This window comes from Peromyscus leucopus, chromosome 20 (genome assembly GCF_004664715.2).
Source record: "Peromyscus leucopus breed LL Stock chromosome 20, UCI_PerLeu_2.1, whole genome shotgun sequence".
NCBI classification, from domain to species: domain Eukaryota; kingdom Metazoa; phylum Chordata; class Mammalia; order Rodentia; family Cricetidae; genus Peromyscus; species Peromyscus leucopus.
Window position 1 is genome coordinate 1,957,826 of NC_051080.1, and position 61,221 is coordinate 2,019,046.

Genomic DNA, 61,221 nt, shown 5'->3' on the forward strand with positions numbered 1-61,221 from the left:
GGTAAAGCGCCTGCCAGAGACTGGTTGCTCATTAAATGGTGATCTTCATGCATGGTATCAACCACAAGAAGTGACTTCCTGGAAGAGAGGCCACGAAGGAAGTCCCTCCCCCATCCTCTGAGTGCCCTTTCCTCCTTGAGGGCCCTTCCTTTAGTCCTTTCTTGATTTTGCTTCTGGAGAGCTGTGGGTGGAGCAGAGCTCTGCCCCTGAAAGGGCATGGTGGTGGGCTTTGAAGATCCCTGCTGGTTGCCCGTGGCAGGGCGTGAGCCTGCCTGAGGAGGCAGTCTGAGGGGGCCGAAGCTCTCAGTCAGCCCTCCAGAGGAGCAGGGGTGGAGAAAGGACACCAGCCCACGGGTCTTACCCAAAGGGAGCATCCCATGCAGTCTGGCTTTGGTCTCTTTCCAGTTTCGATCAGAGGGCGGTGTGAGGCTGGGCGGGGTGGAGTTGGCTTTTCTTTAGAAAAACCTCAAAGCTTGGGAAGAGAAAAGAGTCAAGTCAGAGGCCGTCTGTCCTACAGCACGGGACCATACTGTCAGTGACGAAGCCCCCATGCCAAGTGCCGTATGTCTGGGGAGCATGGACTTCCACATGCAACCCCAGATACCAGCTCTTACACACTCGTAACACCCGCCCCGATACACTCTGCATCCTGCACACCCCTCTCACACTTTACACACCAGCACACCCATGGCCCCCATTCACAGGCTCTGCTTCCTCCTACGCTTCAGCACACTATGTTACACACATGCAATGTGTGCCTTTATATATTCCCCCCATTGTTTTTTTCTTTTCTGGAGAGAGTCTGTGTTTGCCCAGGTTTTGTCCTCTTGTTTTAGCCTCCTGAGTGTTGGGATTTCAGGTAAGCACCCCTTCACGTGTGCCCTTGTGAGCACGCGCGCGCGCGCGCGCGCGCACACACACACACACGCACACACACACGCACACACACACAGGTCTACGTGGTCACCTGTGATCTCGTTGCACGTTCACACTCATGCCCTGCTTCTCACAGGCTCTCTCAGAGCAGGAGGAGTCCCAGAAAGGCCTGTACCCAATAGGGCAGGCCTGGCAGGTGAGCGAGGCCCAGGGGTGCCTGCTTTTGTTCTGAGGGCTCTGCAGGTATCGCCTTGTTTCCACACACGGTGTTCCTACGAGAATAGGAGTTATTGTTCCCTGGTCAGAGATGGAGGTTAGTGGGGGCCAAGTGTGGGGCCCGAGGCCTCACAGTCACTGCTCTGTGGACACAGCTGACCCTCATCCTCAGCCCACAGGAACCCGTGTTGCTGATTCACAGCCTTACTTAGCTGTTTGCTTCAAACACTACTAGGATCTCAGGCTTTCGCTTCCAGAGAGTTTAAGTCTAGTGACTTTGCCCTGGACCAGCTGTGACATTTAAGTCCTGAAAAAGGCCCAGGAATCACCAGCTCTTTGAGGCTCCATCATATTGGTGATTTATTCCGGCATCAGGCATCCAGGGGGTGGTGGGGAGAAGGGGCTGCTGGGAAGCCTTGCTGCTGGTAGCCTTCCTTGAGGCTCCCAGGACAGTTGAGGCTGCAGGAACCTGGGCCACCTGCAGGGGGAGTCGAGTGTGGGAGAACCCTGCTCCTGCCAGGAAGAAAGGCTGGGAAGGAGTCTGTCTTGGAAAAGCCTGGACATTGTCTAGGAGCAGGACTCGATTGTGCTATAGTGTTCCATCCACAGGCTCCCCTGTGCGTGTCTGCGTGTGTGAGAAGCTGTGTAAGAGAACACTCAGCTGCGCACAGTGATTCACACGACACAGATAAGGAAGTCTTCGTGCGGTGTGTGGTCTCACTATAAAAATACGTGCAGACAATTATAAACGATACTTCTCCTCTGCATGGGATGTGGTGCCACTCTAGACATATGAATGTGTAGATATGCACACACTTAAGCACAGGTCATAGGCATGACTGCAACACGTAAGACCCATGCTGGCTATCTTTTCTTTCCTTCTCTCTTTTCTCTTCTTTTCCTTATTTATATCCAAGGTCTGGTGCATGCTGGGTAAGCACTCGGCTACGCAGCTGTGGCCTCAGCCCAGGCCTGGGTTGATTCCTAGCTGCTCACTGTTGTACTTTCAGTGTTCGAACAACACCTGGCGCGTCGTAAGAATAAGATAAACGCTTGACGAATGAAGGATGCTGACAGTGTGTGTTTGTGAGTGCCTGGGAGGCCATGCCCAAATGGCTGTTCCGGTGGCTGCTTGCAGGGGATCGAAAGTTTGAAAGAGTTCTGTTTTCATTTTCCTAACGTTGTTTAAACATTTATCACATTTATTTACTTGCATATGTTTTGTGTATGTGTGTGGGCATCCACATGTGGAGGTCAGAAGACAGCTTATGGCAGTCAGGTCTCTCTTTCTACCGTGTAGGTCCTGGCGTTGAACTCAGGTCTTCAGGCTTGATGGCAAGCTTCTTTACCCACTGAATGTCTCTCCTGCCCTCTGGTTTTATTTTCCAAGTATCATTTTATCGCCTGTTGTTTTAAAAATGTCAACAACGGGCTTGTATAGAGGACAGGAAACACCACAGATTTAGGCCCGCCCCCATCCACATTTAAACTGACATGTCTAGATTTTAAAAAGTCAGGCGTTGGGTGGGATCTGCTTGTCCCTTCAGCTCCTCCACCAACTTCATCCTCCAGCAGGGCCCCCCCCCCCCAAGCTTAAGCCGGTTCAGCTCCCGGAGCTCTCCCGGCATCCTCTCAGGCAAGGTCATGGGCAATGAGCTAGCTGACTCAGGAGTTGGGAGAGGGCCTGGGCAAGCGAGTGAGCGAGCACATGCCTCTAGGACTGAGAGGAACCAGGCTAATGTTGCAGCAGGAAGGATTAAGGTTACACAGGAGAGCTTCCTGATTGCGTAGGAGACAGCGTGAGCTGGTGAGGTCGTAAAGCTGCCCCCACTGCTGGAGGCAGCAGGTCCATTCTTCCCTAGGAGGATTGGTCACCACATCTGAAGCACTCAGCATAGCGCTTAGCTTTGAGATGGTGGATGGATTTTTCTGGAACAAGGGTGCTGAGGTTCCCTTCTGTGCGCCCCTACCCCGTCTAGGGTTCCAAACTGCAGGATGAAGGAGCCCTGGCCTGTCAAGTGCTTGTTTGACTCTTGCTCTGTGACCTAAGTGTATAGCTTATTCCCTGTCTGGGCCTCATTTTGCTCCACAATGAAACAACGGTGCCGTACAAGACGATCTGATGGCTCTCGCGCTGCCGTTCGAACATTGGCACGTGTTGCAGTCTCCAGGACAGAATCGCTGCCAGGTGTCCTTTAGCTGTGTGCTGGTTCGGTCTCCATCATCAGGCATGGTGGCTGCCCAGATTTTGGGTGGCCCCGGTAGACCCTAGGTCCAGGGTGCTGCTGTCTGCTGCCCCAGCCCAGAGGTCTTCCCTGGACATGCTGGCTGTGCTCTGACCTCATTACAGATGTGACTCAGTTCAGGGTGACTGGAGGAAGAGCTCATGTTTGTCCTTGGGGGGGGGGTGAGTGAGTTAGGGTTAATTAAGAAATCAGAGTTCTTTCCTAACTTCAGGGCAGCTTGGGAGAGATGCCTCAGTCTCCTGTCCCCTTCAAACCTGCTGCTCTCTCTTGCCCGCCTCTCCCCCTCAGACTGAGTCTCTAACTGACCTGGAACTCCCTGTGTAGACCTGAGATCACTTGAACTCACAGAGATCTGCTTGCCTCTGTCTCCTAAGTCCCGGGATCAAAGGCGTGCACCACCACACCAGGCCTTATTATCTCTATGAAACCCATTTTAAACCTTTTTTTTTGGACAGGCTCCTGTATCCAAGCTGCCCTCAAACTATGCAGCTGAGGATGACCTGGACCACCTGATCTTCCTGTCTCCATCTCCACTGGGGATCTAGGCGTGTGGTACCATGGGTAGTACTAGGGATTGAACCAAAGACCTTGTGCTTGCTAGACAAACACCTTACCAGTGGAGCTAACCTCTGGACCTTTTACCCCAGGCCTGACATCAAACACTGCTTTTATGTCACTCAAGCTGACTTTGGGCCCAGGGTCTGTCTCTATCAGCTTCCTAAGTGTTGGGATCACGGGTGTGTGCCAGCACCCTTGGTTTAGCTGGTACTTTCTAGGGTTTGTGTGTGTCAGGGGTATGGACCTTCGCCTCTGTCAGAGAGTTTCCTAAACTTTTCTGGGACAATGATCCTAGTAACAAATTCGTTTACATCGCAGTTCTAGGTTTACTTATCCGGATGTCCCTCAGTGTGTCATGGTGTGATGTTGTCCTCACTGGCTGAGAGGGGTCCTTCATTCTTCAGAGCTGGTGGAGACACTCAACAGGTGTCCATTAGTGGGCTGTGGATTGCCTTCTGTAGTCTGAAAATATCCCTCTCTCAGACTGTTCCTTGGGGACAGGGTAGAATCTCACCCCAACTCCATGGCAAGACAGGGCCCTCTGCTTGGCTCAGGGGGAAAAGCTGGTGAGCTGGTGTAAGCTGGGATCTGGCCCATGGAGCCCTGGCTTTCTCCTGGCCATCTTGGCCATTTCGAGGTACAGGAACACCGGGAACTTTCCCCCAGAGGCAGCCAGGCCGAGTCTGGGTATTGGAGGCTACGCTTGGTAACGTGCCTCATAATATTTACTGGGCCAGGGTTGTCGCTAGCAGCAGGGCATCCAACCGTCCAACCGGCAGAACCTGACTGGGTCACCAGGGCGGCGGTGGGGGCTGGGCCCACACGGGCAAGTCTGGGCTCTCAGCTCAAGTCCTGTGGTCTGAGCACGCTTCAGAGCACACTTCCCTCTTCACCTCTCAGGGGCCTCCAGGTTCTGTGTAGGAACACATGAGATGTTTCTGCCCCCCAGTCCAGGGGCAGTCATCTCCCTATTGCTCACACACACACACACACACACACACACACACACACGCACACGCACACGCACACTCACACGTGCATGCACTCACACACACACTCACATTCACACACACACTCACACACACACTAACACGCACACACACTCACACAAGCGCACGCACACACATGCACACACACGTGCGCACACACACAGACACACACACACAGACACACACACTTACACACACTCACTCTCTCTCTCTCTCTCTGTCTCGCGCGCGCGCGCGCACACACACACACACAACGCACTTACACACACGCACTACACGCTCGCGCGCGTGCACGCACACACACACTCACACACTGTGTGTGTCTGCATCTGATGTGCAGGAGCACGAACTGTGGCCTCGTTTCCCACATCTGCCTTCGGTGATATCACCACAATGTCTGCAATCGGCCACAGTGGGCACATTTATATGGCAAATGTCAACCGTACCTGTGGGTCCAGCTATATGGGAAGCAGAGGCAGGAGGACCGAGAGTTTAATGTCTGGGCTTCCAAATGAGCACAAAGGCAAGTCTGGGCAGTTTAGGTAGACCTTGACTCAAAAGAAAAAGAAAATCAGGCTACGGCTCGGCTTGGTGGCACAGGGCTTGGAAACAGCCCCCCCCCCCGCCCCCCCGCCCCCTCCCACCCCCAGCAACTCTAGCTTGACTCCCCAGACCTCGACAATCAAAAAGCAAAAAACAAAAAGGAAAAGCAGAGAGGAAAAGACAAATGCAGGGAAGCAGCTACCTATGCCCTCCCAGATAGAGAGTGAGGAGAGCTAGCCCTGGGACTGGAGCATGCCTCTGAGTGCTGCTGGGCCCCCTGAGGAGAGCAGCATCTTCTCCTAGGGGCTTCCTCCCCAGCCCTTGGCTAGCTTTCCTCACTTTAGGAAGCACAGGGGCAGCCACTCTGTGTCACGGAGACGTCTGGGAACCTTCCTGGACTGAGTCTGAAAGACCCTCATCTTGGGTCTCTTGGGGATCTTGGGCATTCTCCCCCCTGATTTTTCTGTATCTGTAGAGTGGATAACCCTGTTTCCTCTGGCACAGGGGATGAAGACATGGAGGAGGGTTCTGCACAGTGATGGCGCCGAGAGGTGGCCCATGGCATGCTTGTGAATGCGTAGTTATCACCCCAGACGGGTGTCAGCTCTCATTCCCACTGTCCCTTAGAACCGAAGACGTTGGGTAGAGTGTTGCAAATCTCTTCTTGAAGCTTCTGTCTTGGGAATGCTCCCCTCCTTGGTTTGGTGCCTTCTCTGGCCAGGGAGGAACATGATAGACATCAGAGGCTCCCCGTGGCGTACCCATTCCTGGTTGCGATAAGCGCATTCTCCAGGGAGTGCCACCTTCTCCCGTGGTAGCTCAGTGAGAGGAGCATGGCTCCCCGTCCTCAGTCCTGTAGGGGAGGAGCTGGGGCAGACAGTGTGCTGTGCTGTCCTGCCTAGGGCAGAGGAAGGGTGGGCTATTGTCTACAATGACACCAAGCGGACGTCATCACCAGGACTGCTAGAAATGGGGAAGCATGGTTACGGGTCAGAGCCTTCGGTGACATCCCCGGTAAGCCGGGGTTAGTCACCTGCTCTAAGTCAGTTAAACAAAGCAGTGACGTTAAGAGCAGAAGAAGACTCGTTGACTGTGGCCACACTGGGAAGAGGGACAAAGATCACGTGATTCCCTTCCTCACTAACCTTCATCTTTGGGTCCTGGCAGAGGTTTAGGTTTAAGAGGAGGACCAGAGCTGTGCCTCGCTAGGCAGTCCTGGCCAGGGTGTGGTCCCACCCACCGCTGAGCCATCTCTAGTTTGGCCAAGCCATGAATCTCAGGGAAACAAACTCCCCCCATGCGGCTGGTCCAGGCTTTACCCCCTTTCTTCTCTCACCGTGAGATTCCTGGGAATTCTAATTTTTTGGTATTCAATAGTTCTGGTCATCAAAGTGAGGGACACAAGTGTCTCTTTAGAATATTTTCCTTCCTGCCATGCAGGCCGGTTATAAGTTACCACATCTGGCCTGGACCTCACCTTGGGGCATCTTGGAGACCGTGTGTGTCTCCTGCAGGAGGCCAATGTGGCCACAGACAGATCTGCTACATATTAATAATTAAGCCTCGATTGCTTATTAATTAAAAAATTAGAATAAACTCCTCGAAGTGCAGTTTGTAGGATGTAATGGATTATAGTCTGGATAGGAAAAAAGCAAACTGGCTTGAATTCCATTCAAGGAGCTGGTGAGGTAGTGTAGGCCAGTCATCCCAGTATGTGGGAGGCAGAAGAAGTCTTGAGTTCAAGCCTGGGCTATGAAGGATACCCTACCTCAAAACAACCACCACAACCACAAACACCACAACCACAACCACCACAACCACCACAACCATAACCACCACAACCATAACCACCACAACCACAACCACCACAACCACGACACGTACATGTAAGGACACCTGGCAGGTCCTCAGCACCTGAGTGAAGCAGGGACGTGGTGGTACTGGGGAGATGTAAATGGCGGTTACTTGGGAGAATTGGAATATCCAAGGTTAGAATTTGGTTCATTTCTCAGCTACAAAAGTCAAAGCCTGGAGGAAGGCTCCATAGTGACCGAGCAGAGGGAAGTCACTGTACTGTCTGGGATGGGTAGAGGGGGCTGCCTGAGGGCAGGCAGGATGGGAGAGGCTTTCCTGTTGGGTCCCTCAAACAATAACCAGCCAGGGAGGGACAGGGAGCCTGAGTGAGTGCGGCCCGGGGTCGGTTCCTTCTCCACTCCCCTGCTCACCTGCCCTGGGCCTCTGTGACCCTGGAGAGGATGGGGGTTCCTGGGCTGGGTCAGGAGCAGGACCCACTGATACTGCTGTTCCAGGCCCTGTCCTCTGGGCCACACTTGATTCAGGGGCACTCCTGTGCCTTACTTCATGTGACAGTTCTATGTAGGGCCCCCACCCACTCTTTTTCCTTCACCAGATTGCAAGGGCCCGAGGCAGAGACCTTTGTTAACCTTCGCTTGACCTGGTGTAGCATGGTGTCTCGAGCATGCTATGTGCTTCATAAAGGAATGACTACGTGTTGAGATGGACTTTCAGTTTTGGATCTGCTGTGTGGTCTTAGGTTAGGTTGTCCTACCTCTCTGGTCATCTGTTGGCTAAATATCCTCCTTCAACACTGACCTTCCTGGGTCCTCGAGAGCAGCGCTGTATGGCCATAGGAGCAAAGATTTGGGGACTCTGTTACTCAGGAACAGATTCCCGGCGCCGCTATGTAGAGCTGTGTGGTCTTCAGCAAATTAATTGTTCTCACTGTGCCTCCATTCTGTGGGTTCTCCTTCTGTAAGTCGGCGCTAGTAATAGCAGCTGCTTCCTAGGGTGCCAGGACTAAATAGTTGACGTGTGTAAAGTTGGTGTGTAGCATGAATGCTTAATGTATGTAAGGTGCTATGTGGGCCTCATTTATTTTTAGATGTTGGCGTCAATAGCTCATTGATAATCTTCTTTTTTTTTTGCACGGTAGTCTCAATGGAAAATTTCTTCCCACAGTTTTGGAGGCTGGAAGTCTGAGACCCGGTTAATAGCATGGTTGAACTCCCATGTTGCCGAGCGCTACCTTCTCGGTGAAGCCATGCACGGTGGAGGCATAGCAAGGAGGCTCCTCCACTAGGCTTGAAAAGCCAGGGTGAACAGAAGGGCTGCAAGCAGCTCAGGGAAGCATTTAATTCTTTATGCTTTTAATTATTCTATTTTAATACCCTTATATAAAATATTTTATGCACACACTTGTAATTCCAACACACGGGAGCAGGAGGCAGGAGGATGACCCTTTCTTTTCCGTGTTCATTAATTTTCTCTGTCTGTAAGACTGAGTGCCTCTACTCAGCACATTAAAGACTCACTTGTTTTTATCCAGTGAACTCTTGTCCACTTAGTCCGGCATGGTGAGGAAGGTGTGGAGGCAGGGGTGTGAGTAGCCAGTTACTTTGGGTCCCCAGTCAGGGAGCAGGGTGACAGTATGTTGATAATTATTGTAGTTCAGACAAAGGTTCCCTGGGATTCAGCAAGACGGTGACATGGTGTTTGATGTCCTTCTAGGCAAGTTAGGACAATGAGGCTGAACAGGAGCACAGCTGGGTGACTCCCAGAGGGAGGGCGTCTAGCCATGTGCCAAGGGCTCTGTTCTCACTTTCTATCAAGACTGTGCTATTGAATCAAGGTGAGAACAGGACCCCACCACCATACCCCCCTTACCACCAAGGCAGTCCCTCCCATGTCCTTCTTACTCTTGAGTTTTGTTCTCATGAGTGGCTCTTCCATAGGATCAGATATTCTTTTCTGGGTAGAAAGAGGCCTTATCCACCTCACATCTCCTGGACTACTTCAACTCAGTTGTCAGTGCTCTACACACACACACACACACACACACACACACACACACACACACACACACACACACACACTTTTCAAGTTTGGAATACTTCTCAGCTCAGGAGGGCTCGTGGGGCCTGGGAAGAGGACTAATGCTTCAGAGAAGAGTCTTGGGACCCTATGGGGTCGACAGAGCCAGAAAGATGTCAGGAAGCCACAAAATGAGACTGGGTTGGGGTTTCTTCAGTCCTTAAATGACTACTGCAGCCTTGCTGGGCTTCAGCTCTGCTCTAGGTGCAGAGGACAGAAGGGAGCCACAGGTGAGTGAATCCCGCCCCTGTGGAGCTTAGGGCCTTGTGCAGGGAGGCTGCCAAAGAGAATGAGTCAGTTTGACGCAGGGCACGCAAGGGAGCGAGGAGGACACAGGAAATGGCAGGGGATGCATGGGCACAATGCGGCACAGCCGAGGAACACAGGCCTGAGGGCAGCAAGGGAGCAGCCTGTGTGGGCATCCTGGGGGGCACCGTCCAGGAAGGGGCTAGAAAGCGCAAAGGCCCTGAGATGCAGGGTTCCTGGCGTATTCCAGAAAAACCAACCAACCAACCAAACCAAACCAAACCAAACCAAACCAAATCAAAAACAAAAACACGAGGGGATGACCTGGCCTTTCCCATGTTCCGTTCTTTCTCTTTATATCATAATTGTACTTAGAGACTTGTTTAATTACCTATTTAATGTCTGTTTCTCCTCCAAGGCTCTTGGTATTGGGGCTGAGCTTTGGTCTTAGCTAAATTCCTCTCAGCACAGGGCCCGGCACACCATAGGTGCCCAGCCATGTTTGCTGAATGAATCCATGACAACCGGGAAAAAATAAAACAACAACATCAAAACATCCCAACACCAACAGTGAACCAGCCCCATCTCCCAGTGGGTGACCTGGAGCAGGGGAGGTGGAGGGAGACCCCGGCCACAGTGTCTGTGTGTGTCTGCACTGTGGCTGAGCGCCCAGGCCAGTCTGATGATTCTATCAGTTTCCATCTTGCTGTTGTGACTTAGGGGCTTGCTCTGTGCATCCCTCCACCCCCAAACTGCAGTCCCCCGTGGGGTCTCCCCTTATGCTCCCTTTCTGACCCGTCCGTACATGTGTAAATGGATTTTGATTATTTCACCCCCATCACCCTCTCTTGCTCCCTTCTCATACCTACAGATCTTTTTCCAACTCATCTCCTTCCTACTTTCACGTCTTTTCAGGAGAGGTGGCGTTTCTACTGTCCCCCAACTTACCCTACTGCGTGTACCTTGCACAGTACCTGGTCTTTAAACAAAAGTTAATTATGTTGTATGTGTGAATGTGTGTGTGAGTGTGTGTGTGTGAATGTGTGTATGTGTGTGTGCGTGAATGTATGTATGTGTGAATGTGTGCATGTTTGTGTGAGTGTATGTAAATGTGTATATGTATGTATGAATGTGTGTGTGTATGTGTGTGTGAGTGTGTGTGAATGTATGTATGTGTGAATGTGTGCATGTTTGTGTGAGTGTATGTAAATGTGTGTATGTGTATATGTATGTGTGAATGTGTGTGTGTATGTGTGTGTGTGTATGTATCTGTGAATGTGTGTATGTACATGTATGTGAGTGTATGTAAATGTGTATATGTGTATATGTATGTATGAATGTGTGTGTGTATGTGAATGTGTGTATGTGTATATGTATGTATGTGTGAATGTGTGTGTATGTGTGTGTGTGAATGTGTGTATGTGTATATGTATGTATGTGTGAGTGTGTGTATGTGTATGTATGTGTGTGTGTGTATGTATCTGTGAATGTGTATATGTACATGTGTGTGAGTGTGTGTGAATGTGTGTATATGTATGTATATGTGAGTATGTGTACCCCTGCAAGTGCCACAGTGCACTTGTGGGTTTTGAGGCCTGGGGCATCCTGCACTTGAGACCTGTCCAGTCACCTATTAAATGTCTGTTTCTCCACCAGGCTCTGCCTGATGAGCCATCTTGCTGGGATTTCAATGGTCTTTTAAATGACTTCACATTTGCCACTGGGGGATTTTAGAAGATCCCCCCATGTGGTTGTCAAGGATCACTATTTGCCAGGCCTGGAGGTTTAGGCCCATAATCCAAGCTACTCCAGACACTGAGGCCGGATGATTGCCAAGGTTGAAGCCTGCCTGGGGAGCAGAATGAATTCAAGGTTATCTTAGGCAACTGAACGAGACGCCATCTCAGAATAAAGTGAAAAGAGGGATCAGTCAGGCTGTAACTCAGTGGCAGAGCGCTTACCAGACATTCACAAAGTCATGAGTCCCCAGTATCACACACACACACAGTTCATCTCTTCAATCTAATACTGCTAGATGCCTAGTGAATGCTACACCCTGAGCTGGAAGGCCGGAAAACACCATGGATAGGGTGATGGGGTCTCGGAAGGCCTGATTTGCAGGAGGAGGCTCCTCTGGGCAGTTTGGAGGACTCCTACAGTGAAGGGAGTGGGGTGCTGGCTCCATTCTGGCCACTCTGTGTGGGTGGCCTTGTTGGCCACGTCCCTCAGATGCCTGAGTGAGGTCCAGAGTGGACTGGGCTCAGCTGGTGTAATCTCTGGTTACCTAAGGGAGCCCGGTCTATCCCTTCCCCACACCCTCGGAGCCTGAGAGAGCTCTAATGCAAAACAAAGGCATCGGATGCCAAGACCTTGAAGCTTCCTGTGGCTCTCATGTCCTGTGACATTACAGGTATGGGGAAGCTCCACGAGGAGGATTTGACGCCAGGCTCGGTGTGACCTCTGTCCTTCTTCAACACAAAGGGGGGAAGGGGTGGTGGATCTCAGTCCCCGTGGGACCCCAGGGATGTATTTAAGCAAGGCCCACTGAGGTGGCAGGTAGGAAGGGCCCAAGCCTCTTTTCCTCCTCTCTTTAAAAATTTTTAATAAATCTTTCAAAACTTCATATGAAAGCACTGTGTCTATATCATTTCTGCTTCTCTCACCCCCTCTCCAACTGCTCCCGAGCCACCGTCCGAATTTATGATCTCTTTTAAAACTGTCATCATCATCATCATCGTCATCATCATCGTTATCATCATCATCATCGTCGTCATCATCATCATCATCGTCATCATCATCATCATCATCCTAATTTTGAGATAGGGTCTCACTACATAGCCCTGGCTGTCCTGGAACTCACTCTGTAGCCCAGGCTGGCCTCTAACTCACAGAGATCCACCTGTCTCTGCCTCCCAAGCACTGGGATTAAAAGCGTGCACCACCATGCCCAGCCCCGTTAATTATTATTATTATTGAGTCTCTTTACTTCTGCTCGTATGAACATGTGTTCAGGGCTGACCACTTGGGACTGGACAAACTATGCGGGAGCTCATTCTTGGAGGAGAACGAATCTCCCTTTCTTATCAGGCACTGACAACCTAGAGCTCTTCATTTTGGGGTGGGACTGTGTAGAATTTTTCCTGTCCACACTGGCAGGTCGACTGATATTGTCACTATGCTGGTCTTGTTTTGGACTGTATTGCTGAGAGCTCACATTCATATATAGAAGATACTTCCCGAACATATACAGAAGGTACTACGTCACAGCAGATGTCCTGGTTCTTTGGCTCTTACAATATTTCTGTCCCCTCTTTCATGGTTTTCTCTGAGCCTTAGGGGTTGTGTTGCAGATGTGTGGGGAGGGGTTGGGCACAGCCACGTATTCTCTGCATGTTGGCCACTTGTGTGACCCTGTAATGGTTTTCATCTCTTGCAAGAAGAAGCTACCTTGATGAGGGACGAGAGCTATACCTATCTTTGGTGATAAGGATAAGTGAGCAATTATATTGATGGAGGAACTGGCAGTAGTAGGCTAGCCTCTGGTCTCTGGCTTCTCCAGCCATGGGTAGCTGGCTAGGCACCAGGTACACATTCCCTCCTGTTGAGTGGACCTTAAGTCCACTGTTGGTCACCCCTCAGATGAAAGTGTCCCTATTGCACCATTGCAGGATCTGCTGTGTGGTCGGAGGCTTTACAGGGGTAGGGCTGTTGATTGCTCTTCTCCCTGGGAAGCATGCATAGAACCTCTGTCACTACGAGAGTCAGTCCTCAGGGAGGAGGCTTCCAGGAAGTTCCCACTTGATTCCTCTAAGCCCTGTGTCCTAAGCGAGTGATGTCTTCATCAATAAGGTCTTACCTCATTTGTTACCTTCTGGGAGGCAGCAAAGGGCAGTGGCAACTGCCTACATCGTTTTGAGAGCCTCTGGGTCGCCCCTGACCAAAACTCAAGGGAGTCCCCATGCCCGGCACCATTTTTTTTTTATTCTTCTAGATAGTCTTGGGAAGAGCGTTATCACCCCAAGCGGCACAACTCCATTTAGATTATCTATGTGTGTACACATGCACTTGTATATTATATATGCACTGTTAAGTAATAGCAGTACTTACTGTTGTAGAATAGTGTCTCCCTACACTTTTCAAATCATTCTTGGCATTTTTGCTCCCTCTTTTCCTCTTCCTCATCACTTCCTCCCTCTCCCAGATGAAGTCCCCCACCCCATTTTTCCCATTTTCCACTTCATAGAGCCAGTGTTCTACTGTCCCCCAGCTCCTCCCCAGGATGGGCCCCTTTTCCTTTCCTGGCTTCTGCAGGTTACACACATCTAAGGATTCAGAGCTAGGATTCACAAATAAGAGAGAACACATGGCGCTTGTCTTACGGGCTCTGGGTTACCCGCCTCAGGAGAAAATGTCCTAGTTCCCTCCGTTCACGTGGAGTTCACGATTTCTGGTTTCTTTGCAGCTGAGTAGTTCTCCAGTGTGTCCATGAACCAAGTCCACACCAGCGTTTGTTGTCTTGGCCTTAGCCATTCTGGTTGGGGTGATATGACATCTCAAAGCATTTTTTCACATCTTATTTATCTATCTCTGTGTGTGTGTGTGTGTGTGTGTGTGTGTGTGTGTGGTGTGCACAGCATGCATGTGTTGAGGTAGAGGACAACTTGTGAGAACTGATTCTCCCTGGCTACCATGTGGGTCCCGGTCATTGAACTCAAGTCACAGGGCCCGGCAGCACGCGCCTCTGTCTGTGGACCTATCTAACCAGCCCCTCAAAGTAGTTTTAATTTGCATTTCCCTAATTGCTGAGGGTGTTGAGTACCTTGAGAAATTTATTAACCATTTTATCTCTTCTTTTGAGAACTCTCTGTTCAGGACCATACCCATTTTTTTTTTTTCCCAATGGGGTCATTTGTTTTCTTGGCTCTGCATTTGAGTTCTTTGTTTTATATATTCTGGGATTAACCTTCTATTTGGTACATGGCGGGCAAAGATTATCTGCACTCTGTGAGGGTCCTCTGTTGATTCTTTCCTTTGCTGTACAGAAGCTTTTCAGACTTGTGAGACCATATTTGTCAATTGTTGGCCTGAGTTCCTGAATGGATGGAGCCTTATTTAGAAAGTCCTTTTCTATACCTATATCTTGTGCTTGGTATTGCTTCCAGCTGTTTGGCATTTCAAGTTGAACATTGAGGTCTTTGGAGTTGATTTTTAAGGAGGGTGGCAGATACAGATCTTATTTCACTCTTGTACACGTGGGCAAAGCTCTCTCTCACAAAGTGTCTCGGACAGCGGTGGGCACATCGTGGAGCCGAGGTCTCAGAGGAGCCAAGTAGACTGCAGGCAGCTTGGGTGCCTCCTTCCCACGGTACCATCAGCTTCCTCTGGGGTCTTCTTCTCCTCTTCTCTGGCTTCCCAGGCTCCTCGTGCCTTGAACTTCTTTACTTCTCCTGCTGCCTTGAAGGTTTCTTCTTCATGTCTCTTGAGGTGCTGCCAAAGGTTTGGAGAAGGATGGAGGGGCTTGTGAGCCCCCAGAGGGAGTGGGAACACGCTTGTGCATGGTCATCTGGCCTGGGTGGGGCGCCTGTGCGGCTGTGCTAATTGTCAAGAATGACTTCCTCATAGCATCTCTCCACTGTTTGGTATGCTGAGTTTCTGTTTGTTCTTGTTTGGAGTTGCATTCTCAAAGACCCCAAATATCCCACCCTCAGGTGCTAGGAGGGGAGGTGGAGGAGAGCATCTGTTGTTCCACTAGGGAAGACCCCAGGAATCCGAAAGAGAGGCTCAGCAGTCCCCAGGGAGCAGCTGGATCATCTACAGCACGCTTTCCTCCTGGGATCCTGTGTCAGGCTGGATATTGGACCCCAACATTAGGCAAATATTGGGTGCTCCTCCGCCTGCTAGAGCAGGGATGGAATCCATCCTGGGAGAGTCCCAGGCCCCCTGTTCCTGCTCCCAGACTGCCCAGGCGTAGTTTTCTAGATGCTCACTTTATTTTGTAGCGGGGTGCCCCTCATTTACCCACTGGAAGGGCTTGTGCCAGCTGGAGGGGCCTGGAGTAGCGTGTTGGGAGGAGTAGGCCCATAGGATTGGCTGCTGTTCTACAGATCTTGGCTAAGGACACCTGCTTGGCGTGTGGCAGGTTCTGTCTCCCGTCTCACGAATGATTGCTGGGTTGGGCCGAAGGAGGGACTGGGTGCCCTGCTTTTCTGTGCCATTTCTACATCGTGGGGTGTCTGTGCTGCAACGCCTCTGCCAGCCTTCTGGTTGCTCAGGGCCTGTGCTGCCTCTGTCAGGTTGGATCTCCCCCTGGGAGCTGTATTTTCTCTCCTCCTGAACCTCCACGGTGTGGTACCTCCACTGCTCCCCATGCCTCCCTCTTCTCTGAACACATGCTCGCTTCTCTCTCCTTCTCCAGGAAGCCTTCCTTGAATACCCCCCATGATGTCAACCGTTGCCTGTAACCATGGCTCATGCCTCTAGATGCTTCCTTGTTTTTGGCTCCTAGGGCAGGGCCTGGTCTCCCACCTCGGGCTCGGCACGTGCCGCGCACCTATCCCCCGAGTGTGTCAGAGCAGATCAGCCGCAGCAAGTGGCAGACACAGTCAGACCGAGAACATCTTGCTCTCCGAGGCCCAGCCCAGGGACGGGAGGGGATAAAAGTCTCGTGCCAGGGCCCCAGGGCAGAAGCACACACACCGTGACCATCTCCAGTCCGTCTGAAGCTCCGGGCCTGCCTGTCTCTGCCATGTCTCTCTCCCCATGCCGGGCCCAGAGGGGCTTCAGTGCTCGCTCAGCGTGCTCTGCCTTTGCAGGGGCTCGAGGCAGAGCTGGCTTCAGCAGCAGGAGCCTTAGCTCCTCCAGGAGATGGAGAGGAAGCTCTTGCGAGAGGGCCTGGGGGGCAGGGGCCAGGCAAGGGGTCCGGTTTGGGCAGGGGAGTGGAGGGCCTGGTCTTTCCCAGTGCCCTCCAGGGGGCATCCAAGCGGTGACTGTGGACCAGAGCCTGCTGACCCCACTGAAGATCGAGGTTGACCCCCAGTTCCAGGTGGTGAAGACGCAGGAGACTCGAGAGATCAGAACCCTCAACAACCAGTTTGCCTCCTTCATTGACAAGGTGAGGGTAAAAGCAGCCCCTGCTTCTGGGCCTCCCGCAGACACCTGCTCTAGACAAGATGGACTAGAGGGAGGAGATCTGATCTCTTTCTGCCACTTTTCTCATCCCTTCAGTGGCAAGGAAGTCCTCCCAGGGTCTAACCAGTGGCTTTCTGGTTTGCTAATGCCCTGCTATTCCATGGCTGGGGTTCAGGGACAGAGACCACCAGCTGGGTAGTGATGAGAAGTCTCCTCTCTTTTGCCCCATCCAATCGTGGATGTGCTCAGCTTCTTGTGGGAGGCCTTGAGGTTCCTCGGCACAGGCAGGGATGGGAGGCAAGAGCAAGGGGCCCACAAGAGGGTCTTTGAGGCTTCCCTCTCCAGAGGCTGTGCCAGGGGAGTCCCAGAAGTCTCAGGACCCCATGTCTGGTTCCAGGTACGCTTCCTGGAGCAGCAGAATAAAGTCTTGGAGACCAAGTGGGCCCTGCTCCAGCAGCTGCAGGGGAGTCACAGCCCTCAGGGCCTGGAGTGCATGTTCGAAGCCTGCCTGGCCCGGCTCAGGCGGCAGCTGGAGGAGCTTCAGAGGGAGCGAGGGGCTCTGGACTCCGAGCTGAAGACCTATCAGGATCAGGAGGATGAGTACAAGTCCAAGTGAGCAATGGAAGTCTCCGTGCGGTGTCTAGGGGGTGGTGTGTGAAGTGCTCTGCCAGCCTGAGGGTCTCCTGCATGTCCAGCTCCCAGCGCTGCATGACTGACCTCCATTCTGCCCCTCTCCTGATTCACAGGGGTCACCTGCAATATGCAGAGGAGACCCCCCCCTCCCAGCACCCCCCCCCTCCCAGGCCTGGAGAGACCTGGGAGAAATGTTGAGGTCTCTTTCCAGAGGGCTGAGGTCTAGCCACAAGGGTCCATGCCTCTGGTCAGGACTGGGAAGGGCTGATCCAAACAACAACCTTGGTTGCTTTCTCGAGAAATTCCTGTTTAGCAGGCTGTGGGGTAACGTGACTCAGATGTCCTCTGGTCCTGGGTGGAGGGCAGTCAGCTTAGTGCACCTGTCCCCAGGCCCATGGTGTGATTCATGGCTGGACTGTGGTTCTAGCTCTACCTAGGCAGCCTGGTGGTGCAGACAGCCCTGGGCTGAGGGGCGGTGAGGGCTGCAGGGTGAGGGTAGGCCTCTTACTTCTCCCAGTCCTGGTTTCTACTGTTACTGTCTGGGAAAAGTTCATTTACCTTCGTGGTCTCCAGGGAAAGGAACAGGGCAGGTGGGGAGGGAGTGAGTGAGTGAGGGAGGCATCCAAGGTTTCAGGTCTGCTGTGGAGAGTCCTGTTTCCCCCAGGAAACCCATGTTGCCTGCTCAGAGGCATCTGAGTGCTTGGGAAACCATCAAGACATGTGGCCCACTGTTCTGTGGAATACAGGCTGACTCAGGGGTATAGATAGGGTATGACAGCCCCCTGAAAAGGAATGGGAAAAGGGTCAGCAGTGGCTCCTGACTTGGGGGCCTCTGAAGAGACAAGGACACTCAGGGAGGGTATGGGGGTGCAGAGTGCAGAGGTGAGCTGTAAGCAGGGAGGGTATGGGGGTGCAGAGGTGAGCTGTAAGCAGGGAGGGTATGGGGTGCAGAGGTGAGCTGTAAGCAGGGAGGGTATGGGGGTGCAGAGGTGAGCTGTAAGCAGGGAGGATATGGGGGTGCAGAGGAGGGCTGTAAGTAGGGAGGGTATGGGGGTGCAGGGGTGAGCTGTAAGCAGGGAGGGTATGGGGGTGCAGGGGTGAGCTGTAAGCAGGGAGGGTATGGGGGTGCAGGGGTGAGCTGTAAGCAGGGAGGGTATGGGGGTGCAGAGGTGGGCTGTAAGCAGGGAGGGTATGGGGGTGCGGAGTGCAGGGGTGGGGGTGCGGAGTGCAGGGGTGGGGCTGTAAGCTCTGACCTGGTGCCCCCTGACTGTCATTTTCCATTTGCAGGTATGACCAGGAAGCTCACAAGCATGCCTCAGTGCAGAATGACTTTGCCGTCCTTAAGAAGGTGGGCGGGGCTCAAATGCTCCACTCAGAAAGCCCCCATCATGCCCTAAACTGGTCTCAGGCTGGGAGGTCAAAGGGTGGAGATACTGACTGAGGACACCTTGTCACTCTGCATGCGGCCGCCCTGCCAGGATGGGATATTGACCTAGACACAGGCACTTAGTAAACGAGGCGCTGTTTGACAGGCTCGGGCTTCACTGCAGAGCGGCAAGAGGTTGGGAGGCCGGGGAGGAAGTGCAAACAGCACAGGGGCTTGGGGCTGATCTGCAGCAGTGTGCAGGTAGTGCAGGGCAGGATGGGGAGGGGAGAAGAGGGAGACACAGCGGCGTGGGTGTCCTGGGACGAAGTGTGAGACGCATGCTTTCTGTCTCCCTGTCCTCAGGATGTGGATGAGGTTTTCCAGAGCAAGATGGATTTGGAAGGCAGGCTGGAGTCTCTGAGAGAATACGTCTGCTTCTTGACACGTCTGTATGAAGAAGTAAGGACGTGTGAGGAACAGGGAGAGGTGACGGAAGGGACAGGATGGACAGGCTCCCTGTGGCCACGAGGGGAGCCACAGGGAAGGGGAAGCCTGTTGGGAGGACGGCTTTGGTTTGTGGTCATTCGTCATTTACAATCATTGGTGTGAGAATTCATTGAGGAACAACCAGGCAAAGCCTTCAAAGCTGCTTCTCCGAGGAGGCAGACAGAGCACCAGTCTCAGTACATGTGAACCCCACACTCTGTTAGGCGGTGATAGGTGCTGTGGGGAGCAGGGGAGCAGGGCTGGAAATGCGGGAAGGTGGCGATTGCGAATAAGCCTGATATAAAAGGTAAAATCAGGCTGGACATGTGAAGGAGGGGAGGAACTCCTCAGGCAGGTAATTTCTGGGACTCTGGGCAGAGGTTGTGTCCTTAGCAAGAGAAATTGTGAGATGATCAGTGTGGCTGGGGCAGGGGGATTGTGTGGAGGGAGGTGTGATAAGGAGTGAGAAGGATGACAGAGACAGGTGATTTTGGGCCTCGTGGGTCTTTTTCCTTTACTGTCCACACTGCAAAAGTCACTGGAGACCACCTCAGTGGTCCTTACTCTGCAAATCTGGACCACCACTACTGGGTGATAGGCAAATGGGCGGAATTCAGACATCCTTCTCCCCTCAGGGGACAGGGGACAGGGAGCCAGGGTGGTAGACACTGAGTTGGTTTCTCCTATAGGAACTGGGACAGCTGCAGACTCAGGCTGATGACATGTCGGTGGTGCTGTCCATGGATAACAACCGTTGCTTGGACTTCAGTGACATCATCGCTGAGGTCCGCGCCCGGTATGAGGAGATCACTCAGACCAGCAAGGCCGAGGCAGAGGCTGTGTTCCAGACCAAGGTGCCGTGGCCCAAAGAGCAAGCTGAGGATGGCTGGGTGGTCACATCACACCCCAGGGAGGTCACCAACTCTGGTCCTATTGGGGCATCTCTGATGACATCCTTGAGGTTCAGGCCTCACAGGGTAGGGCTGTGTCCACATTTCAGGAGGGGGACAATGGCAATAAGTCAGGAGACAAGCTTGGACCTCTGCAGGCATGTCTACTATGAGCTCTGCAGTGTAGCTGGCCTGCAGTGGGAAAAATGCAGACACCAGGAGGCATCTCCCAGGGTGGGAAGATGGCAGAAGAAGCCGTCAACTCAACCAATGGTGTTACCTTTGTGCCCTCAGTACCAGGAACTTCAGGCATCAGCCCAGCTTCAAGGGGACAGCATGAAGGAGGCCCGGGTGCAGATTTCCCAGCTTCGGCAGGCCATTCAGAGGCTGCAGAGTCAGATTGCGAGCCTCAGGACTCAGGTAGGCTCCCTGTGTCTACTGCTGCATCCTCCGAGGCTTGGTGCCTCCACCGTCTCCTTCCCAGACAGGCTTATACAAGCATGCGTCGGGGGGATCCAGAGAACTGGCTGGGGCTCTGGGTCATTTTGTGGTGGGGACGTTGGAGACAGATCTTCAAGTCACCTCTGAACTGACTTTGCTGGTTCCCTGTGAACTCCGGCCTGCACGCTGGCTTTCCTGGGGCAGAGCCCTTGCACTGTACAGTCCTGGGGGACTGTTACTCACAGTCTCCATTCAGGTAGACATTTTGCTTCTGTCTCCTTGGAGAGAGGGTGAGTTTAACTCTCGGTTCGTCTCTTCTTTTGATTCTTCCCCCACAAGCAAACAGGAACTTAAGGTCAAACACTGACTTTTCTGGTTTCCCTTTGGGAAAAGTGTGTGTGTGAGAGAGAGGAGAGCCCGTGGAAGGGAGATGGGCCTGTGGGTGGAGCCTTTTCAGGAGAGCTCACAGAAGGTTGAGGAGGTGAGGTGCCCTGTTCTCCCAGATGGGAGGGGTGATGACTTACTAAGTTATCAAGTTTGTGCTCATGTTCCTCAAAGTCGAAGCCTGGATTGGAAACCCGTAGTGGGTGATGAACACCGAGTACATACGTCAGGTGAACATGTATGTGGAGGCATGTGCAAGGTGCCCACTGGTTATGTGGGTGGGGCTATCTGAACTCCCAGCCTCGTGACTGGAGAGCTAATGCTCCTAACCTGAAGCATCTCTGCGGCCTCCCCTCCTAAACCTGCTTTTTATTTAAAATTAATTTTATTTGCATGGGTATTTTGCCTACAGTAATGTCTGTGTATCATATGTGTGTCTGGTACCCATGGAGCTCAGAAGAGGATATCGAATCCCCTGGAACTGTAGTTATAGGTGGTTGTAAGCCACCATGTAGGTGCTGGGAATTGAACCTGGGTCCTCTGGAAGAGCAGTCAGAGCTCTTAACCACTGAGCCATCTCTCCACTCCCTGTTTCTTATTTTATTCATTGATTGATTCTTATTTTATGTGATTTGGTGTTTTGCTTGCATGTGTATCCGCACACACACCTTTCAGCTAAACACACCAGGACTAGCCCTGAGAAGCCATGCATGTGCTTTGCTGGGAGGACCTGTTCCTTTTTTGGCACAGGCCCAAGAGACTGAGCTTTTCACACTGCCTCAGAGTGCTGGGTCCCTACTCATCCACCCATCACCTTTCTAGACACAGAGAGGAGATCTTGTTCCTGTTCTGGGGTGTTTGTGTGGGGACAGAGCCGTGACAGCCTCTGGAGGATTTCTTCCTTTCTGAATCTGAGGTGATGCTGAGTCGCCCACACCCATCTCTGCTTCTCTCCTCACACCTAGCTTCTCAGTGTCCAGTGACTGGATTTAGGACTCATACTAAGCACCATGTGCTGTCATGAGATGCTTAACTGAATATGCCAGCCAAGACCCTGCTTCCAAAAAGATCATGTTCTGAGGTTCTGGGTAAACATGAAGATGTTGGGGGACCCAGTGAACCTTCTGCCACAGGAAAAGAAGCTGTTAGGCAATGTTTTCCCTTAGGATGAGAGGGGCTGGGCATGGGGTGGTCATGCATAATTTTGAGCTCATGAGGTGAGGGTCTATCTGGGTCTTCAAATTACATCCATGGTGGCTGTTTTGAGGGCCCTGTCAGGCCCACAGCCATCTTCTCCCACATTTCTACTCCCCTCCAGAACGGCAGTCTGCAATCGGCCATTGCTGATGCTGAGCAGCATGGGGAGATGGCTCTGAAGGATGCCCAGGCCAAGCTGGATGAGCTAGAGGATGCTCTGAGAGCAGCCAAGCAGGACATGGCCCAAATGTTGCGCGAGTACCAGGAACTGCTGGGCACAAAGCTGTCCCTGGATGTGGAGATTGCCACATATCGAAGGCTGCTGGAGAGCGAGGAGTGTAGGTAGGAGATCTGGAGGTACCAGGGGGTGTGAGCCTGGGTTGGGGGGAACGGAAGGCCGCTGCAGGTCTCTCTTTGCTTGAGGGGATTCTGAGAGATTTCCTTACCCTGTAAGTCACTAAGGGCCACCAACTCTGCTGGGAGGGATTTTTAAATTAGGGTTTGTATTCTTTATAGCCTTTCTTAGTGTTTTTTCTCATGTCCTTCCTCCCCCAGGATGTCGAAGGAGAACATCAGCCAGGTCACTATCTGTGAGTATGAGGGGACTTTGAGAGTAGGGTTACCTGTGGTGCTGAGGACCCTGCTGTGACCCTGGTGCATTTCTTGGCAGCCACAGCAGAAGGCAGTGTTGTTGTGCCTGGAGGAGTTGGTGGAGGCCAAGTGGTCATACCTGGAAGAACTGGAGGAGGCCAAATGGTTGTGCCTGGAAGAATTTGTGGAGGCCAAGCAGTAATGCCTGGAAGAATTTGTGGAGGCCAAATGGTCGTACCTGGAAGAATTTGTGGAGGCCAAATGGTCGTACCTGGAAGAATCTGTGGAGGCCAAATGGTCATACCTGGAAGAGTTGATGGAGGCCAAGTGGTCATACCTGGAAGAGTTGATGGAGGCCAAGTGGTCATACCTGGAAGAGTTGATGGAGGCCAAGTGGTCGTACCTGGAAGAGTTGATGGAGGCCAAGTGGTCATACCTGGAAGAGTTGATGGAGGCCAAGTGGTCGTACCTGGAAGAGTTGATGGAGGCCAAGTGGTCGTACCTGGAAGAGTTGATGGAGGCCAAGTGGTCATACCTGGAAGAGTTGATGGAGGCCAAGTGGTTGTGCCTGGAAGAGTTGATGGAGGCCAAATGGTTGTGCCTGGAAGAGTTGATGGAGGCCAAATGGTCATACCTGGAGGAGATTGTAGAGGCCAAATGGTCATACCTGGAAGAGTTGATGGAGGCCAAGTGGTTGTACCTGGAAGAGTTGATGGAGGCCAAGTGGTCATACCTGGAAGAGTTGATGGAGGCCAAATGGTTGTGCCTGGAAGAGTTGATGGAGGCCAAATGGTCATACCTGGAGGAGATTGTAGAGGCCAAATGGTCATGCCTGGAAGAGTTGATGGAGGCCAAGTGGTCGTACCTGGAAGAGTTGATGGAGGCCAAGTGGTCATGCCTGAAGGAGATTGTAGAGGCCAAATGGTCATGCCTGGAGGAGATTGTAGAGGCCAAATGGTCATGCCTGGAGGAGATTGTGGAGGCCAAATGGTCATGCCTGGAGGAGATTGTGGAGGCCAAATGGTCATGCCTGGAGGAGATTGTAGAGGCCAAATGGTCATGCCTGGAGGAGATTGTAGAGGCCAAATGATCATGCCTGGAGGAGATTGTAGAGGCCAAATGATCATGCCTGGAGGAGATTGTAGAGGCCAAATGGTCATGCCTGGAGTTGGTGATGGTCAAGTGGGCACTTGTGGACTCAGAGGCTGGAAAGGCGGCTTTGGGTCTGGAGGCTGCTCTAGCATTGTAACTGGTGGCTTTGATATCCCCCAGGGATCTGGGTGTAGTCCCAGCGTGGGTTCCTGCTCTGTGTCTGGCTCTGGCTTCAGTTCTGGCTCTGGCTCCTGCTGCCGCACCATCCTGAAGCAGACAGTGGAATCAAGTCGGAAGACATCTGTCATTTACTGAGTGACCAGGCAGTCATATCCCTTCTGATCCCAGCAGCCTTGTTCCCACCCCATCCTCCATACCCAGTGTTCACAGCCCAAGGCAGCCCACTGGGCGCTGGAGAAAGCCAATAAAGTCTGCCTGCCTGCTGTCCCAAGTGCTCAGCTGGCAGGCCTTGCTCTGCACACTCATCTCTGTTGTCGTCTGTTTTTTATTGTCTACAGTGGCTGCCCCTTAAGCAAGGGCTTCAAGGCAAGGGCTGCAGCCTGAGGGCATTCTGTTCCCCCAGGCACCGACTCTTTTCAAAGCTACTAAGGGAACTTATATAGAATTCTGCTCACTCAGAGAGACAGAATAGCTAGTAGCTAACCTTCTCCCTTTGTGTTTTCCAAAATCCTAGCATCTTTCTCTCAGTCCCCACTTAAAAACCCCTTGCTACATGTGGTTCCTCCTTACCGCTTCCTGTCAGCTACTTGCTGACTCCGCCTCCTGCTCACAGGTCAATTTTATTTAATCAAACACATCTTTGAATTGTTGACAAAAGCAGTAGGAAAAAATGCAATACACTTTGAAATAATATTCTCCAACATTTCCCTCCTTTATTTTATTTATTTATTTATTTATTTATTTATTTATTTATTTGTTTGTTTGTTTGTTTGTTTGTTTGTTTTTCGAGACAGGGTTTCTCTGTGTAGCTTTGCACCTTTCCTGGAGCTCACTTGGTAGCCCAGGCTGGCCTCGAACTCACAGAGGTCCACCTGGCTCTGCCTCCCGAGTGCTGGGATCAAAGGCATGCGCCACCAACGCCCGGCTTTCCCTCCTTTATTTTAAAAAATGAAAGCTTTTAACTTTAACATGGTAAGACTGCATACAATAAGAACAATTATCAAGTAAAGATTACATTCACAATGTACTGAATTCCAATTCATTTGTGTCTGGTAGATTTAAAGAAAATACTCCATAATATATTCCATCTTAGTGAATCCAAAGTTTTACACATGTGTTACTTTCTATCATAACTAAGGAAAACTGCAAGTATAACTATTGAGTCTTCAACTCCATCAAAGGCCCCAGAAGGACTTAATATTATTTAAGTAAACAAAAAGTGAATTGCAGACAATTTCCAAAAACTCTAGAAATGACAGTGACATCAGACTGCCTGGACAGTCACCAAAGTTCCTCTGCAACATTGGGGCATCTACCTTCAGCCTACAGGCCCATATTATCTGGTAGAATTTTCAACAAAGCAGGAAATTTGAAAGACTGTCCCATATATATTGGCAAAGTTTGTCAGTCGCTTTCCTCTGTGTCCTGCAGAACATCTGGCAGTTTCTTCTGTGAAGCAGGAACCTGAAGTACCATCCCACTTTGTTTTGGCAAAGTTCAGTGGTCATTTTCCTATGGGTCCTGCACATCCAGTTTATATATACACGATACTGTCAAGCAGTCCAGGCAAGAGCAGCTTCTTGCCCAAATGGCTAGCCTTGCTACATTGAAAGCAAACTCTGAAATAAATTAGTGCTGCCAGGAGCAGATGTGTCTCATTGTCATGAAAAGCCTTAAGTTAACCAAACATTTAAAATGAATGCCATATTCTGTAGGTCTTTGAAAGGTTTGAAGGCCATCTATCTATCTATCTAAAATATATCTCTATATGATCTGGAAGGCATACCTAACTATCTACAATTTTGATTGTTATAAATGACTAACTACTGACCTATGTTCCTGATTATCCTATATAATTTATAATAATAGCTTTCAAAATCTAGAACTTCACCTTACATTTCCAAATGAACTGCATAGGAACAATACCTCAAACAAAAATAGAAACATACACATAATATGTTGCAACAAAAAAAACCCTTAAATTTTTATCAATATACAAAAACCCCTCAAACAAGAACAGAAACATATATACTGTGGTGGTATTGTGTTCCCCGAAATATTGTGCACGCTAATAAACTTATCTGGGGTCAGAGAACAGAACAGCCACAATATTAAACATAGCGTTTAGGCAGTGGTAGCACACGCCTTTAATCCTAGCATTCCAGAGGCAGAAACCCTCTGGATCTCTGTGAGTTCAAGGCCACATTGGAAACAGCCAGGCATGGTGACTCACGCCTTTAATCCCAGGGAGTGATGGCAGAAAGCAGAAAGGTATATAAGGCGTGAGGACCAGGAACTAGAATATTTGGCTGGTTAAGCTTTTAGGCTTTGAGCAGCACAGTTCAGCTGAGATTCATTTGGGATGAGGACTGAGAGGCTTCCAGTCTGAGGAAACAGGATCAGCTGAGGAATTGGTGAGGTGAGGTGGCTGTGGCTTGTTCTGCTTCTCTGATCTTCCAGCATTCACCCCAATACCTGGCTCCAGGTTTGTTTTTACTAATAAGACCTTTTAAGATTCGTGCTACAATATACAGTGTGTTGCAACAAAAATTACCTTAAATTTGTGTCCATGTACAAAAGTCCTTACAAATACAAAATATTTGAGATCAATAATTGTCCATTAGTTTTAGCAGTTTCAATAATCTACTCTGTTATGTAAAGTAGGTTCAATAATATACCCTTCTATCTTATCATTCCTATATCCCCCTCTCTTTTTTTCAAAGAGATTCCTTAATATAATATCATTTATATAATTTTCTCCCTTGCCAATACCAGTAACAATTAATAAACCCAATAAATGATGACAATCATCCATAATCCATCAAATGACCAAATACCGTGCTCTTCACCTCTCAGGAATGTAGGCATCATGTCCCCCAAATTACTTCCTGCTGTCTGGGGGTAGTGATATCCTGAAAAACCTGAAATATTGGCCGAGTCCACAGAAAACCAGAGGCAACCTTCGTTGTCCAGTCTCTGTGTAATGGGAAAGTGCAGAGCTTATCTGAAATCCTGGCTAAAGCATCCTGTGGGGCTGGGCCCTCTCAGCAAGCAACGTCAGAGTTGTCCTGAGCAGCTTGTACTCCGATACTGGCCTTTGGATGGTGCCTGTCCCCCTAATGGCATCCCCACAACCCCTACAGAATCATTATTGTGGGGCCCCATTCCTATTAGAGACATCACAGGTCGTTGTTATGACTGGTCACGGTTCACTGCTGAAAACCTAAACATTTTAAATGTCATATACAGAATAGTCTTTATTGCAGTCCATGGGAAGGCCAGCTCCCCAGAACTGCTCCAGGGTTGTGAATAGAATACTTCAGAATAGCGAGGGGTTAGAAAAATATTCATATCTATCTGAGGGGGAAAATAAGGAAACTCACATACTTTCTGATGGTAACTTTCTCTTTTACTACATCTTAAAAAAAACTCTTTTTCTGAAAATCTGTCTCTACAAGATACCTTTCACATTGTTGTATTCTCTGTCCAGCCAAGTTATATTCCACACTGTTACATTCTCCATAAACTCCCTGTATAGCCATATACCTCTTCTGCACAGTTACATCTTTTTTACATAGCTCCACATCTCTCTTCCATACACATTTCTTCTCTCTACTCTGTTACATTCCTTCCCATATTATTACATTTGCTCCCTGATTACTCACTCATTCTCCCATTCATTCACTCTCCCATCATACTCTCATGCTTCTTCTTTCATCTCACTCTCTTCTCTGCTCATTCTGCTACACTCCTCACTCAGCACACAGACACACACACACACAGACACACACTCACTACTCACTGCTCTTTACACAGTTCCTACATATCCCTTCCCCAGCACCCCCCCCCCCACTCACTCTTACCCTCTGCAAAGCTCTTCTCACAGCAGTTCTCTCCACAGCTTTTCATTTTTCTCTTGGTCCATTCAGCTGATCCCTCACTCAGCACATACCCACACACTCTCACTCACACACTCCTCCTTCCCTCTTCTCTCATAGCCAAAGTCTGGACAATTATATGTCACATTTTCAGGGGTCTGACCCAATCTCATAACACATGATAAGTCACAGAGTTTTTCTCAGGCTAGGAAGGTGGCATGGACTGGCCAGTCAGGCTTGGCCAAGCATGTAACTCTTTCCCAGACAGAGAATGACATTGAAATTCAGGTCTTAACAATAACAGTTAGTTGACAGAACCTTGAGTGGTAGGGGTGTGTGCAGAAAGAGAATTACTTGCAGGGAGTTATGTCTCCCAAAGTTGTTTCAAGTCTGACCTTGATTCAGCAACAAATACCTGGAACTTACATTTTTGTGTTCTCTGCAGGGGCAGCGAGTCTGAATTTGTTCTGAAATCTAAAATTAGCTGTCTTTGTGACTGAGAATACTTTTACTTTCCTGTGTCAGTAAAGAAAAATATGCTGGTATTATTTCTATACATCAGAATTATACAGCTCAGGTAGAAATCATCTTCCTGACCATCCACACCTAAATGTGTGCCCAAAGACATAAAACACACTACAGTGGGCTGTGGAAAGAACCCCACAGATGTTACTTTTAGGGAGATATGGTGATGGCACATGAGAAAGTTACAGATAGTAAACAACCACTTTCCACAGCCAGTGACTCCACAGCTTTGCCAGGTGGGGCTTCCTATCAGAGTTTTTCATCTGGTAGGTCGACCTGTTGAACATTAGTTGTTACCTGCTGTATACTCCCATGGCCCTTGACAAGTCTTATAAATTTAGTGCTAATATTTATGTCTATGAAAAGTTTTAAATAGTTAAAATAAAACCAAAGGATTATGAGATTATTGGCAATAGAAAAGTCCCTAAATTTTGGTTTTCTTCTGTCCCCCATCACGTGACTCTTCTGACATGAGACAGAGATTTTGGATTTTCCTTTAACAAGCATGCTTGGGTTTAGAGAAGGAGAGAGCCATGCTCCAACCCTAAAGCCAGCTTTAAATTTTAATTAAATTGGGACTACAAAAAGACCATTTGCCTTTTATAGTTATAAAGAACAGCAAAAACAAATATTTAGGAAGACTTATGAAAATTTTTTTTAAAACAATTACAGACATAGTTCATTCATTTTTTTTAAAGATCTATTTATTTATTATATATACAGTATTCTGTCTGCATGTATCCCTGCCAACAAGAAGAGGGCACCAGATCTCATTTCAGGTGGTTGTCAGCCACCATGTGGTTGCTGGGAATTGAACTCAGGACCTTTGGAAGAGCAGCCAGTGCTCTTAACCGCTGAGCCATCTCTCCAGCCCGACTTATGAAATTTTATCCTGTTGAAAATATACTATACAATTAGGCCAATTTAACTCATAGCTATCTCCTCTCCTCATCAGGAAGGCTCTCCTGTTCAAATCTATTCTTCATCAATCTTGATGGTATTAATAGTTTTTCTTCTCCTGTGGAAACAAAAGCAAAACCTCTCTCCCAATGTAAAACATTTCCTGGTTTTCATTCTCAGTTTGATATAATATATTCTGAGTTTAAAATATATAGGTTGATTTAATTCATCAGTTTTTTTCTACTATCTAATTTCTCTTCGCAGCTGTTGTTCCTTTTTCATTAGCATGTAAGAAATTTAAAGTTAATAAAGCATTGTGTAATCTATCTCTGGGTGTTTTTTTATTACTCCCTTCTGTTTATTAATGATTTCTTTTAAATTTTGATTAGACCTTTCTATTACTTCTTGTCCTGTGGGGTTGTTTGGTATACCTGTAATATGCTTTATGTTATAATATTAAAAACTATTTCATTTTAGTAGACACATATGCTGGAACATTATAAGTCTTAATTTGTACAGGTATTCCCATGATGGCCATAACTTCTAATAGATATGTAATTACAGAATCAGTCTTTTCAGAACTCAGAGCAGTTTCCCACTGAAATCTGGAATGTGTATCTATAGAATGGTGCATGTATTTTAATTTTCCAAATTCTGCAAAATGAAACACATCCATTTGCCGAATTTTATTTCTTTGAGTACCTATTGGATTATTTCCTGCACGTAGTGGAGTTTGGTTATACAAAGAACTAGTAGGACATTTCCTTATAATTTCCTTGGCTTGTTGCCAAGTGTGAAAAAAAATCTTTTTTAAATCCTTGCTATTGACATTATGTTTTGTTTTTGAAACTCTGAGGCCTCCAGCACATTTCCTATTAATAACTGATCGATTTCATCATTACCTTGTGCTAGAGGGCCTGGCAGACCCTTATGGTATCTGATATGTGTTACATGTATGGGATGGTTTCTATTACTGACTATTTCCTGTAATTGTATAAATAATAAAGTTAATTCTGACTTATCAGGAATAAGTTCAGTGGTTTTAATATGTAAGACAACTCTTTCTGCATATTGAGAGTCAGTAATTATATTAAGAGGTTCTGAAAAATCTAATAATACCATGGGAATAGCATATAACTCTGATTTCTGAACTGAATCATAAGGGCTTTGAGCCATTTTACTTATTTTTCCTGACTTATAACCTGCCTTTCCTGATTTATTTGCATCAGTGTAGAATGTAGGGGCACGAGAAATTGTGGTATCTCTTATGAGGTAAAATCCAATTAGTTTTTTTTATACACTGAAATACCTTGCTTTTTGGATAGTTGCTACTTATCTCTCCCAAAAAATTACTGCAAGCTCTTTGCCAATTTTCATTTCCTGCTCATAATGAAGCAATTTCAGCATTAGTAAAAGGTACTACATATTTTCTTCTGGGTTTATTCCTGTCAATTAATGAAGTCTTAATTTTCCTTTTAGAATCAACTCAGAAACCTTTCCCACATATGTCTTTAATTTTTTACTCTGTGTGGTAAAAATATCCACTCTATGATAGTATTTTCCACCCTGGGAACCCCCACCTATCACTGCCCCAGTTGCCGGCCAGCAGGGGAGACTTCTGTGGGCAGACTCCCCCCACCAAACCCCCCTGTTGGACCCTGCAATCTACAAGACCCATACCCTACCCCAAACCTACCCATCCCACTGTGACCCCAGTGGCTTACTGAGACACAGAATCTGCCAGTTCTCATTGGACCAAGAGCCCTGAAAGGACCAAGAGTGGTTCCCTGAGACACAGAATCCACCAGCTCCAATTAGACCAAGAGCTAAGATTGGACCCAGAGGGGCCCCTTGAGACACAGACACAGCAAGCACAGATTGGACCAAGAGCAGCTTGTTCAGACACAGGCACCTCTTGCACCTATCGGAAGAAGAGATGGGAAGATGCCAGTGTAAAAATACATACAACAACATAAAGAGCAATATCGCATCACCAGAACCTAGTGGTTCTACAACAGCAAGACCTGAACATCACAACATAGAAGAAGCAGAAGAAAGCAATCTTAAAAATAACTTTATAAAGATGATAGAGGTCTTTAAAGAGGAAATGAAAAATTCCCTTAAAGAAATTGTGGAAAAGACAAACAAAAAAATTGGAAGAAAAAAAAAAAGTCCCTAAAAGAAAGCTAAGAAAACCATGAAAAAGCAATCAAACATGTGAAGGAAACAGTTCAAGACCTGAAAATTGAAATAGAAACAATGAAGAAGACACTAACTGAGGGAATGCCGGAAATAGAAAACTTGAGTAAGCCAACAGGAACTACAGATGCAAGCATAACCAACAGAATACAAGAGATGGAAGAGAGAATCTCTGGCATAGAGGATACAATAGAGGAAATAGATTTGTCAGTCAAAGAAAACACCAAAGCCAAAAGAGTCATAACGCAAAATGTCCAGGAAATCTGGGATAGTGTGAAAAGGCCAAACCTAAGAATAATAGGGATAGAAGGAGGGGACGAATACCAACTCAAAGGCACAGAAAATAATTTAACAAAATATGGAAGAAAACTTTCCCAACTTAAAGAAGGAAATGCCTATGAAGACACAAGAAGCTTATAGAACACCAAATAGACTAGACCCTCCCCAAAAGTCCCCTCACCACATAATAATTAAACCACTAAACATACAGAATAAAGAAAGAATATTAACAGCAGCAAAGGAAAAAGGCCAAGTGACTTATAAAGGCAGACCCATCAGAATAACACCTGACTTCTCAATAGAGACTTTGCAAGCCAGAAGGACCTGGACAGATGTAATGCAGACACTAAGAGAACATGGATGCCAGCCTAGAGTAATATACCCAGCAAAACTTTCAATCACCATAGATGGAGTGAACATTCCAAGACAAAACCAGATTTAAACAATATATATCCACAAATCCAGCCCTATAGAAAGCACTAGAAGGAAAACTCCAACCTAAGGAAGTCAGATACACCCACGAAAACACAGGCAATAGATAACCTCACAGCAGCAAATCCCAACGAAGGAAAATACACACATACTACCACCAAAAGATAACAGGAATTAACAATCACTGGTCATTAATATCCATCAATATCAATGGACTTAATTCACCTATAAAAAGACACAGACTAACAGAATGGATATGAAAGCAGGATCCATCCTTCTGCTGCATACAAGAAACACACCTCAACTTCAAAGACAGACACTACCTCAAAGTAAAAGGCTGGGGAAATACTTTCCAATCAAATGAACTTAAGAAACAAGCTGGTGTAGCTATCCTAATATCTAACAAAATAGACTTTGAACTAAAATCAATCAAAAGAGATAGGGAAGGACATTATAATTCATTACAGGAAAAATCCCCCAGGATGAAGTCTCAATTCTGAAAATTTATGCTCCAAATACAAGGGCACCCACATATGTAAAAGAAACATTACTAAAGCTTAGACCACACATCAAACTCCACACATTAATAGTGGGAGACTTCAACATCCCACTCTCACCAATGGACAGATCTGCCAGATAGTGGGAGACTTCAACATCCCACTCTCACCAATGGACAGATCTGCCAGAGAAATAAGGGATCTAACAGATGTTATGACTCAAATGGACTTAATAGATATCTACAGAACATTCCACCCTAACACAAAAGAATATACCTTCTTCTCAGCAACCCATGGAACCTTCTCTAAAATTGACCACATACTCGATCACAAAGCAAATCTCAACAGATATAAAAAAAATTGGAATAACATCCTGTATTTTATAGGACCACCATGCCTTAAAGTTAGATTTTTAACAACAAAAATTACAAAATGCCTACAATCTCATGGAAACTGAATAATGCTAGCTGAATCACCATGGGTCAAGGAAGAAATTAAAGACTTCCTAGAATTCAATGAAAATGAGTGCACTACTTACCCAAACTTATGGGACAGTATGAAAGTAGTGCTAAGAGGAAAATTTATTGCACTAAATACCCACATAAAGAAGATGGAGAAATCTCACACTAGCAACTTAACAGCACACCTAAAAGCTCTAGAACAAGAAGAAGCAAACTCATCCAGGAGGAATAGACACCAGTAAATAATCAAATTGAATGCTGAACTCGATAGAATAGAAACAAAGAGAACAATACAAAGAATCAATGAAACAAAGAGTTGGTTCTTTGGGAAAATAAACAAGATAGACAAGCCTTATCCAAACTAACCAAAAGGCAGAGAGAGAGAGAACATCCAAATTAACAAAATCAGAAATGAAAAGGGAGACATAACAATAGACAATGAGGAAATCCAGAGAATCATCAGGTCATACTTCAAAAACCTGAACTCTATAAAATTGGAAAATCTAAAAGAAATGGACATTTTTCTGGATGGGTACCACATACCAAAATTAAAGCAAGACCAGATAAACAATTTAAATAGACCTATAACCCCTAAGCAAATAGAAACAGTCATTAAAAGTCTTCCAACAACAACAACAACAACAACAAAATCCCAGGATCAGATAGTTTCAGTGTAGAATTCTACCAGATTTTCAAAGAAGAACTAATTCCAATGTTCTTCAAATTGTTCCACACAACAGAACAAAAGAAACATTACTAAATTCTTTTTATGAGGCTACAGTTACCCTGATACCCAAACTACACAAAGATGCAACAAAGAAAGAGAATTACAGACCAGTCTCCCTTATGAACATTGATGCAAAAATACTCAATAAAATTTGGCAAACCAAATCCAAGAACACATCAAAGAAATTATCCACAATGATCAAGCAGGCTTTATCCCAGAGATGCAAGGATGGTTCAACATATTTTTTGTCAATGTAATACACCATATAAACAAACTGAAAGAAAAAAAAACCCACATGATCATCTCATTAGGTGCTGAAAAAGCCTTTCACAAAATCCAACACCCCTTCATGATAAAGGACTTGGAGAGATCAGGAATACAAGGAACATACCTAAACATAATAAAGGCAATTTACAGCAAGCTGACAGCCAACATCAAATTAAATGGAGAGAAACTCAAAGTGATTCCATTAAAATCAGGAACAAGAGAAGGCTGTCCACTCTCCTCCTATCTAGTCAATATAGTACTCAAAGTACTAGCTAGAGCAATAAGACAACAAAAAGAGATCAAGGGGATACAAACTGGAAAGAAAGAAGTCAAACTTTCACTATTTGCAGACGATATGATAGTGTACATAAATGACCCCAAAAATCTATCAGGGAACTCCTATAGCTGATAAACATTCTCAGTAATGTGGCAGGATACAAGATTAACTAAAAAAAAAAATCAGTACCTCTCCTATATACAAATGATAAACAGACTGAGAAAAAAATCAGAGAAACATCACCCTTTACAATAGACACAAATAATATGAAATACCTTTGGGTAACTCTAACTAAACAAGTGAAAGACCTGTATGATAAGAACTTTAAGTCTATGAAGAAAGAAACTGAAGAAGATATCAGAAAATGGAAAATCTCCCATACTCATGGAGAGGTAGGATTAACAGTAAAAATAGCAATCTTACCAAAAGCAATCTATAGATTCAATACAATCCCCATCAAAATCCCAACACAATTCTTCACAGAAAGAACAATACTCAACTTCATACGGAAAAACAAAAAAAATCCAGGATAGTTAAAACAATCCTGTGCAATAAAGCCACCTCTGGAGGCATCATTATCCCTGACCTCAAGCTCTACTACAGATCTATAGTAATAAAAACAGCTTGGTATTGCCATGTTGGTTGGCATAAAAACCAACATGTGGAATGGAATTGGAATTCCAACCAATGGAATGGAATTGAAGACCCTGACATTAACCCACACACCTATGAACACTTGATTTTTGACAAAGAAGCTAAAACTGTACAATGGAAAAAAGAAAGCATCTTCAACAAATGGTGCTGGCATAACTGGATTTCAACATGTAGAAGATTGCAAATAGATCCATATCTATCACCATGCACAAAACTCAAGTCCAAGTGGATCAAAGACCTCAATATAAAACCAGTTATACTGAACCTGATAGAAGAGAAAGTAGGAAGTAGTCTTGAATGCATTGGCACAAGAGACTGTTTCCTAAATATAACACCAGTAGCATAGACACTGAGAGCAACAGTTAATAAATAGGACCTCCTGAAACTGAGAAGCTTCTGTAAAGCAAAGGACATGGTCAATAAGACAAAATGACAGCCTACAGAATGGGAAAAGATCTTTATCAACCCCACATCTGACAGAGGGCTGATCTCCAAAATATATAAAGAATTCAAGAAACTAGACATCAAAATAGTGAACAATCCAATAAAAAAAAAAGGACTACAGAGCTAAATAGAGAATTCTCAACGGAAGACTCTCAAATGGCCAAAAGTCATTTAAGGAATTGCTCAATATGCTTAGTCATCAGGGAAATGCAAATCAAAATGACTCTGAGATACCATCTTACACCTGTCAGAATGGCTAAGATAAAAAACACTGACAACAGCTTATGTTGGGAAGAATGTGGAGCAAGGGGAACACTCCTCCACTGTTGGTGGGAGTACAAACTTGTATAGCCACTTTGGAAATCAGTATGGCAGTTTCTCAGAAAATTGGGAATCATTCTTCCTTAAGACCCAGCTATACCACTCTTGGGTATATACCCAAGGAATGCTCAATCACACCACAAGGACACATGCCCAACTATGTTCATAGCAGCATTATTCACAATAGCCAGAACCTGGAAACAACCTAGATGCCCCTCAACTGAAAAATGGGTTAAGAAAATGTGGTACAGCTGGGCGGTGGTGGCGCACGCCTTTAATCCCAGCACTTGGGAGGCAGAGGCAGGCGGATCTCTGTGAGTTTGAGGCCAGCCTGGTCTACAGAGAGAGAGATCCAGGAAAAGTGCAAAGCTCCACAGAGAAACCCTGTCTCGAAAAAACCAAAAAAAAAAAAAAAAAAAAAAAAAAAGAAAGAAAGAAAGAAAGAAAGAAAGAAAGAAAGAAAGAAAGAAAGAAAGAAAGAAAGAAAATGTGGTACATATACACAATGGAGTACTGCTCAGCAGCAAAAAGCAATGTCCTCATGGAATTTGCAGGCAAATGGATGGAACTAGAAAATATCATCCTGAGTGAAGTAACCCAGACTCAGAAGGACAAACAAGGTATGTACTCACTCATAAGTGGATACTAGTTGTAAAGCAAAGGATAACCAGACTACAACCTACAGCTCTAGAGAAGCTAGGTAACAAGGAGGACTCTTAGAGGGCCACATGGATCGCCATGGGAAGGGGAAATAGATGAGATCTCCATGAGTAAACTGAGGATTACTGGTGGGCAGTGGAGGGTAGGGGATGGGGGATGAGAACATAATTGGAATGGTTGAGCTGGAACAGGCATGGAGTGGGAGAGCAATGAAAGAGTTACACATGATAGAGGGAGACATCATGGGGATAGGGAGAAACCAGGTGCCAGGGAAGTTCCCAGGAATCCACAAGGATGGCCCCAGCTTAGACTACTAGCAATAGTGGTGAGGGTGCTTGAACTGGCTTACCCCAGTAATCAGATCAGTGAATACCCTGTCATCATAGAGTCTTTCCCCAGTAACTGATGGAAGCAGACACAGAGATCTACAGCCAAACACCAGGCCAAGCTCCAGGAGTCCAGTCAAAGAGAAAGAAGAGGGATTCTATGAGCAAGGGGCATCAAGATCATGATGGGGAAATCTACAGAGACAACTAAACCAAAGTAGTGGGAACTCAAGAAATTTAGACTAACACCTGTGGAGCCTCCATGGGACTGGACTAGGCCCTCTGCATAGTGAGACAGTATATAGCTTCTTCTTCTTCTTCTTCTTCTTCTTCTTCTTCTTCTTCTTCTTCTTCTTCTTCTTCTTCTTCTTCTTCTTCTTCTTCCTCCTCCTCCTCCTCCTCCTCCTCCTCCTCCTCCTCCTCCTCTTCTTCTTTTTGGGCTGAGGATGGAATCCAGGGCCTTGCACTTGCTAGGCAAGCGCTCTACCACTGAGCTAAATCCCCAACCCCTGTTTGATCTTCTTAAGGGCCCCCCTGGCAGTAGGATCAGAATCCATCCCTGGTGCATGAGCAGGCTTTTAGGAGTCCACTACCTATGGTGGGACACCTCACACAGCCTTGAGGCAGGGGAGGGGCTTGAACCTGCCTCTACTGAATGTACCAGGCTCTACTGACTCCCCATGGGAGGCCTTACCTTCTTGTAGGATGGGATGGGGGTTGGGTTGTGGGGATGGCTGGAGGGGCAGGAGGAGGGAAGAGGGGGATCTGTAATTGGTATGTAAAATGAATAAAAATTTTTTCTTAATTGAAAAAAAAGAGTATTTTTTTTCCTCTGCATTAAAATACCCAATAGGGGAATGATTAGAGGGTAAAATAACCCAAATGCAATCAAGGTCTAGATCCAAATGATCCACATGTGCATCCTGTGATTTCTTTTCTACCAAAGCCAATTCTCTCTCAGTTTCAGCTGATAATTTTCTTGGACTATTCAAGTCCTTGTCACTTTTTAAGTTTTGAAATAAATTACTCAGTTCTTGATTTGTTACTCCAATAGTGAGCCACAGATGGACAATGTCTCTCAACAATTTTTTAAAGTCATTAAGAGTTTGCAATTGATCTCTTCTGATTTGTACCTTTTGGGGTTGAATTTTTTTGTAACCTATTTTATATCCTAAGTAATTAATAGAACCTCCTCTTTGTATTTTTTCAAAAGCAATTGTAATCTCCAGTCAGGCAAAGTATTCTTTACTTCTTCAAACATTTTCTCTAAAGTATCTACACTTGAATCAGCTGGTAAAATATCATCCATATAATGGCATTATAGATTGAGGATATTATACATGAATTATTTCCAAGGACTGTCTAAAAAATTATTGACAGAAGGTGGGGCTATTTAACATTCCCTGTGGGAGAACCTTTCATTTCTATCTCTTAATGGGCTGAGAATTATTATAAGTAGGCACTATGAAGGCAATTTTTTCCTCTATCCTTTTCTTGTAAAGGTATAGTGAAGAAACAGTCTTTTAAATCAATAACTATAATAGGTAAGAGAGAAGGCAGGAGAATTCCAGACTGTAAAGAGCTCATTGGCTGAATAATTTTATTAATAGCTCTTAGGTCTGTTACCATTCTCCATTTTCCAGATTTCTTTTTAATAACAAATACAGGAGAATTCCAAGGACTGGTTGATTATTCAAAATGTTGAGCATATAACTACCCTGTACCAGCTGTTCCAAGGCCTGTAGTTTTTCTGTTGTTAAAGGCCATTGTTCCATCCAAACAGGTTTGTCAGTCAGCCATTTTAAAGTTAGGGCTATTGGTACCTTTGAAATATCAACAGCTGTGGTGTCCCACTTATGTACAGTTTGAAGGTCTGTGACTGTCTTTGATAGTATCTTTGATATTTCCCTCAGAAGCATTCCTTATTTTATAGTTTGTTTCTGAGATTGGGGGGATGTTAATCTAAGTATTCCATTGCTGTAGTAAATCAGGTCCCACAAATTCATTGCTATATTAGTCACATATGGCTTTATTTTTCCTCTTTATCCTTCTGGTCTCATACATTCAACCGATCTTGCACTTTGTTTTACTTGAGACAAACTGCCAATTTCTAAAAGCTGAACATTTATTTCCTAAAGAGGCCAATCTGGATGCCATGATTTTGGTGCAATTATTGTTACATCTGCACCCATGTCAACCAAACCCTCAATTTCTGTGCCACTTATTCTATTTTTAACTTTGGTCTTTGATCATTTATAGAAGTTTGCCAAAATATTTGCTTATGGTTTCTCCTGAAAATGTTTTTTTATCTTCTAAAGCTGTTCTGGCATCCAGATAAGTATGGATTTTAACCACAGGTATTAAATCATTTAATGTTGGAAGGAAATGATTAAACTATGTTTGATACTGGGTCCTGCAAGAGGCCCTGCAGGGCATTTCCAGATGGCAAAAGGCTACCCTGACTATCCCTTATTGATCTGCGTTCTTCAGAAGGCTGGGGCCTTCTGTTTGAATTATTTCTAGAATAAACATTGTTTCTAGGAGTACCTTGCCTACACTCCCTTTTCAGATGACCTTGTATACTGCAAGTAAAACACTTAACATTTTGACTTTTCTTTATATTTTTAGAAAGCAGTGCTCCTATCCAAGTATCATCATTAGAAGTATAGGAGCCATTATCAACTGTATTTCTAATCCATTCTTCTATGGGTGCTGATCTTGCCCTTAAAGACCTAATCACCCCTTTACATCCTGCATTAGCATTTTCAAAAGCCAAAGTTTCAATTAATATTTGTCTAGTGTCTGGATCAGATATCATTCTATTTACAGTTGATGTTAATCTGTGTAAAAAAGTCAGTGAAAGCTTCTGGGCCTTGTATAATTTTAGTAAATGATTCAGTCTTCTTTCCTGATTCTTCAACCCTGTCCCAAGCATTCAAAGCTGCTATACAATATAAAATCAGGTTGTTATCATCCAACATCTTTGCAAATCAGCATATTGACCCTCACCAAGAATTTGGTTTTGGGAAATCTCATGACCTTTAGCCCTACCTCATTGTTTCCAGGGCCCTGGCTTCTTTTCTCTACTATGTTCTCAATTGTAATTGAGGACCTGCTTCTAATACTGCTGAAAATAAATCCTTCCAGTCTTGTGGAATAATTCTATTCCTAGTTGCCTATGAATTTAACATCTGTCTTACAAAGGGTGAATGCATAACACGTGGAACTACTGCTTCCTTAAATCTCTTTAAGTCTAACATATCTACATGATTCCAGTTAGCTTGTACATAGCCTTGGTGATACAAATCATCTGGTGGTTGTTGTTGAACAGTAACTGGATATATTAAAGTTGGTGTTCTAATAACTTTAGGCTGTTCCTCTCCAGTTTCACAATGCAATGGTATGGTGAATTCTGCTCTAAATTCCTGTCTGTGTCTGAGCATTTTTCTTTTTGTCATTTGTATATCTTTCCAAGGACTGCATCCTATTAATCCTCTTGCCATATTTAGCATAAAAAAAAACCCACCAAGGCTATTACTGATAAGATAATTACCATACTGATAGTAGTTATTATGGGTATTATATCAGTATCCGTTAAACCATTTATCTTCTATACCTGCTTCTAATTTCAAGCCTTCTAAGGTAGCAGTTTATAGAGCCCTAGCACGGTGCATTGTTATGTTTCTGATTCTTAATGTAGAAAAAACTTTCTTTTTAATTCTCTCCTATTCTCCTAAAGGACTCCCCAAATCTCTCACCAATTCTGTTGACTTCTCTGGGCAAGTGGCCACTGACTGCTAGCGTGGAGAGGTCTAGATGGCAGATGCAGCAGAGCCGGCTGGTGTGACCCCTCCTTCCATGTGGTTCTGCCACCCATTGGGTGCCAATTGTTGCTATCTGTTTTTTATTATCTACAGTGGCTGCCCTTTAAGCAAGGCTTCAGCTGCAAGGTCCATGGCCTGAGGGGATTTTGTTCCCTCAGGCACCGACTCTTTCAAAGCTACTAAGGGAACTTATCTAAGTCTAAAGAACTCACAATTCAACAGTTTAGGTGGAATTCTGCTTGCTCAGAGAGGCTGAATAGCAAGTAGCTAACCTTCTCCCTTTGCTGGTGTCTTCCCAAAAACCCCACATCCTTCTCTCAGTCCCCACTTAAAAAACTCTTGCTACACGTGGTTCTCTTTACCACTTCCTGTCAGCTACTCGCTGACTCAGCCTCCTGCTCACAGGTTAATTTTTTTAATCAAACACATCTTTGAGTTGTTAACAAAAGCAGTAGGAAAAAAAATGCAACACACTTTGAATTAATATTCCCCAACACATCTCATTTGTGTGTGTGGCCCACACGGTACCTGGACTTTGTCCTCCAGCCAGCAGCTGTCTTCACTCCCTTGTCCGTGGTCTTCAGGCTGGCCTGGAAGATCTTTTGGCTAGGTTTTGGCAAGACTCTAACCCTAGTCTAAATATCCTTCACTGGGAGAGAGTGTCTAAAGGCCCTAACCAGAAGCTGGAGACTGGAACCCAGGAGTGCAGCTTGGTTCCTTTCCCTTTCCTCTTTCTGCATCTGTTTCTCCAGCTGTTCTGTGCAGTGTTACAGCATCTGGTGCCCCTGTCATCTTCCCCTCTCATGGCAGGGGAGATCTTGTGTCTCTGTTATCCTGGGACCTTTAGGATTTTCACCCCCCTGAACCCAGGAAAGGATCTCATTGGGACTTGAGATGATGTCCCTAGCCCTAGATGGTCCCTGGACCTGTCTGAACTTGAACCTAGAAATGTCGTTCTTCTCTTTCAGGAAGTTCCGAGGGATGCCAGGCTCATGGGAGTTGGGGCTGGGGCTAGGAGGTTCTGGGAGGACTGATTTCTTCCCCAGTCTGGGTGCTGTGTGGGTTTCTTTAACGTTTCTTCCCTGCTCCCTTTCCTGTCCTGGGGCCTGGAGTGGGACAGCTTGGCTATGCTGCCAGCTCTGTGGCCCGGGCTGAGGGATGTCTTGAAATTCTGCTGCTGTACCAGGGAAAAGGTGGCCGCGGATTCTTCATCACTTATCTGGGAAGAAGCCATGCCTACCGTGTGCAGGAGACATGGGAGGGGGCTCCGGTCCAAAGGCTGCCATCCTAGTGCTGTGGCCCTGCCTCAGTGGGGTAGTCTCCCCATGCTTTAGTCTCCTCATGCATAAGAAGACGCTAAGAACAACCTGGTGAGGTAGCTGGGTCTGTAACCTCAGCATTTAGGAGGCTGAGGAGAGAAGATTGTCATGAGTTCCAGACAGCCTGAGCTACAGAGTGAGATTCCACCTCAGAACAAATAGACAGATGAAACAACAGCAACAACAACAATAACAACATCACCACCTCTCACTGCACAGCACAGCCTCAGACAGAGCAACCCAATGGAGTGGCTTCTCAGGATACTTTCATCCCCTTCACCATGTGAGGACAGTTTTCTTTACCACTGTGCTTTGGTGGGGCTCTTGGGGAGGGACCCACAGTCTAAACAAGCTGGGGGGTGTTTGTCTGGGGGTTGGGGAGTGGGTTCTTTTTTTGTTTTTGTTTTTTTGGTTTTGGTTTTTTTGAGACAGGGTTTCCTCTGTGTAGCCTTGGTACCTGTCCTGGATTTTGCTCTGTAGACCAGGCTGGCCTCAAGCTCACAGAGATCTGCTTGGCTCTGCCTCTTGAGTGCTGGGATTATAGGTGTGTACCACCAGCACCTGGCTTAAATGCCCATGCAAAGCACAGATATCACTGAAGTGGACCGCAGAAGCTGGCTTGAGAATGTCCTTGACTGCTGGGGCCTCCATTGTGCTTCCCATGGGGGACTTCTTCCGGTTCTTTAATTAAATAATTAAATGTGAGCTTACAGGTCTCACTCTCCAAGCTGGCCTGAAACTATGTAAATCAGGCTGTTCTCCAACTCATCACCATCCTGTCTTAGCCTCCCAATACCATGATTACAGACGTGAACCATCACACCAACCAAATAGGGAACTTTTTTCTACATTATTATTATTATTGTTATTGTTATTGTTATTGTTATTATTATTATTATTGTGTGTGTGTGTGTGTGTGTGTGTGTGTGTGTGTGTGCTCTGCAGAAAGACTTCCAAAGAAGGTTAGAGTTTGATGTCTAAAAGCAGCAGCAGAGTTATAGGGCTGGGAGCAGGGGCTGAAGAGGCGAAGCAACCTCACGCGACCCTTCCTGGGTTCCTGGGCCGGTGGTGATCTGGCTGGCTGGGAAGGCGAGACTGTCTGTGAGCAACACCTTTGTCACCCAGGAGTGGGCCTGGGCCGCATGGGCGTCTGCCACTACCTTACTAACGCCTGGTGCAAAGCCTGGTACCGAGAGTGTGCCCAGCAAATACGTAAATGAATTGCATGCCTGAGTGTAGTCTTTGGGGTGGGGTATGCTCATGTTGACAGCCAGACTCCCACCGCTCCAGCCACTCGGTGACTCACAGCACTGACTGACATCATCTTCCTGCCTAGGGGACCACAACAGCAGCCTGGAGGCTAAGCTCCACTCACAGCTATCTCCTCTCCCACGCTGCCAGGCAGAGATAAGGGAGCCTGAGAAAGTGCTCTCAGCCCGGGGAAAGGAGAAGGGTGGTTGGTGGGAGTAGACGACTCCGTCTAAGGCTGTTGTTCTCCAGAGGACTTCTATGGTGGGCTGCGCTTCGAGGCAGAGAGGTTGAGGGTTGGGCTTTCTCAGATGCCTGGTGTCCTAACTCCGAGTGGGGAAGGCAATCTTTTTGGTGGCGTTAAGGGGCTAGTTCTGTGGCTCCTCCCCCCAGGTAGGAGCTGAATTCAGTGCTTCAAGTAAGTGAGGGCTGCTTGAACTTCCTGTGAAAGATCCCTCAGCCTCCTTTGGAGCCTCAGTGAGGTCCTGCGCTTCTCTGTTTTGGGTCCAAGCTGGCTGAGCATCCCAGCTCTAGCCTGGCAGAGTAAACATTGCCCCTATCCTTGCCTTAAGCCAGTCTCTGTCTTTTCTGGACTCTCCTCTCCCTGAACGATGAAGAGGTGAGGTGAGGAGGGCTGGTCTCGAGGCCCTCTTCCACGGTCTGGGATCCTGCATCTGAAGTCTCTCCAGCGCTGTTCCGGCTGTGCTTGGGTCTAGAAACCTGAATGAGAAGAGAGCAGGAGATGATGTAAAGTGACATTGCCCTTAGGAACTGAGCATGCGGACTCCTGGTGGGTAGGGAAGGAGAAGGATGATGGGGTACAGCATGAGCCATTTGGGGCCTCTTGGATATATGTACACCTTCAGAGACTCCAAAATGGCTGGGCTGTGCTGGAAGGTTCCACCAAGGAGGAGCTTAGGGGTGGTCAGAGCTCCCTGCCCACTTCTAGCCCTGGGAAAGACAACCGAGGTCCTAAGTCATAATACCCCGTCCGAGGAGACCAGGCCTTTCTTTTCCTTCCTTCCTTCTTTCCTTCTTTCCTTCCTTCCTTCTTTCCTTCTTTCCTTCCTTCCTTCCTTCCTTCCTTCCTTCCTTCCTTCCTTCCTTCCTTCCTTCCCTCCCTCCTCCCTCCCTCCCTCCCTCCCTCCCTCCCTCCTTCCTTCCTTCGTTCTTTTTTTCTTTTTTGTCTTTTATTTTTTATGTTTTGGTTTTGAGACAGGGTCTCATGGAACCCAGGCTGGCCTTGAACTACTGATACTCCTACCTTGGCCTCTGTATTGCTGGGATTATAGGTGTGTACCACCATGCCTAGTTTGAGCCAGAGCCTTCCAACCCACATTGTGTGCCCAGCCAGACCAACGTCTGGGCAGGGACCCTCCTTTTGTCCTTGGATCCTCTTTGCCCCACACAGGGTTTCCACCCAGCAGACACCTGCCAGGATAGACAGAAGAGCAGCTGCCCCACCCCTCTATGTCACCTGTGCCCCCCACGCTGGACCTGCCAAGAGACAGGAGGCCGTGGGCTGGGAGGGTGGGACTGGAGCAGGCCTGGGCACTCTCTCCACAACCCATTGCCCAATGCGTCTTCCCTTGCCACCTGCACAGCCCTGGGCCCCGGGGCCTTGGCTTACCACAGGGCCCTGGGACAAACCCCACAAAACAGAGCCCCATTGACGGCAGGCCATCAGGGCTGGGTAGGAGGAGACCAAGTCAGCCACTGGGTGGTGAGGGTAGCCGTGGGAGCCCTATCATCCTGTTCCAAGTGAGGAGAGCCTGCGGGGGCTAGGGGTGGGGGTGGGGGGTGTGTGCTTCTCGCCCCAAGTAGTCTCTGCTTAGGTGCAGCGCTCCAGTCTGGGTGATGGCTGGGAGGGGCCCTCCCATATCCTCAGGGAGAGGGGCTCCCCCCAGGCCCACAAGGCCCCTCCCTCTCACCTGTGGTAATCACAGCAGGAATGTGGAACCCAGGGCCAGCCCCGCTGGGAAAAGATAAAAAGGCCCTTGGCGGCTCAGCAGCTCACTGTGCTGGCTCCCTCCGACTCCCAGCTGCTCCCTCGGCTCCCAGCTGCTTCCCCACTTGCCGTCAGTCATGAGGTCCTCTGTGTCCCGGCAGACTTACTCCACGAAGGGAGGCTTCAGCTCTAACTCAGCCAGCGGAGGGGGCGGGAGTCGGATGCGAACCAGCTACAGCTCGGTGACCATGTCCAGGAGCAGCGGCAGCGGCAGTGGCGGTGTGGTCCGCTCTTGCCCCGGCTCTGGGGGCTTTGGCAGCCGGAGCCTCTATAATTTGGGAGGCAAGAACATCTCTGTCAGTGTGGCTGGTGGAGCGTCCTCTGGCCGGGCACTAGGAGGCTTTGGCAGTGGGGCCTATGTGGGCCTAGGGGCTGGCAGGCAGACATTTGGGCCAGTCTGTCCTCCTGGGGGAATTCAGGAAGTCACTGTCAACCAGAGTCTGCTGACACCTCTCAATGTGGAGATAGACCCTGAGATCCAGCGGGTGCGCACCCAGGAGCGCGAGCAGATCAAGACCCTCAACAACAAGTTTGCGTCCTTCATCGACAAGGTGGGCGGGGCACAATTGGGGGAGGGGGCTGGAAACTGGACCTCTAATGGAGGGTGGTCTGGGCAAAGGGAGATTCAGCCATACGCACTAGGCAGGCAGGGTGGGATGACTGTGGTTTCTGCCTACCTTGAGTTGGGGTTGAAACCTGATGGCTGAGGTTGTGAGAGTGCCCCAGGTGACGAGGCGCCCAGCCCATCTGACTGCGTTGGGTCCTTTCACACCGTTAGGCAGCAGTCTTACCTCATCATCAAAACATGTGTGGTCCTCAGTGTTCCTGTTAGGGAGGTGGCTTTAATGACTTGTGTCATTTTATAGCTGTGGGCAACCATGCATGGCTGAGGAATCCTACAATTATCCCAGGTCTGTCCTCTCCAGCTGGAGAAGCCTTGGGGTCAGTTACAATCAGAACATGGGGTACAAAGGAAACCCTCATTACTTCTTCTTTTCTGGTTCCCTGTCCCAGCCAAGAAGTTCAGGCTGGGGTGGACAGTGAGGAGGGTGGCCACCCATACGGTTTGACTATGACGCTCTGGGAGTGTCCTGGGTCCTTGTCTCACCTACAGGGTGAGTGGGATGAATCTGGTGCCACTGTCCAGCATTTCTTGCTGCATTCTGTTAGCACTGTGTACCTTGGCTCTGAGCCTAGGCAGTGGGGTCGTGACGAAGGTCTGAGGGATAGCGGTCACGACGAAGGTCTGAGGGATAGCTCACTGGGTCCGTGATTTGAACTTTGAACACAGAAGGGCCCCATCCCCCTTCTCATGTGGCACCCACAGGGTTCCACAAGGAGTCAGGGTGGGTGAGGCTTTGTCCATATCAAGGGTATGAAAACAGAGGCTTAGCGTGGTCCTGTGACTTGCCCAGGATCACACAGGTACTTGACAGCAGAGATGAAACCGTGAAGTAGGTTGCAGAGCCGCATGGTCTTGGGCACCAAAGTGCACCTACTACAGAGCTCCTGGTCACGTGACTGGGCCGGGGTTGCTGTGGAGGTGGGACCTGGATAACAGAGGATGAGGCAAGTGCCGCCTCCCACTTCTCACCTTCTCCCCCGGTGACTTTTGGTTCTTTTGTGAGCTGCTGTGTGGGTGCTAGGAATTGAATTTGGGTCCTCTAGAAGATCAGCCAGTGCTCTTAACTGCTGAGCCATCTTGCCAGTCCCACCCATCTCTCTGATATTTTTGACAGTTGACTTTGATGCAGGATAAACACTGACCTCATCCAGTTTTACTCACGACAAGGGAGAAAGTGAGACAGAGAACCAAGTCCTTAGCCCAGGTGACCAGCACGCTAACATGAGCTCAGAAGTGTGTTTGCTAACTCTGGGTCCTTTCCATGTGTGGACCTGTCGTCTGAGCAGGAGTGTTCCTTCCCAGTGAGATGTAGGTGATGCTGCACCGCCTCAGTCATGCCAGCTCCCCAGATGACGTCCACCCATCCTTTTTTCCCTGGCCAGGTGCGTTTCCTGGAGCAGCAGAATAAGGTGCTGGAGACCAAGTGGGCCCTGCTGCAGGAGCAGAGCCAGAACACAGGGGTCGCCCAGAGCCTGGAGCCTTTCTTTGAGACTTACCTGAGCAACCTGAGGAGGCAGCTGGATGCCAAGCAGAGCGAGCGTGGGAGGCTGGATATGGAGCTGAGGAGCGTGCAAGACAATCTGGAGGACTTCAAGAACAAGTGAGAGCACACACTTGCTGCCCTACCGGTCATAATGTGACACTGTGGAAAAGAAACACCCCCTCCCCAACCCAGGGAGAGCGACCCCTGCTGGGGGCCTGGGGCATTGGCATGTTTGTTTGTGATTTTTTCATTTACTTTGTTATTATTATTATTACTACTACTACTATCACTGCTACTACTACTATTATTATTTGTCTTTTTGAGACAAAGTCTCACTCTTAGCCAACGCTAGCTTTGACCTCTTGGTGATCCTCCTGCCTCAGTCTCAGGGAATACATGTGTGAGTCACCCACTGCACTTAATTTCATAATTTTTTTCCTTTTTTTTTTTTTTCTGGAGCTGAGGACCGAACCCAGAGCCATGCGCTTGCTAGGCAAGCGCTCTACCACTGAGCTAAATCCCCAAGCCCCATAATTTTAATTTATAAAGTGGGGAGAATAGTGTCCTGAACCCCATGCTCTTGTCATTGACATTCGGCTCAGCCAACCTCATTTTGTCCCTCTCTTCTCCTGCTTCCTTCCTTTTTGTCTCCAAGCAAGTCTAGTCATCTTGTAACTTTATTCATAAATACGTTTACTAGGCACACGTGAGAGGTTGGTTAAATCACCTCTCCCGAGTAAAGCCAGAACTGACACAGGAAACCAGGGGCCTGAGGCAGCCAAGCCCAAGCCTCATTTTTCTTACTACAGTTATAACAGTGACAAGTTTACAGGTCAGCAGAAGAGACTGCTTCCCAGCCCAGCATGCTCAAGGTTATATAAAGCACAATAATGCTATTTTTCCTTCAGAAAAACGTCTGAGGTATGGGAACATCACATGCCCTAACTATTCTCTAGAAACTGAGGAAGGCCACTGGCACTCCCATGCTCTTTCTTATGTTTGGTGGCATTCCAAAGTCCCTTCTTGAGAAATACCAACATCGAATGTTCTTATGGCTGTGTCCCAAGTTCCTTATATCCTCACACAGTCTTAATTCAAACCCCAACAGGTATGTTTCCATAGTTCATTTGCCTAACTTGACCTAACAAAACTTAAACACAATGCCACAATCATATCTAAAATGTTCAGAATACTAGTTCCTCAGCTGCATGGAATACCTAGTTTGGAATTTTCAGCTGCTCCATCAATACCATAAACTTAGAAAAATGAGCATTTGAATTGAGATCCAAAGGACCTTCCTACAACATGGTTGGCAGTACATATATTTATAACATTTAAGTGTAATTTTAAAATAATTTCTCCCAGGCACAGGCAGGTGGATCTCTGAATTCGAGGCCAGCTAGTATACAGAGCAAGTTCCAGGACAGCCAGGGCTACACAGAGAAACCCTGTCTCAAAAACAAAAAACAAACAAACAAAACAACAACAACAAAAAACTTTTCCCATAACTTGACACTGGCAATTTCTAAACCATAGTCTCAGCAGAAGCAGTTGGGCAGGAATTGTTTCAAATGGCAGCATTGTTGTTGAAAGTGGAGACAGAGGTTAATCACTGTTGACACAGCTGTTCTGTCTGGTAGTGCCTCCGAGGGCTCAGATCCAAAGAGATGGCAGTCCCACAGTGCCATAACATTGTGCAAATTCGGTGTCCCTTTCTTCAAAAGGGGAAGAAAGTGTTTAAACAAAGACATCACCCCAGCTTCTTCACTGGTTGATAGCATTAAACTGTTCCCCAAAGATGTTTCTGGGTGGAGGGAGAAACCTATCAAGTCTTCCTGGGAGTCACGTGAGCCCACTGCCTAAAAGACAGAACTGGACTGAGCTGACCTGAGCCTTCTCTGTGTTACAGGTACGAGGATGAAATCAACAAGCGCACTGCCTTGGAGAATGAATTTGTGTTGCTCAAGAAGGTGTGTGTGGTGGCCAAGCTGGGGGAGGAGGTCCTTTGGCTGCCGGGGGCCTGGGTGGATCTGCAGAGAACTGGACTCTGGTCTGAGCATCCTGCTCTCTCCCTCTCTTCAGGATGTAGATGCTGCATATATGGGCAGAATGGATCTGCATGGCAAAGTGGACACCTTGAACCAGGAGATTGAATTCCTGCAGCATCTCTTTGAGGCGGTGAGGAGACAAATGGACAGACATGATTTGCATACATTTATGTATCACTGGAGAGTCTCTCATGGAGGTGTGAACTCGCCAGTGTAACTAAATTGGTAAAAGTTTGGAGCCTACAGGACTGGGCAAGGCATGGTGGCACAAGCCTTTAATCCTAGCATTTGGAGGCAGAGGCAGGTGGTGTGAATTTGGGGCCAGCCTGGTCTATGAAGATGTTGTAGGACAGCCAGGGTGACACAGAGAGACACGGTCTCAAAAAAAAGTTGGGAACCCACCCCTTTAATGAGTATCAATTACTTCTCATATAGTAGATGCGTTCAACAGGACCAGGCCCTGGGCCAACCTTGTGCATAATTCTCTTAACAGCTCCATAATGTAGGTGTTACCGTTGTGTCCATTCGAGAGCCAGTGGTGCTGTGGTACAGAGTAACTGTAGAGGCAGTACCCTTTGCCTGATCAGTTTGTAATGGGGCAGGGGTTGGAGCAGCAGGGGTAGGAAAAACAGGGATTGTGCTCCAGGTTTGTGAGGTAGGGTGGTGGGTAGTTCAGTGAGTCCAGGACCGATCCCAGGAGACAGGGATCCTCAGAGACTGGGTCCAGAGGGTTGAGCTTAGTGGGAATTTATTAGAGAAGCAGATATTCCTAGCAGCAGCAGGGACCTCACAGCCAACCTTCCATCCAGGGCAAAACCACTTTCTGTGCCACCCAGACGGGGGGCATGCAGCTTCTACTTGAATCCTCCAGGAGGCAGGGTGCTCACTGCCTGTGAGGTCAGCTGTTGCCCCCACTGAGAGCTCTGTTAAAAGGTGACTAAGGCTGGGCGGTGGTGGCGCACACCTTTAATCCTGGCACTCGGGAGGCAGAGGCAGGTGGATCTCTTCGAGGCCAGCCTGGTCTACATAAGTGAGTTCCAGGACAGCCAGGGTTGTTACACAGAGAAACTCTGTCTCAAAAAAACCAAAACCAAAACCAAACAAAAACAACAAAAGGTTGACTTGAATCTTATGACGATGAAGAAACAAAAACGTGAGGGATGTGAGGAGCCAGGCAACAGAGTTCTTAGTACTTAGCAAGCAGATGGGCAGGGAAGGCAAACAGACATCTATTCTTGCACCCCAACATTCCTCTAGTGTGTTTTAGATATAACCTTGTCATTCTGGCTGTTTAGACAGTTTCTGGAGATTTTTCACATGGATGCTTTCAAGAGTGATATACATGCACTTTTCTCCAATAATCGGGTAGTTGAAAAAAAAAGGTATGCGCACGCATGTGTGTGTGTGTGTATGTATGTGTGTGTGTGTGTGTCTGTGTGTGTGTGTGTGTGTGTGTGTGTGTGTGTGTGAGTGTGAAGGCAAGTGCTGTGCCACTGAGCTCCATCTCCAGCCATTAGTTTTTCAAACAAGCCCTTGCTATATAATCCATCCTGGTCTGACACTCACAGCTGTTCTCCTGCCTCAGCTTGCCCACCAAGTACTGAGATTATAGGCATGGTCCACCACACCTTGTGCTAGCTGAATTTTTATATAAAACACAAGAGTTAATGTCTCTCTTCCTCCCTTATACTGCTGCTGGGCTGTGTACCATCAAGCAATACCATGTAGGCACTTGGGAACTGGATCGTCCTATCCCATGTGTTAGTGGTGCCTTTTTTAAAAAATAACTGGATAAATGTTCTGTTTAGAATTTTTAAATTAAAATATTTTTATGATTATTATTTTTTGAGGGACTCCTGTACCCCAGGCTAGTCTCAAGCTTGCTGTGTAGCTGTGAGTGACTGAACTCTTGGTCTTCCTGTGTTGACTAAAATTACAGGTGTACACCACCACTCCCGGCTTGAACCCAGGGCTTTGTGCATGCTAGATAAGCACTCCGTGAACTAAGTTACTCACCCAGACCCTCCTGTTTTGGTCTTTGACAACAATCCCACAAAAGTCGTTGATGGAGGCAAGAAGGCAATCAAGGTCAAGAACAGAGCCCTAAGCTCTCCATTGGTGACTTTACAAAATTCTGTCATTTTATTAATCAAGATTGTGTAGCTAAAGCGCCTCAGCTACTTCAACATCCACCTAACCGAGGTGGTGCGGTACCTTATGACTGTAATCTCAGTACTTGGGAAGCCAAGGCAAGAGACCAAGTTCAAGGCCAGCTTGGGCTGTACATAATGAAGACCTGTCCCCAATCTATTTAATATACTGTCCCCTGGGCACATTACCCTGTCTTTTTTTTTCTTTTTTTTCCTTTTTTTTTGTTTTTTGAGACAGGGTTTCTCTGTGTAACAATCCTGACTGTCCTGCAACTTGCCTTCTAGACCAGGCTGGCCTCGAACTCACAGAGATCCACCTGCCTCTGCCTCCCAAGTGCTGGGTTTAAAGGCGTGGTCCACCACCACCTGGTTTGTCTTATTTTTTAAATTAAATTATATTCATAATTATTTGCAATGAAAGGGGGGGCAGAAGTTGACTTTGGGTATCTTCTTCTAGTACTCTCCAGTATAATTTTTTTGAGACAAGGTCTTGCATTGAGCCTTGGGGATCCACCCGTCTCCCTTCACTCTACTGGTGTTACAAGGCACACACCAAGCTTTTTACACAGCTGCTTGGATCCTAACTCATGTTTGTACAACAAACATTTACTGCCAGAGCGATCTCCCCTCCCCCCCCATCTTATTTTTGGGATTTCTGGAAAGGTGTGGTCAGATAGTGTTCACGGTAAGTTTTTTTTGCTACCCAGCAATACAATACAAATACAAAATGAAACCCGTTTGGTTTCACATTTCCTCAGGCAACTCTTGGTGGCTCCGTGCCTCCTTCCATGTTTTAGAATTCCTTAATTTGCATCCTGATCTCTTCCCTCTGAGGAGCAGGGCATTTGCACTTGGGCTCTGGACTCTTAGTCCTTGTTTCTCTGGGATGGCTCAGTGTTCATCTCCTTGGCCTTCCCTGGGGCCTCCTAGGATCTGTTCCCCTGGGCTGGACTCTGAGGTTGCCTACACCAAGGCCTCTCTTACGTGTTCCAAATCTACCTTGGTTTCTGTTTCCAGTCTGAAGACTGTTCTCTGTGCTGGAGCTGAGGCAGGTGACGTGGTAGTTGAGATAGCGTCCAGGTCTTCTGCAGACATCAGCCCTGTGTCCCTTTCCTCTTGTATTTCCCGATCTGCTGGGCTCTTCTGCTTTCTTCCATCTGGTTAGCTAGGTGGAGCTCACCATAAAGGATTCTGAGTGTTTCCCATGTCTCTTTGCTGGGATTCCCTGGTGGTCTCTCAGGAGTGAGGACTCTCCTATCCACCCTCAAGCTCAATTGTCTGTTCTCACTGTTTCAGATTTGGCATTGCTCTATCCAAAGCACAAGGCTGGCTGGTTCACCCAGCATCCCTCTCTTCTGCTTTGCCTTGCTCACTTAACAAGCATTTATGGGGTTCCTCCCACATAACAAGTAAGGCAAAGTTCCTGCCCTTGGGGCCGGGTTCTGAAATGAGGAAAGCCCTGTTGGGACAGACTCAGGGTGCCACGGCACAGGGAGGCTGTGGTGGGGGCTCTGGAGCGCAGGAAGGGAAGCCCTCTGAGGAGACAATACCTGCAAGAGATCTTAAGGAAGAGCCGGACTCCAGAAGCAGACACAGGAAGGGCCCAGCTGAGCAGGGACTTGGCATCAAAGGGTGCAGTGTCTGGGGTGGCAGGAAGTTGGCAAGTTGGACATCGAGTAGGCAGGAGAATGAAATGAAGCTGTAGAAAGAGAAGGCATCTGGGGGATCACTTCCTGTCAAGGGGCTTCTTCATCCATCAGGGCTTCCTTTCACGGAAGGAGGAGGACCAGACCAATGGTTCTCTTGCCAGTCATGGTGGCCAATCTGGCACTCAGGATTCAATTCCACGCTCTGGTTTTGGCCATGCCAAATCTAAAGGAAACCTGGAGGGTGAGCCGGTTCTCACTGAATGTCTCACTGACATGAAAACAGCGTTTGAGTCCCCTCTCCAGCCTGGGGGACATGGAAGGATCCAGCTCCCCCTCTGACTCCACTTCTGTCTCTCTGGCTTGTTTGCCTGGATACCTCCGCCATCCTCCACCTTTGTGTCTCTGATGTCTGTGGAGACACATGCTTTCCCTGCCAAGGGGATCTTCCTGTTTATTTTCACTGGTTCTGCTTCACGGAACACCTGGACTTTTCTCTCCATGTTATGTTATGACACCAGTCACCATGGAGGCTGCCATTGGGTGGGGGGTTTCTGTCCTGTTGCTTTACAAATTCCAGGTTGATTCTACTCAGGTCACATGCTGCTCTGTGGTGGCCTGAGGGGGGTTGGGGGGCTGGAGCTGGGAGGTGATGCTGGCTGTGTCCCAGAGGACAACAGGCACACAGGGCCATGATGAGTCATCCGGGACAAGGAGGCCTTGGGGCCTCTCAACCTTCAGAGGAATCTGAGCAGATGAGTGGATTTCCTGAGCACCCTGGCCATGTCTGATCTGAACCCTCACAGCCACCATAGCCATAATGACACACATAGAAAGTCAGGTTCTTTGAGACTGCTGGTACACAGCAGGCCAGGAGTAGCTTGTCCCCCAACTTTTGCCATTTTCCTTTCCGCAGGTGCAGTGACCCATTTCTCCCCACCCTTGTGCTTAGAGCACAGCCAACATCCCACGCCAGTTAGACATGGTTTTGGCCTCCATCTCTTAGCTTTTTTTTTTTTTTTTTTTTTTTTTTGGTCTGAGTCATCTCAGGTTCTGAGGTCAGGCTGTCAAGGGGTTGCCAAGGGCTTCTCTTACTGCTTTTTGATTTGGGGCAAGTGACTCCATCTCTCTATGGAACAAAAAAAAGAAGTTTGTCCTGAATTCTAACTCATCTTGCTTCCTGCGTGGCCAGGCTGGTGACCGCACTGCAGTGGCTGCTCAGAAAGGGAAGAGTCTCTCTCTCTCTCTCTCTCTCTCTCTCTCTCTCTCTCTCTCTCTCTCTCTCTCTCTCTCCCTCCCTCCCTCCCTCCCTCCCTCCCTCCCTCCCTCTCTCTCTCTCTCTCTCTCTCTCTCTCTCTCTCTCTCTCTCTCTCTGCCACAGTCCCCTGGGCTGTGTGTGTGAGATGCTAGAGACTCAGTGAGAATATGGAAGGCACTTTAAATCTTCTTTCAAGACAGAGACTCATACTGTAGCCCCGACTCCTTGGAAACTTACTATGTAGCCCAGGCCGCTTGGAAACTATGTAGCCCAGGCTGGTTTCAAATTACAGCCGTCCTTTGGCCATGGACTCCTGAGTGCTGTGAGCACAGGCAGGAGCCACCATGCTCAGCAGCCGTTGTCTTTTGGAGGGAAGATACTCTGCTCTCAGGGAGTCTATGAAGAGGTCCAAAAGTGCAAGCAGCTTTCCGGCTGGAGTTGAGGGCAGTCTGGTAGCAGCTCAGGGAGCCAAGAGGCAACTGAGGCAGAGCTCTCTGGGAGCCAATGAAGTTGTGACCTGGTGAACAGATCACAGACTCTCAACTTCTGTTATCCTCACATCACCTTCCCAGTCACCACGGCATCTTTTAAAAAGTTGGTGGCCCTAGAGAAGCAAGGACATTTTGAGAACATCATAGTCTAGTGCAGAGATTGTTCCTAGCTATCCGGGCACTGTTTGGTTCCAATGTCACCCCTTCCTCCTGCACCTGGTACTCTGGTGTGAGTCTCTCTCCTCCCTTACCATCAGGGTCACTATAGATGGTGGAGCAGGTGGCTCTGAGCATGCTGCCTGCCCTGGGGGCACAGAAGTAGCTTTCAGGCTAGCTGGGAGGTTTCTGTGAGGATCACAGAAACCAGTGAATGTGCTAGCACTGAGCCAAAATGGCACAAGGCAGGAAGGGACACTCCCCTCATCTACCCCCCCCATCTCTCAGTGGGAGGCCTTTGGATCAACAGTGAAGATGAATGCCTATGCCATCCAGGAGATGGAGGTTCTTTTTTCAGTGGTAGATTCTTTCTAGAGTGGATTCTGAGGAAGCCTTGGATGTCCCTCTGAGGCCATGCAAGGGTCCTGTTCTCCATCCCTTGCTTCTGTCTAAGGCTTGGAGCAGGGCTCTGGTGGCAGCTACTTCTGTTTCTTTAGGAACTGAGCCAAGTGCAGACTCATGTGTCCGACACTAATGTGGTGCTGTCCATGGACAACAACCGTAGCCTGGACCTGGACAGCATCATCGCTGAGGTCAAGGCACAGTATGAGCTGATTGCCCAGAAGAGCCGGGCCGAGGCTGAGTCCTGGTACCAGACCAAGGTGAGCAGACGACTAGCTTGGGTATGCAGGGTGTGGCTGGACCTCCTCCCCTGAAGGTCTTGGAGCCCTGGGACCTGGCCTACTCAGCTCTCACGGGACTTCCAGGAGAGGGTGGGCTCTGAGGCCAACAGTTAGCCAGCAGGTTTTCGATAGCCGTTGACACTTTTTTGGCCTCCAGTATGAAGAGCTGCAGGTGACAGCTGGGAAGCATGGAGACAGCCTTCGAGACACCAAAAATGAGATTGCAGAACTCACCCGCACCATCCAGAGACTGCAGAGTGAGGTGGATGCAACCAAGAAGCAGGTAAGCCTCAGGGGCAGCCTGGAAAACTCCAAGTCTGACTCATCAAGATCAACCTGCTCCTTTTGGGAAGGGGCTCCCAGGACAAGTGACTGGGGTCCAGACAGGGGAAGGGACTTGCCGAAGGTCACAGAGTGCATAAGTGCTAGAGCAAGTGGGATGACTTCCTTCAAAGCGTTAAGTCTATCCCATCTCCAGGATGTCAGGGGGGCGGGCAGAAGGGTCTGTGGTGCTGACTCTATGTAGGTATGGCCAAGCAGTGTGGCTTCTTCTATAGTCAGGTTGTATTATTCATTTCACTTCTTCCAAAGCCTTGCGGGGATCTGAAGGAGGGACTGCGATTAGACTTCTGGGTTTCCTCAGTTCTCTTATTCATTCCCGTTCAGTTACAATGTCTCCTTCTGCTTTCCCCAAGTTGGTTGGGCAGGGTGTGGGGCTTCTGGCTTGAGAGCAAAGGGATGAATGGGACGACCCTGGGAGGTGTTCCCAATGCCACTTTCCTGTGGGCAGTGCCAGCAGCTGCAGACCGCCATCGCAGAGGCAGAGCAGCGTGGGGAGATGGCACTCAAGGACGCCAAGAAGAAGCTTGGAGATCTAGACACAGCCCTGCACCAGGCCAAGGAGGACCTGGCCAGGCTGCTGCGTGACTACCAGTCTCTCATGAACGTCAAGCTGGCCTTGGATGTGGAGATCGCCACCTACCGCAAGCTGCTGGAGAGCGAGGAGAGCAGGTGGGGGCCCCTCTGCCCCTCTGCACCCCGTGGGGAGACCTGGAGTCTGTGTGTGGGGCAGAGGGTGGTGGTAGTGCTCTAGGGCTCTCCTCCAACTCCCAGCTCCCCGGGTTCTGCTGTTCACTTCCTGGATGAATTGACTATCCATTTCCTTCCGGGTGTCCCCGCTCAGCATCAAGGTTTATTTGGCCAGATCAGGCTCAACTCCTTCCGTTGGGAAAGACAGGAGGTTCTGTCCTTGGGGATGTGGGGTGCTGTCAGTGTCCCTACAGGAAGCGGGAGTGAAGGGAGGCTTCAAAGCCTCCTGCAGAACTGTCTTTAGGCTTTGCTGGGAGGCCTTGAGTCCTGGATTGCCGCAAACCCCTACTACTCAGATCTCCGGGTCTCGTCCTCAGGCCCTGGCACCGAGTTGGTTGCGTGTAGAGGCAAGGGGTGGGAGGAAAGGTTTAAACAAGGATTTCCAGACCGCTGACCACTCCGGGCTCTTGTTTCCCCTAGGATGTCCGGAGAGTGTCCCAGCGCAGTCAGTATCTGTAAGTACTGCCACCTTCCCGGCCCCTCCCCACCCCTCCCCGCCCTTTCCGTCCCCCCCCCATCCCCCCCCCCCCCGTCCAGGTCCTAAGGGGCCCTTCTTGGAGAGTCAGGGTTAAGGGGTCCGGCAGTGTGATCTTCCAGCGGTTTGCCGCATTACCCTGCTCTAGTCCTTTGGGGGGATTTCTGGGATCCCCCGGCCCCTCCTGGCTCCGACAGCTCTGCTAAGCCAGAGCCTTTGCTTTGCAGCGGTGACTGGCAACTCTACCTCGGTGTGTGCAGGCGGAACGACTAGCTTCGGGAGCGGCCTCTCCCTGGGCGGGGCTGGCGCGGCCAGCAAGGGTGGCTTCAGTGCCAACGTGAGCTACGGCACTGCCAAGGGCGGGCAGGTGTCTGGGGGAACCTCCATCCTGCGGAAGACCACCACGGTCAAGACCTCTAGCCGGAGATACTAGCAGCAAGGGTTTGTGGGCGGGGCTGGGCTGCGGTCCTTGAGCTGGCCACGCCTTCACAGGACCGGCGGAGGCTGAGTATTCTTAGTGCACAATTTTCATACGATTTGCATTTGGGAAAGGGCTCAAATTTACTCAGATTTTCTCCTTGGTGATGCAGTGGGATGGGAGGGAGGTTAGGGTCCCCAGCTGGATGACTGGGGTGACCTGACCATTTTGATAGAGGAAGTAGGATGTCCGTTTCTACTCTTTCACCTCAGCAGATCTGCTCTGAGTTCAGGGCAAGCTGGAGGAGGAGAGAGGAGGCAGCAGTGGTTCCCAGAGCCCTCCAGCCTCCTCAGTTTCTCACCAGACGTCACCTTTGCCACCTCATGTCCTAGCCCCTGTCTGTGCCTGTGATGTGTCTCAATAAACAGCAACTACTACAGCAAGCTGCCTGTGGCTCCAGTCTGAACCCCCGGGGAACTGGCATGTGCCATTGGGCAGCACTCAGGGCACACGTGCAGACTCCTACACTCCCACCTTCAGAACCAGGCGGGCTTTGGTCAGATCTCACCTTTGCCACTGTTAGCTGTGTGAACTTGGGCACAGTCCTGAGCCTAGTTTCTTCCTTTGTAGCAAGCACAGCTGTGAGGGGACATGGGAAGCATGTGGCTTAGGGAGCCCTCCCCACCAAGCGCCTTCCCCCCCAAGCGCCCTCCCCTTCCCTGGGTTCTCTGCACACACCTCAGGTGATTTCTCCCCCAGCTCCCCTCATCTGGTCAGCAATACAAACACACATTTAATTGGACTGTGTGCTTTATAGATACATTACTTTGCTCCAGGATTCATCGGGGACCCAGGGCTCTCCATTTTCCAGCTCAGGTGATGGAGGCTCTTAGGAGTTAGCTTGCGAGCCCCCTGTGGTGACAGATGCGGTGGCTAGGGCTTTCCAGGTCCCTCTCCTACTGAAGTTCCTTCACCCTCTCTGCTTCCTGTCTCCTAGGTCACCTCCTTTCCGGCTCACCTACCTGCCCCTCCTCCCCAGCCTGGACTCCACTCCTCACTGACATGTAAAAGGTGGAGGCCCAGCTGTTTCTTCCCTGTTCCACCCTGCCCACAGCCTGTGCTCGATTTGAGCCTCCTCTCCTGCCTGAGCACTGCTGAGCACTGGAGTCTATGCTCTTAGTTGTGCTCCCCAGAGGACTCAGGAAAGCTGGTGCCAAGGCTGGGGGATACAAGCCGAGATTTCGAACCAAATCCTATTTCCCAGCCAGGGGACACAGCTCCTTGACTTGGCAAACAACACTCCCCACACCCCCAACACCAATGAGCTTTTCCTCCAGGGGCTCCCCATGCACTCTTAGACTTTTGGGGATGAGAGCTTAGGCACTTGGATTCTCCAGGAGGCTAAACTCAATCTCTCCAATAGTCTCTGATTTAAGCACTCTGAGAGGCTAACCCAGTCTCTCCAACAACCCCGTTTCCAGATGAGGACAATAAGGCACAGAGTGGTTAAGTGACATTTTAGGGCCACATAGCTGGATGTAGAATCAAAAAAAAAAAATGTTGCCTCAAAGCCCAAGCTCCTCGTTGGGTTATGCCACCCACAGAGAAAAAGAAATCGGTAGGCAGTCAGTCCAAACAGTTATTTCATGGGAGAGAAAGATTGCCAGTGGTGGTGGTGGTGGTGGGAATCTGGAGGGAACACTTGTGCCTGAAAGCCACCAGAAGTTAATGGCAGAGTCAAAAGCAGCCCCACTGAAGGTAAATTTAGGGTCTGGAAACTGAGCAATATAGTGTTACCCAGCTTGTCATCAAGCTCAGAAGTGACTCTGTGGACTGGGATCCTTCCCATGGGGCACTCCTAGCTGAGGGATTCGGCGGGTGGGGAGGGAAGGCCAGCTGCAAGGGTAGGGCTGCTGTGCTATGGCTCGGTTTCTGTCCCTGTTGTTTGTCTGAAAGCTTCAGCAAGAGTGTTTGGCTGTGGGAAGGGTTGAAAGCCCCTGCTGGCACATGCCAGGGGCGAGAGACCAAGCTAGCTGATCCATGACCTTTTCTGGCCCTGGCCTGAAGAGCCAGCCCTACCTTCCTTCCAGCTCCCTGGGGCCTCCCGAGCTCAGGCCTCCTCCATGCAGGATTTCTGATCCCTCTGCTGGCTCTGGCTCCCTCAGAGTGACTCAGGCCATGGGGCAATTGAGATTAGGTGACCCAGTGGGGCCAGGGAACCCACCTGACCGGGGAAGGCAAGATCCTTTCCCACACTGCTCTGCAGGTTGGGGCTGACAGTAACAGAGGCCTCAGGATCTGTAATCCCAGGTTGAATGGGAAGGCTTCGCCTCCTGCACTCAGAAATCTCTGAACGAACACACCCTCCCACTCCTGCTCCATGCCTGACAGCATCTGGCTTACTCCTCAGAGCCAGGCTTGGGCAGGTGGCCAAAGGAAGCAGGGTCACCAAGGGCAGTAGCAAAAGCCAAAGCTGTGTGTGCACAGGGCTGCAGCGGGAATGTGAGACCAGTGTTCAATTGTCACCTCCTGGTGGACGCTTGTCTTTACCTGTGCCCCGTGTAGAAGGGGGAAAAACCCCAAAAATCCTCTTCTTTATTTCCCTTACCACAGGGACTAAACCATCTCACTTGGGAAGTTCTTGCTTGTGTCTACCTGCAGTTTCTTATCTACAGGTTGAAGATTCTGCAAAGTATCAGCAATTCTGTTTTAATAAACTCACAGGATATACATCGAGAACAGAACATTCTTCTTGTTTGATCTGGGTTTATATATGTTTATAATTTACAATTACACTAGTTTGTATTTAGTTAATTGGATGGCACAAGACTGGCCTTTGAGGACCATGCCATGACTTAATGAATATCTGTTAGGACAGGGTCACACAAACCAAGTCACCAGTCATACAGAATAGGGACAGAAAGGACTGAGCTGGAGCGTGCCATGTTTCCCCAAGACCCTGCTGCTGTTCTGGAGGGTCATCAACTGTGGGTGGCTGAGAATTCTGTATGGGGTAGACACCCACATAAAGCAGTGTACAGAAAGCTAAGGGCATGAGCTTTGAGCTCAAGCCTACAGCACCGGCTTCTTATGCCCATTATTTTTGAGCTGTTGAACCTCAGGAGAGAAAGACAACCTTTCTGAGCCTCAATGTCTCTTTGCTAGAATGGCTGAGAAGAATAAAATTGTCTCAAGAAAAGCTCCTGGTGTTGAGCATACAACAGACATTCTAAGAGAGTTGCTCCTACCTAGAATGTACTGGGCTTCTCTATTCTGCCTTTTGACTTGAAGGAGCAGGCATACGCTTCAAGTAACCATCAGGGAAGTCTTCAGTCACGGCTTCGTGGCTTGGGTGACCCCCAGACACAAATGAGGGTGATTGTGTATTATTATGTGCCATTTCTCTCAAAATCCCCTAGTCCCGGCTTCTTCTTCTTTTTGTTCTTTTTGTTTTTCAAGACAGAGTGTCTCTGCATATCTTTGGCTGTCCTGGAACTCTC

General features: G+C 48.4%; 2 protein-coding genes across 2 annotated transcripts; both read left to right on the forward strand.

Annotated features, from left to right (window-relative positions):
- Positions 1-15,629: 15,629 nt before the first annotated feature.
- LOC114696566 (keratin, type II cytoskeletal 78-like) lies at positions 15,630-24,258 on the forward strand. Its single transcript, XM_028874361.2, has 9 exons — positions 15,630-16,676; positions 17,091-17,305; positions 18,614-18,674; positions 19,056-19,151; positions 19,868-20,032; positions 20,363-20,488; positions 22,212-22,432; positions 22,646-22,680; positions 22,761-24,258. The coding sequence occupies exons 1-9, from the start codon at positions 16,311-16,313 to the stop codon at positions 24,086-24,088; spliced, it is 2,613 nt and encodes an 870-aa protein (XP_028730194.1). The 5' UTR covers positions 15,630-16,310; the 3' UTR covers positions 24,089-24,258.
- A 20,892-nt stretch (positions 24,259-45,150) lies between these two features.
- On the forward strand, positions 45,151-58,164 carry Krt79 (keratin 79). Its single transcript, XM_028874362.2, has 9 exons — positions 45,151-45,750; positions 47,207-47,424; positions 49,217-49,277; positions 49,390-49,485; positions 55,554-55,718; positions 55,897-56,022; positions 56,530-56,750; positions 57,249-57,283; positions 57,531-58,164. The coding sequence occupies exons 1-9, from the start codon at positions 45,277-45,279 to the stop codon at positions 57,734-57,736; spliced, it is 1,602 nt and encodes a 533-aa protein (XP_028730195.1). The 5' UTR covers positions 45,151-45,276; the 3' UTR covers positions 57,737-58,164.
- Positions 58,165-61,221: the final 3,057 nt, after the last annotated feature.

Excerpts from the sequence above, each read along its gene's own strand:
- LOC114696566 (XM_028874361.2), top strand. The coding sequence starts at position 16,311 with ATGTCTCTCTCCCCATGCCGGGCCCAGAGGGGCTTCAGTGCTCGCTCA. Across the intron at positions 20,033-20,362 it reads AGGCTGTGTTCCAGACCAAG|TACCAGGAACTTCAGGCATC; the intron begins GTGCCGTGGCCC and ends TTGTGCCCTCAG. Across the intron at positions 22,433-22,645 it reads CTGGAGAGCGAGGAGTGTAG|GATGTCGAAGGAGAACATCA; the intron begins GTAGGAGATCTG and ends TTCCTCCCCCAG.
- Krt79 (XM_028874362.2), top strand. The coding sequence starts at position 45,277 with ATGAGGTCCTCTGTGTCCCGGCAGACTTACTCCACGAAGGGAGGCTTC. Across the intron at positions 47,425-49,216 it reads CTGGAGGACTTCAAGAACAA|GTACGAGGATGAAATCAACA; the intron begins GTGAGAGCACAC and ends TCTGTGTTACAG. Across the intron at positions 56,023-56,529 it reads TGGATGCAACCAAGAAGCAG|TGCCAGCAGCTGCAGACCGC; the intron begins GTAAGCCTCAGG and ends TCCTGTGGGCAG.